At 41.5% G+C, this 72,089-nt stretch overlaps 4 protein-coding genes across 6 annotated transcripts in view; 1 reads left to right on the top strand and 3 right to left on the bottom strand.

Moving 5' to 3' along the window:
* Positions 1-14,381: 14,381 nt before the first annotated feature.
* On the bottom strand, positions 14,382-55,648 carry apaf1 (apoptotic peptidase activating factor 1). Of its 3 annotated transcripts, none has more exons than XM_068717395.1 (27): positions 55,519-55,648; positions 54,464-54,645; positions 53,637-53,826; positions 53,190-53,387; positions 52,764-52,953; positions 51,932-52,044; positions 51,681-51,812; positions 51,121-51,359; positions 50,655-50,822; positions 50,381-50,512; positions 49,980-50,093; positions 49,491-49,675; positions 48,898-49,024; positions 48,647-48,772; positions 48,401-48,541; positions 47,724-47,849; positions 47,490-47,636; positions 46,470-46,598; positions 46,114-46,239; positions 44,870-44,989; positions 44,535-44,660; positions 38,536-38,661; positions 36,535-36,657; positions 36,273-36,398; positions 34,371-34,496; positions 32,436-32,582; positions 14,382-16,142 (listed from the first exon to the last, which is right to left on the bottom strand). In XM_068717395.1, exons 2-27 carry the CDS (start codon positions 54,605-54,607, stop codon positions 15,996-15,998), a joined length of 3,768 nt encoding a protein of 1,255 aa, XP_068573496.1. In that variant the 5' UTR covers positions 54,608-54,645; positions 55,519-55,648; the 3' UTR covers positions 14,382-15,995. The 3 variants fall into 3 exon arrangements, with proteins under 3 accessions (XP_068573496.1, XP_068573497.1, XP_068573498.1); XM_068717396.1 differs by having other exon boundaries at positions 55,440-55,648; XM_068717397.1 differs by lacking the exon at positions 55,519-55,648 and adding an exon at positions 55,219-55,406.
* Positions 55,649-56,953: 1,305 nt separating this feature from the next.
* tcp11l2 (t-complex 11, testis-specific-like 2) lies at positions 56,954-64,290 on the bottom strand. The gene is made up of 10 exons (XM_068717377.1): positions 64,185-64,290; positions 61,784-61,964; positions 61,294-61,426; positions 60,202-60,322; positions 59,757-59,980; positions 59,522-59,658; positions 59,209-59,369; positions 58,916-59,097; positions 58,246-58,418; positions 56,954-58,156 (listed from the first exon to the last, which is right to left on the bottom strand). The coding sequence occupies exons 2-10, from the start codon at positions 61,950-61,952 to the stop codon at positions 57,894-57,896; spliced, it is 1,563 nt and encodes a 520-aa protein (XP_068573478.1). The 5' UTR covers positions 61,953-61,964; positions 64,185-64,290; the 3' UTR covers positions 56,954-57,893.
* Positions 64,291-68,635: 4,345 nt separating this feature from the next.
* On the bottom strand, positions 68,636-71,615 carry LOC137877442 (4-galactosyl-N-acetylglucosaminide 3-alpha-L-fucosyltransferase 9-like). The gene is made up of 2 exons (XM_068717378.1): positions 71,528-71,615; positions 68,636-69,986 (listed from the first exon to the last, which is right to left on the bottom strand). Exon 2 carries the CDS (start codon positions 69,977-69,979, stop codon positions 68,819-68,821), a length of 1,161 nt encoding a protein of 386 aa, XP_068573479.1. The 5' UTR covers positions 69,980-69,986; positions 71,528-71,615; the 3' UTR covers positions 68,636-68,818.
* LOC137877443 (DEP domain-containing protein 7-like) overlaps positions 71,607-72,089 on the top strand; it is a 3,907-nt gene continuing 3,424 nt past the window's right edge. Inside the window, exon 1 of the mRNA XM_068717379.1 lies at positions 71,607-71,695. The gene's annotated coding sequence lies outside the window, so the exon portion shown is untranslated. The remainder of the gene's footprint in view (positions 71,696-72,089) is intronic.

Consider the following 72,089-nt stretch of genomic DNA (forward strand, 5'->3'; position numbering starts at 1 on the left):
TGAAATGCTATATTATGACCGTTTTTCAATTTTTTCAACAGGCTATACTATGACTGTTTTCAACATGCTATACTATGACCGTCTTTCACTTTTTATGACACCGATTTTCACTTTTTTCAAAAGGCTATACTATGACCGTTTTTCACTTTTTTTCAAAAGGCTATACTATGACTGCTTTCGACAGGCTATACTATGACTGTTTTTCACTTTTTCCGACAGGCTATACTATGACTGCTTTCGACAGGCTATACTATGACTGTTTTTGACATAATATACTGTGACTGTTTTTTGACTTTTTTCGACATGCTATACTATGACCGTTTTACACTTTTTTCGACGGGCTATACTATGACCGTTTTGCACTTTTTTCGACAGGCTATACTATGACCGTCTTTCACTTTTTTCGACACAGATTTTTACTTTTGTCAAAAGGCTATACTATGACTGCATTCGACAGGCTATACTATGACTGTTTTTGACATAATATGCTGTGACTGTTTTTTGACTTTTTTCGACATACTATACTATGACCGTTTTTCACTTTTTTCCACAGGCTATATTATGACCGTTTTTAAATTTTTTCAACAGGCTATACTATGACTGCTTTCGACAGGCTATACTATGACTGTTTTCGACATGCTATACTATGACCGTTTTTCACTTTTTTCGACAGGCTATACTATGACTGCTTTCGACAGGCAATACTATGATTGTTTTTGACATAATATACTGACTGTTTTTTTTAATTTTTTTAACATGCTATACTATGACCGTTTTTCACTTTTTTCGACATGCTATACTATGACTGTTTTTGACATAATATACTGTGACTGTTTTTTGACTTTTTTCGACGGGCTATACTATGACCGTTTTTCACTTTTTTTGAAAGGCTATATTATGACCGTTTTTCAATTTTTTCAACAGGCTATACTATGACTGCTTTCGACAGGCTATACTATGACTGTTTTCGACATGCTATACTATGACCGTCTTTAACTTTTTTCGACACCGATTTTCATTTTTTTCAAAAGGCTATACTATGACCGTTTTTCACTTTTTTCGACAGGCTATACTATGACTGCTTTCGACAGGCTATACTATGACTGTTTTTGACATCATTTTCTGTGACTGTTTTTTTAATTTTTTCAACATGCTATACTATGACCGTTTTTCACTTTTTTTGACAGGCTATACTATGACTGCTTTCGACAGGCTATACTATGACCGTTTTTCACTTTTTTAGACAGGCTATACAATGACTGCTTTCAACAGGCTATACTATGACTGTTTTTGACATGCTATACTATGACCGTTTTTCACTTTTTTCGAAATGCTATACAATGACCGTTTTTCACTTTTTTCGACAGGCTATACTATGACTGTTTTCGACAGGCTATACTATGACTGTTTTTTGACTTTTTTCGACATGCTATACTATGATCGTTTTTCACTTTTTTCAAAATGCTATACTATGACCGTTTTTCACTTTTTTCGACAGGCTATACTATTACTGTTTTTCACTTTTTTCGACATGCTATACTATGACCGTTTTTCACTTTTTTTGAAATGCTATACTATGACTGTTTTTCACTTTTTTCGACAGGCTATACTATGACTGTTTTCGACAGGCTATACTCTTACTGTTTTCAACATAATATACTATGACCGTTTTTAACTTTTTTCAACATGCTATACTATGACCGTTTTTCACTTTTTTAAACAGGCTATACTATGACTGTTTTCAACAGGCTATACTATGACTGTTTTCGACATAATATGCTTTGACTGTTTTTTTACTTTTTTTGACATGCTATACTATGACCGTTTTTCACTTTTTTTGAAATGCTATACTATGACCGTTTTTCACTTTTTTCGACAGGCTATACTATGACTGTTTTCGACAGGCTATACTATGACTGTTTTTGACATAATATACTGTGACTGTTTTTTAAATTTTTTCAACATGCTATACTATGACCGTTTTTCACTCTTTTCGACGGGCTATACTATGACCGTTTTTCACTTTTTTCGAAAGGCTATATTATGACCGTTTTTCAATTTTTTCAACAGGCTATACTATGACTGCTTTCGACAGGCTATACTATGACTGTTTTCGACATGCTATACTCTGACCGTCTTTAACTTTTTTCGACACCGATTTTAATTTTTTTCAAAAGGCTATACTATGACCGTTTTTCACTTTTTTCGACAGGCTATACTATGACTGCTTTCGACAGGCTCTACTATGACTGTTTTTGACATCATATACTGTGACTTTTTTTAAAAAATTTTCAACATGCTATACTATGACCGTTTTTCACTTTTTTCGACAGGCTATACTATGACTGCTTTCGACAGGCTATACTATGACCGTTTTTCACTTTTTTAGACAGGCTATACAATGACTGCTTTCAACAGGCTATACTATGACTGTTTTCGACATGCTATACTATGACCGTTTTTCACTTTTTTCGAAATGCTATACAATGACCGTTTTTCACTTTTTTCAACAGGCTATACTATGACTGTTTTCGACAGGCTATACTATGACTGTTTTTTGACTTTTTTCGACATGCTATACTATGACCGTTTTTCACTTTTTTCAAAATGCTATACTATGGCCGTTTTTCACTTTTTTCCACAGGCTATACTATGACTGTTTTCGACAGGCTATACTATGACTGTTTTCGACATAATATACTATGACTGTTTTTTGACTTTTTTCGACATGCTATACTATGACCGTTTTTCACTTTTTTTGAAATGTTATACTATGACCGTTTTTCACTTTTTTCGACATGCTATACTATGACCGTTTTTCACTTTTTTTGAAATGTTATACTATGACCGTTTTTCACTTTTTTCAACATAATATACTATGACCGTTTTTCACTTTTTTCAACATGCTATACTATGACCGTTTTTCACTTTTTTAGACAGGCTATACTATGACTGTTTTCAACAGGCTATACTATGACTGTTTTCGACATAATATGCTTTGACTGTTTTTTTACTTTTTTTGACATGCTATACTATGACCGTTTTTCACTTTTTTTGAAATGCTATACTATGACCGTTTTTCACTTTTTTCGACAGGCTATACTATGACTGTTTTCGACAGGCTATACTATGACTGTTTTCGACATAAAATGCTATGACTGTTTTTTGACTTTTTTCGACATGCTATACTATGACCGTTTTTCACTTTTTTCGACAGGCTATACTGTGACTGTTTTCGACAGGCTATACTATGACTGTTTTCAACATAATATACTGTGACTGTTTTTTGACTTTTTTCGACATGCTATACTATGACCGTTTTTCACTTTTTTCAACAGGCTATACTTTGACTGTTTTCGACAGGCTATACTATGACTGTTTTCGACATAATATACTAAGACTGTTTTTGACTTCTTCCGACATGCTATACTATGACTGTTTTATGGTTCTTTTTATTAAATTAAACTAACTTTTTTGACATGTTATACTTTGACTGTTTTCGACATGCTCCACTCTGACTTTTTTTGACATATTATATTGTCTGTTTTTTTCTTTTTTCGACATGCTGTACTATGACTGTTTTTTTACTTTTTTTGACATACTATATTATTACTGTTTTTGAGTCAGCTAGGCCGATGCTCAGGCTAGCTGTGCAACAATGATGACTTTTCTCCTCCAGGTGTGGCAGTGTCTTAAGTGCTGCTGTCTTGTGGCGGCTCCTTCATTGGTTCTGGAGTTTTCTTACAGGGGGTGTATCCATGGGTCTTTCTGTAGTTTCTGGCTGTCGTCCGGAGCACCTGGATCATTCTTTTCCCCCTTTTTTTTTGGAAGTCTTTCACCAGGATCCAGTCCTCTTGGTGCAGATTAGCTCGTTCGGCCTCTCGTGGTTCGGCGTCCCTCACCTGTTTAGGAATATCACAAAGCACATAGGAGAGGTTTTAACAACACTGCATCATCACATTCTTAAATATTCAAAAGGGTTCTGTGTGGCATTTTACTGCCCACGCCCCGTATTGTGTTGTGCACAAACTATTCACTCTCTGCCCTTTCGCTTTCATTATATAATACTCTATCCATCCTTAATGCCACTTGCCTCAACTCTGTCCTGCCTGGAACCATTTCTGTTCATCTTTTCTTCAGGCCCTGATGTAACATATACGGCACAGTGTATGGCCATTTCTGCATGTACTGTACTTCTGCTTTCATGTACAGATGTGCTGTATCCAGCTCTAGTATTTGATGTTGTTCAGTATTTGATATTCATACACATTCAGCAGAGAGTTTGGATCATATTTTATCTTTTGCGAAACCGTTTTTTCTTTGTTTCGCTACACACCAGAGGGACGCCAAAACAAAAATAGTCTTTGTTCTATCGAGGTTTACTGGACAGCAACCTGACCAACAACCTTCAGGAAATGTCCCAGTCCCTCTCTCTCCCTCGACTACAACTGTGATTACAGCTACATGACTTGAGGGTTAACAATTCAACCAACACTTTTGGCCTGCATTCAAAGTTGACTCCAAATAACCTCAGATGTACGTCAAGTTTGTATTCACTGAATGTGCACATTTGTATAGAAAGCCAGCATCAAACAAAATTTTAATTCATTTGTTTGCTCGGGCCTGCTTAGAGGATAAGCATGTAGGTTAAGTGCTACAAATGAGATTTGACAGCGCAGCAAAAGGCTCAGAGAAGTATTCAGCATAACCACAATTTCTTAAATTTTGTGGCGCCGAATGCAAAGCGGAACAATTTCTTGTGACGTTAAAGTGTGTGGGAGAGCTGCACATTGATCAACCCTGAAGAACATAAAAAAAACTACAACTGGCATGTCTGTGATAAGAGCTGACAGGCTCTCGCTAACGTCTTGGCCGGTATATCTGAGCTAAGAAGTTTGATGTCTGCTCCCAAAACACCTAAAGCTGAGACGACGCTGTGCGCTCATAGCGAGCCGTCTCCCAGCAGTCAAACCAACATGACAGCAGTGAAGCCATGCAGTCACATAAAGCTGCTTATGTCACCTTTACAGAACACAAGAATCAGCATTGCAAAAAATCACGAGCTCATCGTCTACGCAATGAAGAATTAAGAAAAAAATGAGTGTTAATACCAAGGGAAGAGGAATGGAGGATCAAGCTGTACCAAAAAAAACTTTTTTTTATAAAGAAAACACTCATAATATTACATTTTAATTACAAAGAGGAGCTGCAAAAGAGGAGATGAATCCACGGCCACTTGTGTGGAAAATAACGACATGGCACGGGGCACTGAATTTGATTGATATACTGTTTATCAAACAGCAAATGAGACAAGAATTCACACCCGCCTCACTCGTTGCCAGGAGGAGAGCGGGCTCCGGTGACGGACTGTTGCGGCCATAACAACTACTGTCTGATCTCCTCCCGGCTACAGCCTCCTAGCAGCAGGTAGCTGGGACCCAGTGCAATTTTAGCATGATAGCATGGTAGGATTAACAAGCTAACTTGCCAGCCGATAAATGATCTGTGCAGTGATTGTAATGCTACACTGTGGTTTGTAATATACAAACTCATTAAGTCACTCTCATTAATGAGCATCCTTCTTGGGCAACTTTGCTTGAATAGGCAAAGAGGAGCTCCTTAGCACAGGGCGATTAAGCAAAATAAGCAATCTGTCGTCATGAATGGTTACACCTCCATGATAGGAGTAAAACATCAAAATAAACATCACTGACTTTCCCCCATCTCAATTGTCAGAGTCAAAATCAGCATGACATCTAGTTCATGTGCGCATGTTGCTGTTTTTAGCAGCGCCACAAATGAGTGAACAAATGTTTTCCAAAGAAGCTCATGAAAGATAAGCAGATAAAGTGCTGGAACACACACAGAAGCTTCCGGAGGCTAAACAGACTACGAGCCCACACAGCTCATCAGCCTGCTCCAGTGACTCGGCTCCAGATCTGTCTGCCTTCATTTCAGCTCCGAGGCAGCAACACTAATTGTTTGGGACAACCAATGTTTAATGCTGCAAGAGAGCTGGCACAAGTAAATACAATAAAGGCTTCCGCATGTTTAAATACCTGCTTGGTCAAACCGAAAGATAGAGACAATCTTAAGGACCAGTAGACTCATTTTGTTGAAGTGATTTATTTAGGGTTTGTGACTAACCATACACATTTTGATAGTTCTTATTCCATGCTGGTTTAATTATTTTCTGACTGATGGTGTTTATTTCCTTAATTTAACTCAGAATAAATGTATTGCCAATCAAAACTTATGTACCAAAAACTAACATGTCTGCTCAGATTCGTGATTTTGCTGTGGCTAAATGATTTTTTTGGGACACAGATTTTGTTGCTTGTGTTGAGACGTGGGCTGCATATAACAATTATTTTCATTATCGTTTGGTCTATAAAACATCAGAAAACATTGAAAACCTGCTCTAGGATATTGTGATGGGTGTTTCTCAAAGACTGTCTGTTCGTCCCCTCGGACAAAGCCCCAAAGTGACATCATTAAATGTCTTGTTTTACTTAACCAACAGTCCACAAACTACAATGCAAGAACAAGAAAAACAGCAAATTCTCACATTATAAAAGCTGTAACCAGATCATTTTTGGCATTTTTGCTTAAAAAAAAAAGATTAATCGATCATCAAAATAATTACCTTTTCATTTCAGTTATTTTCTAATAATGCAGCTCTAGTTTAGCCAACTTTGCCTCTTAAATTAAATAGGAGGTTTTTTTTTTGTGGATGCTGATATAAATAAAAAAAATATAGGACATCGAAACTCTGGTATCGTAGGAGCCTTTGATGTGAGTGATTATACACAAAAGAGTCCAAAATAACTTCCTCTCACAAATTTAAGCTCATATGTAACAATGCATCCTGCAAAAGGTCACTCAATAAATATAGCCGACTAGACGCCGAGGACAAAAGTAGCACCAACACTTGATCCCATAAAACCATGTTGTGAGGTGCGGAGACTCTTTAAGACTACAAAACAACCTCAAACAGCAGCTCCCCCAAAGCTGTAGAACAAACAAACAGGACTCTGCTCTACAACACCACCAAGAGACACAACAAGCTCCATTGAAAAATTGGGGAAATTGCTTCAAAAGGATTCAGTGTTTCACCTTCAACATCCAAGCTAGAATCATATTTGAGTTTAAAGCAGAACGTGTTTCTCCATCCATAAGAAATCATCATGAAAGCTGCCAGTGGGCACCACAGTTAGTGGAGTCACTCCAATACGAGTCCCTCATGGCACCGTGAACAGAAGCTGGGCTCTATTGATTCTAGCTTGCTAAATAATTAGAATGAAATGTCCCATGATGATGAGCCAAAAGGAAAAGTCCACCGTTTGTACAGCACAGGCCAACATCAGAGGTTCCAGAGAAAAAATAGCATATTTTAAACTCTTATGGATATCAAAGGTCTTCAGTAATGGGACCAAATTATAGCCCATCTAATTAGTACATTGTATTAATACAAGCCCACAAACCCCTTTTATTCCTCAACCTATCTGTTTTACACTATCTCTTGTCAAATTGCAAAAAAATCATTGATTTTCAAATGTTCGTCCTGAAAAAGTTTTTGTAAAATTGATATTTTGTGCCATCGATGCTGTAAATGAATGCTGACATAAGAAGTTTGTTTATGTTGTCTCAGTAACGTGATGGAGCGTCGAGCCTGAGCAGCACTTGTCGATGATGAGATTATATTTTGGTGCCAAATGATCAATCACATCGGTAAGAAGCAAACCTGGAGCATGAGCTCAGAGGACATCATAAGACAGTGATCGTCACTGGTGATTACAACACAGACTCATTTGTGTTAAGTGCCGGTCGGTTACCGTAGCCTGTAACACAGTGAGGACATTTATCAACATTAAAAATATAATATACAAGGCTTCGCTGAAAGACATGAATACATTTTGTAGAGCTAAAGGGGCAAAACAATCAATCGACAGAAAGTCATTTGTATTTTAAATAATTGTTTCAAGTCCTTTTTTTCAAACTAAAATGCAAAACTTCTTGTTCCAGCAACGCAAATGTGAGGATTTGGTTATTTTCTCTTTTTTTAAACTGATTATATTTGTGTTTTGGACTGTTGGTTGGACAGACAATACATCTGAAGATATTACCTTTAGGATTTAGGAAATGGTGTGTGAAATTAATATTTTTGGCATTTTAAACCAAATGATTATTTGAGAAATAATGGGCAAATGAATTGCCTTAAATCTTTGGAAATAACATTTTTGGCACTTACAATTATTGAAGAAAATAAAATGAACAGCAAGAAGATTTTTTTATTTGGAGAGGGTGATATTGCTATACATTATAATAACTTTACTAGCTATATTGAGTAGCTCAATCTGTGGTACATAGGTAACTCTCTGCACTTTTGAGACTTTCACCTTGGAAGGATAACATTTTTGGAAGGACACTGCTCATATGTGATGTGCGTTTCAAAAGACTCAAATATCAAAGGATGAGCAAGTGATGGGTTCCATCACTTGCTCATCCTTTGATATTTTTCTGATATAGTGACTGCAGCCTCTGGAGACTTAAAGATCATCTGCTTTACAATGTTTTCATCCGCCCAACAAAAGCCCTTTATGCAATAAGTTTATGATGGAGACGTTAAAGAGCTCAGGTTTTATTTAAGTGCAGTTTTATTCAGCTCTCCTCAAGAGGAGTTGCATCTTGGGACTTTAAAAATTTGATCAGTACACAATATGCATAATGCTGGTAAGATAAAAACTCATCGTTACTCCACTCAGCCTTAAGAGGCTTTTAGAACTGATGCTGAACTTACCCTGCACTTTCCCTCCAGTCACGAATCTTGTTCACAAAATCAGATTGAAGCATTAAGCTCTGTCTGGAGTCGTGTGTGTGTGTGTGTGTGTGTGTGTGTGTTCATGTATTTGAGGTTTATCTGTCGAGAGCAGCACCTTGCTTCATCCTAAAAACTGCTGCTGTGAAGGTTTGGATGGCCCCAGCGTTGTAATTCTTGAACACGTCTGAGCTGGAATACGCGGGTGAGTGACAGAGAGCGTGTGATTGAGGAGGCAGCAGCGATACGATGGGGACAAATGAGTTGTCAAGCAAGACGCTTTGATTGTCTGCCTCAAAAGCCATGTTGTATAATGTGTGATTGCAGGGTGGCCAAGTGGTTTTTGAGAAACCGTTTGGTAAGCAGCCAGCATATGCAAACACGTCATCAACAGGCTGGTTGAAGTGCCCTTGAGCAAGACAATGGACCTTTTTTTTTTTTTCTCTGGATAAATTTCTACTTACTGCTGCTTATACAACACCTCACCCAACACTCACAGCAAACTGCAGGCTTTAATGGGACTGACAACACACATGTAAATGAAGCGTAGTGAAGCAGTTATTCTTTGAGAAAGTTTAAGGATGATCAAAACTTTTCTTGTGACCATACGCAAAAAAAAAATTCTCAACACTAAACACTGCTTCAATGTATTTTGTAATTAAAATAAAGCTTGTTATTGTTTAAAACACTCAGGATTTCTTTTTTTTCAATATTTTTATTATTTCACCTTAGATAGAATTAAATAAGTCCCTAAAGATCAAGGCGAGGTCTTTAAATTGCTTTTTTTTTGGCCAACCAGCACTCCAAAGTCTAAAGATAATAAGTTTACTACCAAATATGACAAGCACCAAATCAATTCTCACAATCTAGAAGCTATAACTGGAAAGTTTGCTTTTTTTCTTACTGGCATCAAACATGATACAAACATCAGATAAGCACACAGCCAAAAGTCGGACAGGACAAATAATAATAACAATCTGGAGCTTTCACATTAATTACCACTTCACCTCTTTTCTAAATAACCACAGTCTCAATAATATTGTTAAAAAGGGTCAAACGAAAGTCTGAATTTACATCAAATAACCTCATACCCAATGGCAGAATTATTGTGTAAATATAAAATTATTAAAAGGGGTCAATAGTGTTACAAGGTCTGTTTTCCTGTAGACTCTCTCTCTTTCATACATTCATTCATGCCTTCCAGCTGGGCAGATGAAGAAGAGGTAAGCCATCTCCCCCCCTCCCCCTCCTCCCTCCCCCCTCCCTCCCGTGGTGTGTCAGTGTGGGTGCTGCTGGTCCGGCTACTAGAGCTACTAGACGAGGTGAGACACAGGTGACCACAGCATCTGTTCTTCCTGGGCCCCATTCCATTTCAATTTTCACTTCAATCCTCTTATCTCGCGTCCTGACCAGCAATAAACTGCAGTCTAAATGTCTTTTGATACTTCTCCGTCCTGCTCTGTGTTTACGTAGCCATGGCTGCGTTTCCTAAAATCGGTCCCAAACCATCTGGGCAGATGGGGGAGGGAAGGTGAAGCAGCTAAGGAGAAATGGGAAGCGGCCCAACGGGGAACGACTTCTGGCTCTCAGCCCTCTGGCTCCACGGAGGGAAAGCAATAGAGGGGGTGCGCAGCTGAGCCAACAGCTGACAGAAACAGGAACCAATGTTTGGCCAAGGTCAGGAGAACACACACACACACACACACACACACACACACACACATCCACACGGGGTGAGGATGTAACAGCGAAACAGGGTCAAAAGACACGGGGGAATGATAATGTGGCGACCAAACACTCAAGGGTGCCAGAGAGCACACGGTCGACACTTGTGTGTGTTGAGTTGTGTTTTAGAGCTGACTGCCGAGAGAGCTCTGTAACCAGTGGAGCTGCTATTGTCGGCAGGTGGCACAGGCCTGGTACCAGGTAGAGATCACAGTTAACTGACAATTTCACAGACAAAAACAATAAATCAATTAATCAGGAGAGTAACTGACGTACTAATTGTTCATGAAAATACTGATTAGTTGAAGGCTTTATAGAAGTTTAGTCTGGCTATGATAAGTTGGTTAATCAATTAGTTAATTAGTTAACCTACATAATATACATTTTAAAGACTTTTAAGGAACGAATGGGCTTGAGTGCAGATGACAGTTGGAAAAGTGTCAAAAGACGGATTTAAATTGTGTTTTTTGGTGGGATTTTTTTGACAATAAGAAAATATGGAGTAAAACCAAGCCTACCAATTTCTTAAAAAAGCAATTGTTATTTGTAGGAAGCAGCATTACATCCCAAACATTGACTCAATCGCTACCACACATTACAGTTACACATTACACATACCTGCCTAGCATTTCTCCTGATGCCGTACATGTGTGATAATATTTAAGCACACCATCCCCCACTTTTTCAAAGTGTCGCTTTTTTTTGGCCGGCTACCAGAAAATCGGCATTGCACTTCGCGGAGCCACAAGCTTGAGAAACAGCAAGCAGTGAAAAATTAATGAGAGGAAAGAGAGGGGAGCGGAGAAAATAAAAACAAAATAAGTCTGAGCTTCCCTCCGGCTTCCCGTCTGCTGCTAAGTTCTTTTTGAACCTTTTTAAACCTCCTGGGAGTCCACGTGCGACTGCAGACCTCTCACTGGGAAACTAGGACGGTTTAGATATCGGCGTCGCATTAGCCTGCACACCTAAACCGGTACTGCCGTTAAATCAGGCTAGTAGGCCTCAGAACTTTACACTTTAAATGGGTTTTTAAAGAAGACGCCGTCATCAAAAAAGGTGCATACAATCCGAATATCCAAAACAATTCCCTGATTTCATCTTTTACCATGACTTTGTATTCTGTGTTTGCATTCATCATCCAAACAGTTAGCCGACACATTATTAAATCTACAAGAGCTCGGCGTCCTTCGTCTGCCGAGACAGAAATCATTAAATATAACTTATTCTGAAATCAAAGAATACAGTGAAATTCTTTGTGGAGATGTTAAAACATTTTGCTGCCACTCATGAGTGCAGCAGCAGACTTATTTCTTTAATATTTCTTTAACAAGGCAGACAATATTCAGGAGTTCAAAGGACTTTTGCTCCCGGTCATCGGTGTGACAGACGTCAGAGACGTGCAGGAGGGAAACCCTGGCCCAGCTGCAAGCGAGAGGGGAAGGTGGTGTCAGCAGTGTGTAGACACACACACACACACACACACACACACACACAGACAGCCAGATAGCTGTAATTACTTCAGCGGCAGACAAAGATTAATTAAGCAGGAGCGAGCAGAATTAATGAGGTTAGCGCACACCTCAACCAGTCTTTAAAAAGTTCACACCGTTCCCCGCGGAGACCACGGGGTGTGTAAATGCCTGCGTTGACGGAGATGCACAAAAAGAGGAAACAAGTCATGGAATTCAACATTTGCTAGTTTTTCCCCTTTTAAAACGTTTTTTAAAGAATACAAAGTATCAGACATGATTCATTTACACTTGAAGGCGAAGGAATCGCTGCTGATAATCTTGGCAAAGCAGTCCACACAGTTGCAAGAAAAAAAGATGAGATCAGCGAGATGCTTGTTCTTTCCTCACGTAGAGCCATGCTAAAATCAGACAGCTAAGCTTTCTTTGCACTAATGCAAATGTGAGTCATCGTAGTGGCTGGAACATGACTTAATCCTCTAAATCATTTGTGTTTCACGCAGCATTCATCCAATACACCACCTACGAAAGACGCCACCAAAAATTTGGCGCAATGATTTCTTTCCTCTGTTGAAACCATTTCAAAATTCTGGAAATATCGAGCTCAGACGTCACTGAGGACGCACAACCCGATGTATAGGCTTGTGCAGCAGAAAGACAGGCCGCCTTTACATCACCCGCTAAATTGGAGTATATAAATAGAAAGCACTGAAGTCTAACTGACAGCTGGCGACATTGCATTAGAATGTCATATGGCTGCTCCAAGTCTTGCGCCGCGATTGGACCGCTTCCCAAATCTGACTGGCAGCCACGATGCTCTGCGGCGCCCAGAACGTCTAAAGACCCCGAGACAAATGGTTTCAAGTTTCCTGTCAGAGGATAAGAAGGTAATGTCGTCCTGTTTTGGCCAGATAACAAGGCCTCTTGTTGTGTGCTGGAGCTCGTCAGTAATCTAAATCTATATAAAAAGGACAGATTCATCTACGAGTATTCAGAGCTGGTGCCCGAGATGAAAAACAGGGGGTGAGATCATGACAGCCATATATATATTACCCAGGGAAAGATCTCTGCGCAAGGTTAGTTGGGTTTTTTGAGACTGAACCTCCGTTTTCTAACATGGTCGTTGTTGTTGTTGTTGTTGTTGTTGTTGTTGTGGGATTGACTTTGCCCTAACTGATTTCTGTGGATCAAGTAACCTGAATCTTCCTAAGCCCCGATACTACACGTCAATGCGGTGCTAACTGATGGTCACACTCACCTCTCCTGTTAGCCCTGCACACACATCTGTCATTACATAGAAATCGAATTAATTAGGCCCGGATGAATCACACCAGAGCTTTATCAATCACGTATACCAACACATAAACTCAGCCGAGAGTTGGATCCCAGCCTTCAACCGGTGATACAAGTTCACTCAAAGTCCACTGATGGATGTGATGACAGGGAGGTGTTAAAACACACACACACACACACACACACACACACACACACACACACACACACACACACACACACACACACACACACACACATACATCAGCTATATTGCTCTACCCCTCATGTCATCGTGGAGTCCAGTCTGTCCTCCGGCCTGTGTGGAACAAAAGCTGCACCTGCTGTGTCTAATTTCAAGAGGGAAGTTATATATTCAGCTAGCATTTAAATGTCATCACCACCAGTGGCGGCTCCAGGATATTCAGACTGCTGTGGCTTAGTTATTTGGAGAAGGCCAAAAAAAAAATAATTGTGTAGCACAGTAACATCTATTCATTGAGTCACTTGGAGATCAGGCAAATAAAAGGTATGTAATAGGAAAAGGTTTTCTTCAAAGGCAGTGTTTCAAATGTTCTCTAAAAACTGGACAAATAGCAGTTGTGAATTTGGAGAGGGCGAGTTGATTGCTTCTTCCTCTTTGGTATTCTTGCCGTAGCTGCTTTTTTTTTTTTTTTTCATTTGCTACTTGTATTTTCCCCACAGACTGTTGTATTTTCCCACAGAACTTGGACAAGTCTTTAGCTCGCTTCCTCCGCCTTGGTTTTCATCCAGCACGCCATCAGTTTCAACCGGAACGAGCACCGTGTTCATTACACCGTGTTTGTGCCGCAGCGCCCCCGTGTGGCGGGGAAGGCCACACAGAAAAGCCCAATAAACAGGACGTTAATAAAAGTATTTATTTTGAGGAAAAACTAATTCCAGAAAGTTTAACAGGCTTTCATTATCTGCAAAAAAGGACAGCTGATTTTCAACCTCTACTGAATATACATTTTTTTCACACTCATGTGTCTGGAGTGATAGATTCACAGATTCATCAACGAAAAGGAAATTAAATCACTACTTCTGAACGGGGACAAAATCAAGACAGACGCATCTCATCATCATAGCGTGTGTAGTTTAATCTTTTGTAAATTGCACTCGCATTACACCGCACAACATATAACAGAGTCAATAAATCCTGAGCAGACATCAATATTCAGCAATTCTGTAAATCAGAGACCTCCTCACTGGAAGGAAATCTGTTGATTGAATTTATGCAGACTTTAAAGCACCAATCTGGAAGAGCACAACGTGAAAATGACAGCAGCAGTGTTCAGAATTGTTAAAACGCAACCTTTACGGTTCTCCATGTGCTTATTCCTCCTACTGAACCAGGAGTCTGTGTCACATAGTCGAGAATAAGCACTCCTCTGTATTGTCAAATGAGAGTAAGGATACTTTATCATGTGTCTGAACAAAGCTACATTAGCAAAGTCTTATATTAGAGATTGTAACTCCTGCTTCAAAGTGCTCAGAACAGGAAAAGGCTCAGTAGATAAAAAACGTGTAAAAAGTGGTATAGAGAGATAAAAAGAACTAAATAAAAAGGGTCACATTTAATACAGCACTAAAAGTGCCCTTTAACATTAGCAAGTGGAAGTTGGATTATAAATTATAAATCACATACTGCAACATTCTGATCTCAGTTCAAAAATACAAATAGTTTGGATGTACAGATGGACTTGCAGGCTTTCAGAAGGTTTTGGATTCAATTCCAAATGCCTGATCGTTAAAACTTAATCTCACTATCAATTTTTTATGTTTATCAAAGTGCACCATCAATTTTGTCTCTGCTGGTGGATAGAAAAAGGCAACACAAAACATACCCTCCAGTATTCACACTCAGACTAAGGCTGCAGGGTAAAAATAAAAGGCCCAAAACTGTTCATAGTGACGATCAAGTTTGGACCGGACGCACAAGATTAACCATCAAACACAAACATGATGAAATTAAAGTTCAGAAAACATCACGGCGAGGACGACTCAAATGCAATTCATGACTTCTAAGGAATCAGCGGACGTGCTTGATAGCGCACATCACATGCAATCACGTTCAGCCCTAATGCAATATGGATTAACATGTATTATTCACATTTGATGCAAGGATCGCATATCTTTAGCCTGTTGGTATTAACCTCTTTATTGGGCATTAATGATTCAACGGCCTGATCGTCACAAACGCTGCATGCTGCTTTTTTTAATGCACCGTTCCTGATTTTTTTTTATAGAGAGAGATTTTTTGCTCTATTTTATCTCCAAAAGCTAAGCATTTGTATCTACCGTCTTCATCTTAAGACTCTTTGAGCTGCGATGGTGCATCCCAACAGCTTTTTCATTTTAAGCTGGTGTTAACCGGTGACTGGTAAAGTCAAGCAAGCGGCGCCGGAAGCGAAACTGAATGTTTGTGGTGCTGCAGAAAGAGCGCAGTAGAAATGTAAACGTAGTATCTGAGAAGTGTGTGGTTGTGGGATGCCGCAGCTTTTCAGTTTTAGCGTCCTGCAAGCGTCCTTAATGCAACGACATGTCTACCCCTGTGTACAGTCTGGAACACTAGGTAGGTTTTGCAAAAAAAAAGAAACTTATGTAGTGTTTGGTTAGATGTTAGGGTGTTTTTTTTGTTTGTTTTTTTTTTCCTTTCTTGGTTCTTATGGAGCAGTGTTCGCAACGTCTCACGCCACCCTCTGCAGGATGTAGAGGATGCCGATGCCGTCGATGGTGACGAAGGTGGAGAAGTCGGATGAGACGTGGATCCTCTTCAACGCCGTTCCCGTCGTGAAGAAGGTCTGCAGGGCCTCGCCTTTCTCCACATCCCACCACTGGACAACAGACGGAGAGAGAAAGACAGAGAGACTGTTGAAAGGCGTCGGGTTCTTAACAGACAACAGTGCTGTTGCTCGTCAGGGGAGGAAAAATAATCAGAGAAATTGAAGGATGTCAGTTAGCGAGCTTTGTAGGTGTTGCTGGTTAGTGGATTACCTTTGGACAGAGCTACGCTACAAGCTTCCACTTGTTATGCTAAGCTAACCTGCTGTCGGCTGTAGCTTCACTTTTTTTTTTTTCCATACAAGTGAAGCTTTACAACGCTGCTTTGAAGCTTTTTGTCCCAAGATTTTTCCAATTGCAAAGATCTTGTTGGAAGCAAATTATCTCAACATTCATGTGTGTGTGTGTGTGTGTGTGTGTGTGTGTGTGTGTGTGTGACTGTTGCCCTCTTCTTCCCGCCCCCTGGTTTCCTGTTGCACTCTCATTGGATACCGCTCATCACCACTTTTCCAACATGCTCCAACTATCTCATAGATAGCTCATCTTTTTTTTAATTTTTGGCTGTGATGAAAACAAACATGTGATTTAAAAACTATTGCTAATGCATGACCTAGTTGATCCACCGTAACAGACACAAGAGGCATTTATCTGAATTAAAACTCTGGACAAAGACAGGAAGAGAGAAACCAACTAAGAGCTTTATATCTGCTGCCAAGGAGACCATGATGAATTTAATAGTACTATATTACCAGAGTCAAAACTCACACACAAACACACACACACCCTCAGGCTCCCTCAAACACAGATACTGACACACACATCACCCCCACCAGTTTTCCTAAGTGATTCCGTTTAATCTCGGTTTGAAGGTGACATTTTCCATTGAAGCTCCAACTCACTGATGATTCATCAAAGGCACATCAAGTCAATCACTTAGTCTGGCGTGAGTGTGAGTGTGAGTGCACACACACAACTTTGACAATAACCATAATAACTCAAAATTGTCCCTCTTCCATCTTAAAAAAAAGACAACATGAATTTAATATTGTCGTCTGTTTTTGTTCTAAAGCTTTAGTGGCTCTGTGAGAGAGAGTGTGTGTGTGTGTGTGTGTGTGTGTGTGTGTGTGTGTGTGTGTGTGTGTGTGTGTGTGTGTGTGTGTGTGTGTGTGTGCGGGAAAGAAAGCAGGCCAACTCCTCAGTCTCTCGACAGACAGGCGGACAGACAGAAAAGGTGACGGCAACAGATGTCTGGCTTACGGAACAATCCTCACTTACACACACACACACACACACACACACACACACACACACACACACACACACACACACACACACACACACACACACACACACACACACACACACACAGAGTCCATTAATCATGCAAAACCTTCCACATCATTAAAATGGAGCTCATTTGCATATCCCTGATATGGCAGTGAAACACGATGTATGCCTTAGGTTTTCTTCATTGCTCTAATGCTGTAGATATACTGCGGTGAGTCTGAGTGTGTGTGTGTGTGTGTGTGTGTGTGTGTGTGTGTGTGTGTGTGTGTGTGTGTGTGTGTGTGTATTTCTGTTGCTGCAGGGGGTTGGCCCTATTTCTGCTGACTAAATATAAATATTGGGCATGAGCTGCGTCGGAGTTACGTCCTGGTTTGACATCTTTACACAGGTCAGATCCAACAGTAAACCAACATAAATGTTTTGTTTAAAAAAAAAGGCCTTTAGAGTCAAAGGCCTGCTGACCCACAGGTATTAATATTTAATATATTATTCTCTGCTCATACATGCGTCCCTCTCTGGCCCTTCACCAGACTCCCCCAGGAATCTGACAGCATGCTATGAAACATGCGTAATGTAAAGTTAATGTATACAGTGCCTCGATTCATCTGTGTGACTCGACTTGAGAGTGAACATGACGTGTAGCCAAACTAATTAAGTTCTTTTGTTTCTACATGCTTCATAAATATACAGACGTAGACTGAATCACATGGCTAAACACGATTAATCGCATCCTCTGAAGATCACTGGAGTCACTGCGTGAGGTCTTTGATGGGAAACTACTGCATCGTGATCATTCATGTTCAACACGGGTTTCATTTTATCTCTACACGCTAACATACACTACGTACCGATTGTGACTGATTGTGCCATTTGTCTACTTTTCTTAACTTGTAGAAACTCAAAACATTTTATACTGGTTGTCGGTTTGAATACACTTGGCCTTTACAGTGTGATCTACACTGCAATGCTCCACAACTTGCATGTAGCCGAAAGCTCTTTTCCCCCCCGCCAGGCGCCTCCACTATAAAATACTGCATATGGACAGTTTTGATGTCCAAGAGCAATCCAGGTCTGAAATGCTAATCCCTCACCCTGTGGCATGATGCAATTTTTTAGGTGGACTCCGTGTGAAAAGATCAAGTTAAATCAGATTATTCCACAGAGTCGGTTAAAGATGAGCGCTAAGAGGCTGCACCAGCAACGACGACAGAGAAGCTAAACATCAAGTACTGATGATCTGAATAATAAATAATGGTTTTCATCTCGTGTGTGAGCATGGATTTTTTTTTTTTAGGGTCACAGAACGACACCTGCAGCATCCTGTCAGCCTCAATTGTAAAACACTGAATGTCCCCATGTATGGTTTTGTTGGACAAATGAAGAACGTCTTTGTTGAAGGTTGATAACTCAGAGCATCAACGGCTGCATCATATACTCTTTTTTTTTTTTTTTTGGTACAAGTCATTAAATATATACTCAATCTGGGTCGTTTTGTCCAGAGATGACGAGAGAAACACAAGATAAAAGCTGCGATTGATAGATTGGATAAAATGAGGACAGAGCCGGTATTAGAGGAGGGAACGAGACGCTTGGTTAAAGCGTAATTGCATCTGAATGCAGGGAAAAGATGGCTGCCGGCTGCCGAAGCACTGACAGCTCAGACAAAGAAATAATACTCAGACGCCTGCATGTATAAATACAGAAATAAACAGCCGAACAGACGAGGGAGAGAACAAGTAGAGTCGAAGAACAACAACACCGAATCCCGGGACAAACAAAAAAGCAACAGACGAATGATGAAACCCTGTGACAAAACAGAAAATAAAAAAAAGGGGGGAAAAAAACACTCCACAACTCCAACTGGTTATAGAAAAAGGGATTAGCAGAGAGATGCGATGCACGGAGGAAAAGAGCTGGTGCGGAATAAATGTTTAAAAGCGGCAGTTGGCTCGACGGTGGGATGGAGGGAAATGTGTGGACAGAAAGTGTGAAAATGATGTTAGCTTCAGACTGGATTTACTATGAGGGGGGGGGGGGGAGGACGGAAAATCACTACGTTGAATCATTTACACCAGAGGACGGTGACGAGACGAGACTGGATGCCATGCATATTTATGTAGGAGTGGGAGACAAAAAAATAAAAGAGACAGGGGGAATAAAGAAACAGAGAGACTTCTTTGGTTCAAGATAGAGAAAAGGCAGAGAAAACACAGAGAGGTGCACTGAACAAAGCAGCAGATTCAGATTAAAGTTGTAAAGATGCTGCGAACAGAAAAAAAACACACATTTATCAGAACAGCAGCTACACTTATGCGAATACGCAGCAGTGTGTGTGTGTGTGTGTGTGTGTGTGTGACCGGGGGCCCACATCCTCAGAGCAGATGGCTGATGTGCCGATATCAACACCATCACTGTGGGGCCGCTGATTTATGGGAGAGCCAGCGCTGCGCTAAGATGCTAAGTGGCCGTAGAGTTTGTGCGTCGTTGGTGGAGGTTCTTCTTCACGGTGGACTGAAGTGTTTTTCTGAACATCCAGCGCATCCTCCTCGCTTCCCCCTGTGCTGAGGCTGCTGAAATTAACTCAGAGGATGGTTTCGGAAAATGGGCTTACGACAATGTTGAGCTCTGCGCTACGTGAGTACTAATGCGAGGCGCACGCGCGCACACACACACACACACACACACACACACACACACACACACACACACACACTGGTGGGACTCAGTGGAAATATGTATTGAGAAAAGACGCGAGAGCATTGGCATGTAAATGACCCACTCGTGTGTAGATTATGATCTAAAATTAATTTTAATATATTATAATTGAGATTGAATTTACATCAATCCCAGGTGAAAACATGCTGAGTAAGGGTGAAAAAGAAATCATTATTATCGTTTATTGACTTTCAGTGGAACCCAGTGTTATGGATTTACTTTAATTTATGTTTGATTTTTTTTTTTTTGATCTTTATTAAAAACTGACAGAATTAGCTATTGAAGTTTTTGAGAGTTTGATCAAATCAAATTCAAACAAAAACTGCATTCCACTGAAATGTAAAACGACGGCAATAACAAGATAAAGGGCACTATAAGACCAACAGTAAAAAAAAAAAAAAAAAAAAAAAAAAAAGTACATTTAAAAAAAACAATCATCAAGGGTCTTTCAATATAAAACGCCAGCAGACAAAAACAAGATAAAAAAGAGACAAAAGAAAACACTACAATAGCAACATCAGTAACACAACAGAGCTATTGGTCAGACGTTTGTGGTGCTGTTGAATTGTATTATGTTACAGGTGTTTCTAATATTTAGTGTCCCCATGCAATTCAACAGCACCACGACCTGCCTCGTCCAAAATGATCATTAGCACCTCCCTCAACGTCACAACCTTCATGAAGGTAGGATTTACTGCTGTAATAAGCTGCACTGATTTCAGCTCCGTGTGCTTCAGAAAAAGGAAACTGAGAGCACATATCGTGATATCAATATATCCAGCCACGCGACGACCGAACGAGCTAGAAAGTGTGTGGATTGTATTTGAAAGAATATTGATGTTAAAATACACATAAGTCATCCGCTTTGGTGGAAACGCGATGACAGAACCCACTGGTCACTGAACTCTTATCTATAAAGCCACGCTGTTCTGCATGTTCAGATAAGCTCCCTCTCACTGTGTCTCTCTCACACACACACACACACACACACACACACACACACACACACACACACACACACACACACACACACACACACACACACACACACACACACACACACACACACACACACACAGAGAGAAACGGGTCAAAATGACATCTGGGGAAGCCGGGAACGCGAGTAACCCCGATTCATTTCAGCGAACAGAGGAGGAGCACTAAATCTGCTCCGACAGGCGCTCGCCGTTGGTCCTCCTGAAGCTAAATGGGTCTGCTTATTCGGGTTACCTGAGGGAAAGTCAGCCCCGCTTACATAACGGAAATACCTGTCCATGTGTGTTCTAGTGAGGGCCGGAGAGATGCTCTGGGTGTGAGCGGGCGCACAGTTGCCTCTTTCAGGACGGGGTGGAGGGAAGTAATTCATCTTCCTCCTTACATAAATAGCTTGAAACCGAGTCCAGGGGGAATAAGTGCAGTTTTTACACTTTATAGAAAATCGTTACGACTCTACAGACAGCAGGAGGCTCACAATGGAGGGAGGCAGGAGGAGCGAGAGATTAAAGAAAGAGGGGAAAGCAGCTGGAGTAGATTCAGGCGATTTTGTAAGGCCACATCTATTTCAGAAAGAAAAAGTGGGGGGGGGGGGGGGGGGGGGGAATTAGTGTCTCTCTGTGTGTGCGTGTGTGTGTGTGTGTGTGTGTGTGTGTGTGTGTGAGAGACCAGGCCAAGAGTCTTGCAGCGAGGGAAACAGTGTGACACTGAGGTTGAATTATTCATCCAAGGTTCTATCCACTGAAATATTGATGCTCAGACGCATCTTTCTCTCACACACGGCCTTTCATTTTCTGCCACTTGCATTCCTTTATTTCCACGGGCAACACTTTTTCATCAGAGAGGAAAAAGTGGAGGGAAAAAAAAAAAAAAAAAAGGGGGGGAAATGAATATGGATTGTAGAGAGCAGGAAAACTAAAGCTGAAGAGAGATTTTACATTCTTGGATTAGAGAGGTTGTTACTCCTTCCGTTTATTGTTCTTTCTCTCACACATCTTGCGGCACACAGAGGAAGAGACAGATCCATAAAAAGAAAACAAGACACATCAAGAGACGATTGTGCCGTAAATATGAAGCTGGAGCCAGCAGGCGGTTAGCTTAGCTTAGCTTAAGACTGGAAAGAGGGGGCAACTGCTAGCCTGGCTCTGTTAGAAGGCAACTAAAACTGCCTACCAACACCTGTAAGGCTCACTCATGAACACATTAGCTCAAAATCCAAAGTGTAAAAATGACAATTCACTCTCTTGCTGGGGGGGGGGTCATGAGTATTTCTTGGCAAAAAAAATGTCTAACTTTTCCTTTTTACTACACTTTTGTTTGTGAATCCGATCTTTTATGAAAACTTTTATGGCAGCGGTAGTTAACAGCGGCACGTCACGCAAAGACAACAACAACAAAGACAGTTGACCAGCTGGTTTGGAAGGATGGAGGATATAGTGTGTGTGTGTGTGTGTGTGTGCGCATCCACGCATTTTACAAAGCACACACCACCAGCAGCCTCCTCCATTACTGATCTCCCAGCTCCACTGTGCCTCATTTCGTCTCTGTGTGATTTGCACACACACACACAAAGGCCCTTCTTCTGCAGCCAGAGAGACAATTAACCCTGGCTTAATGAGCAACGCAGAGGAAACGACTACCTCCTAGAGACAGATAAATATTTCACCAGCCTGTGTTCGTACCCCGAGCCTGACAACAAGAGCACGGAAACCAGGGCACATTCATTCCAAGCTCAATGCTTTGAAAGTTCTTCACTCTCGCTTTGTCTCTTGTGGAAGCGACTGGATGCGAAGTCGAGGACCTAATGGAAACACATCTACTCTGGAGGCATTTTGACCACATGAGGAAGAACGCGTGCGTGTTTCAATGTGTCTCTGGAATAAGAAAAAGAGAAAAGGATGGGAGAAATAGAACAAAAGATTCAGAGGGAAAAGATAAATGCACTTTCACGAGCTGTTTTGCATCTTATGAGTGTGTGCAGGTATTTTTAGAGGCAGGTCTTGCTGCTACGCTGGAGCAGCACTGCGGGGTGCTTACTTCTGAAACAGCGTGACGGGAGGAAAAGCACTGAATGAAATCAAAAGTGCGAACGCGGCCTGAACCAAAACGGTGGCCTGTTACATTTGCATACACGTCCCATCAGAAACAGCAGTCATCAAAATGTGTTATTTCCATCCACGGACCCATTCGGAAGGAGGTGGGGGTGCAAATATCAAATTAAAAGCCAAGTGGTGCAACTAGCCTGTGAACCAACATACAGAAGCAATAACACCCAAAGGGTTGATCTTTATGTTGCTACGCAAATGTAAAAGCTGCTGGGGGATCAGATGAAAGGTTAATGAACCCTATGAGGGAACTCAGTCATTGCTGTTGCAAATAATGTGTCCTGGAAGTTGTCTTCAAACCAGAGCTTAAACATTAAAAGAGCAACAAAAAGAGAAAACAAAAAAGTCAGCCAACTCCCTGGTTGAAACAAGAACTGACGCAGCTATTAATAAAGTATATCAATAGACTATTTTTAAAGGGTCCTTGTGTTCATGTATTTAAAGGTTTTCTATTTGGAGCATTAAAATAGCAACAAAACAACTATTTGCTCTGTAAAAATGTAGTGGAGTAAAGAGCCGAGAATGAAGTTGCTTGCCACGTTTGTGTGTTGTAATCCGAAGTTCTCTGTGCTTTGTTTACATGTTACATGTTAGCTAGATAACGCCATCACAACCAACGGCATCGTCGCAGAAGCGTACACTCCGGTTCCCCCTTCGGTTCCCCCTTCGGTTCCCCCTTCGGTTCCCCCTCCGGTTCCCCCTCCGGTTCCCCCTCCGGTTCCCCCTCCGGTTCGCACTGTTAGCTCGGTCAGCACCGAGCTGTTGTTGCATTGTTAGCGCTGTTAGCTGCTAGCCATCGGCTTAACTGTCTCCATGTTGAGAAGAAAAAGATACGGACAAAATTTCCCATTCAGCATCTTTATGTAAAAATAAAAATAAACTTGACACTGCAGTACATCTTTCCTTGCTACAGCACCAGAAATGTGTCAAAACTCTCCTGCAGGTCTGTCCTGTACGAAACACTAACCCGAGGGGATAAAATATATATATATATATATATATATGGCACTCAAAGTCAGCCATACTGTAAAACTGTGACACAGCAATGAAAGGCGAACTGTAGTCTGTGAGTCCAATTCAGTCGGAAAATGTGTCAGTTTTACAATATATCCGACTGTAAAAGCCTGCCATGAGTTACCTTAAACCACTCGGGTCTGAATGAGAGTGTGTGTTGTTGAAGTACAGGCCTGTTGACATATAGTTTGAGCACCAGAAGTGAAATATTGACTGGATTAATCAAGAGTCTAAAAGTGTCATTTCTCTATGTGGGGAAGGACTTTTAAGTAATGCATTTTTACTTCATAAAAATACACTTATGTGTCGTTGCATTTTGCTGCTTAAATATGTTCTTGAAAAAATATGTTTTATTGTAAGAAATAAAAGATCTACTTTTGATCTTGCTGGATGAATACTGTACAGTACTGAAGGTGTAGCTGCTCAACGAGGCTGGGACATACGATACAACTCATAAACAGATTTTTGGTGTTCTTATTATTTTGGCAGCACCAAGAAGTTGTTTGACATTCTGTCTCTCTGATTCATATTCTGCACATGTTTTGCACTTTACTTACCAAATATTGTCACAATGTTTCTCCTTTTTTTTTTTTTTTTTTAAATTGTACTCTTGGTACTATGACACCTATATATTCCATCTCTGTGAATCCTGACGGACGTTTTATCCTCTGTTGCTCTTTCTAAGGTTTCTTCCTTTCCTTACCTGTTCAGCTGACACACTTAATTAAATCAAAACCTAAACTACGATGCCTGATGGTTCTGTGTCCTTTGTTCTGATGCTGCATCGCAACCTAACTTTGAGATACTTGGGTTTCAAAAAAGGAAATTTGTTTCGCACGCATTGCCTGTTTTGTTGTTATTTCAAAATGAAATGATTTTATTATGATGAAAAGAACTTGCCAATGCATCAGGCTATATTTCTGACGTCTGGAACAGGTCTGAGGCAGCGGGTGGCAACATAACTCTAGCCTAAAAAAGACGAATGAACACTTACTGATGTGTAGCCTCGAGAGAGATAGCACTGAGGTCTTTGCCAGTGAGGGGGGGAGAATGGAGACACATTCACTTATGGCTTAGTCAATCTCATTATACAAGAGTTTTGACTGCTCGATGCCACATCCATCCCTCAGAGAGGCTGATGGCTGTCCTTTTTGCGCAGTCCTGCACCGCAACTGTGTCTTAATCTTTGACAGATCCTCCGTCCATCAAATATCTCTTGAGGGAAGGTCAACGCAACCTTTGCTCCTTCATTTCATCACATCTCCCCGCCCTCCGTCCCCGCTTCACTTCGAGACTTGCTTAGAGCGACGACCGGCTGTTACGGTTCATTAGCCGCCGAGGCCTCGTTAGGATGTGCTTAACGATGATGGTAGAGGAAGCAGGGGAGCGACAGACTGAGACCTGACGGGTGAAAGAAATCTCCAGTGGTCTGAAGTGGCTTTAATCTGACCCACTGTGCGACGTAAGCATCATTATTTTAAAAAGCGTCACATGCAGATGTGTGATAATTCAAATAGCTTGGGAGCGTTGGGGAGGGCGGCTGTAATCCTAATGGTCACAAAAGTGGACAGACAAAGAAAATTACAGCAGGAAGGGAAAAAAAAGGAATGCAGGTGTGAAACAGAGAGAGAACATTAGAGGAGAACACAGAAAGAGCAGGTCTGGTGGGAACCCAGAGACAGAACAATAGAGAATGAAAGGGAGGGGAGCGTAAGAAGGTGAGATAAGGTGAAATTGTGTTTCTCCCTTGCTCCTCCATCACAGGCTTGGCTGATAAGTGATGTCTGACAACACTGGTGGCAGGGGAGAGCTGTCATCTAAAACACTCCCATCCATCTGGGGGTACACTGTTTGGAAGTGTGTGTGTGTGTGTGTGTGTGTGTGTGTGCTACAAATGTCAGTGTGGGAACACGTGAGTGAATAAGAAAAGCGACAGTGTGTTGCTTCCATCCTGTTCCAGTTAAGAGCTGACATGTTCTTTACTGGGTTGGACGCCATTAATGAGTCGACAGCTCAGGTTTCAACATGGTTTCCCCTTTTGCTCTTTTAGTTGTATGGATTTTTGACCATTAATGGCTCCGTGGAGCAATCTTTTGATGAGCAATGTCCCTCTTTTTTCATATCTTGTGCTCTCCTGGCATACTAAGTATGCTGCTGTCTTGATACACATTGCTGCCAACGGCAAAAGGGCAGTAAAGGAAATATACAGAGCGTGCACGCTAGACGACGTCCTTCAGTTTCACGCTGTTAAGGCCGGCGTCAGGTCAATTGTGAAAATTCTCGTGATGGAATTTTACCAAAGTTTAAATTGACAGGAAAAAAAAAAAATGGCTTTGCCCTTTGGGAGGGTATCCACCGATTGAAGCGATTCAATCAAAATGTGTTGATTTTGCCACAAATGTTGCCATTTTAAGAGGAGTGTATCGAATCGGTACGTTCCATTTGGTATGGAGCGAGCGGCCCACACACAAACTCAGAGTTCTCCACCCGGAAGACATAGAAGTTAATCTGGATATAGTTAGTCCGCGTGCCGTTGAGAGGTTGATCAGCTTGTCAGAAGCGTTGCGCCTGTCCAGGCTGACACACATTTGACACCTCGCTTGTCTTTGAAATGACGTACGAGCTCCTCCTGTGGGGGGGGGGGGGGGGGGGAGAACAGTAAACAGTACTGAAGTGAAAATAATATGATTATATTTCCAAAGCAACAACCCTTGGGAGGCCAGGTACAGTCAGTGGTATCACACATTTTTAAGTTGTGGCAGACTAAAATAAGGCTTCCTCTCAATCTCACATCTTTGCTGGAAACCTGTCATCACTGAAGGAGGTGTCATTTTGAAATTTGAAGTGGCAAAATACTTTCATAACTTGAACTTTGCACGTTAAGTTTTCCAACAGCCAAGGAGAGAAGTTGCTGTAACAGATTATTAACAACGGATTACGCTTCTGTAACGACGCCTTGGGTGGAGACGGCGTTGTCAGCGGCGACGTGACGCATGAGCGCAGAGCCGCACTGAGTAGCTAGCCAGTGGGGCTAACACACAGGGATCTACACGGACTCATATGCACAAACAAGCTCAGAAAAAAAATCCTTCAGGCTATGATGGTTGCATCAGTGACTCCATTCAAACTGAAACAGTAGGACTTTTGTGTCTCAGTAAAGACACTTTTTGCACCTGAGAAACTGCACCTAATGTAAAAAATAGGCAGTTTGAGAGATCCGTGTCAACATCTACAGCATATTGCCGGTTTGTTTGCAACATGACGACTTGGTGTGAATTACTCTGGGATGCTGGGCGTATGTGTGCGCGTGTGTGTGTGTGTGTGTGTGTGGTCAGGGTGAGCCTTTTCACACCAGCCGCCTCCCTCTCGGATCATGGCACTGTGACAGTTTGTCTCGTAGCCATTTTTTCGGAGAGTGTGTTTGCGTCAAGGCCAGGTGTGAGACAGGTACAGCCTTTGCTGATGGGAGTCAGTGTGCGACGTAACAGCCTCTCTCAGAGGGCTGGACGGCATCACTTCATCACACCCCGACACACACACACACACACACACACACACACACACACACACACACACACACACTTATCCGCTCGCAGGCATGTAAGCTTATAATTTGACAATCAAAGGCACCGCCACAAGCCCATATGTTATGGTTTGTATCATGTGAAGTGAAGAATCGGTGATAAAAGGCGTAAGAAATGTTTAATTAAACACTCTACACAGGTACTTCCACCCAACAGGGGATTGGACAAGAACGTATAGCCCCGCACAACAGCCCGCTGCTTTTAATTACACTCGCACCATTCACCCGACCATACAGAGGGAGGGAGTGATGAAACAGAGACAACAACAGAGGCAGACACGAAGTGTAAAAAAAAAAAAAAAAAAGAAAAAAAAAGAAAAAAAGAAAAAGGAGCTTGAGAGATGATTAAGGCAGGAGTACTGACAGAGACGAGTAACAAAACCACAGGGACAAACAAACAAAGACATCACGTCTACATATGGAGCCAAAGAGAGAAATGGAAAGAGGCAAACAATGAGGACTCCTCACGTTGCATCATATCAACCCATCAACTAAGAGAGGACCATGGGAGACATCACCCCGTCCGTCACTTCTCCTGCTCTTTTGAGACCAACAACAACAACAACAACAACAACAACAGCAGCACCGTTCTGTGGAGCAGCTCATTGTGACTGACTCATTGTGTAGAAGAGCTTCTGATGTTTAGAGCTGCGATCAGAGAGGATCAGCGAGCTGAAAACCCTCCACTGAATCACGTCACGGTCACAAAAAGACATGCCTCCTCTTGTCGTGTTCCGCTTATTTCTTTAAAAAAAAAAGTGCAACAATTCTCTTTAGGAATAAAGAAAGAGCATCGGTGCATACTTAACATATGCTATAGTTTATTATAGGTTCTTTTGAATGGTGTGTATTTCAGGAATAGGGGACAATTTCAATGGATCTGAATTATAATCAATGAAATTCATTGCAGAAATTAAACTTAAAGGGCTTAAATAGGTTGCAAATGTATCTTATCTTGCTGCGATTTGCCACCGTGTTCAAATTGTTTTTTGTTTTTTTTCTTCAGTACACACACAAATATATACCCCGTTATAAATTCCTTATGGATAACGTGTTAAAACGCAGAGCGACATTAGCCTGACCACCACAAAAGTACAATGTTCACTTTTTCACCATTAGGCCGGTCATAATAATTACGTTATCAACCTATCGTACAATATATGGACACGACTTTGATCATTTCACTGATCATTTTTATTGCCCGTTGGATTTAGATAAGAACGTCACCAATAAAAGTTTTCTCAATAAAACTTTATTAAGCATTGATATATAATGAATAAAAGATCACTTCCCTTTGAATTGGTGTCCTTGCATTATTATGCAATTACAGTGTGTTATCATTATATCAGTGCCATAAAAATGGTGCATGACATCGTATCATCCAACAGTTATGGTGACGGCTCTATATCCACCGACTACATCGGATTCTTTAGCTGCTAAATGCTCAGCGATCTTTACCAGCTAGTTGCTAACTGTGTCCATGATTGCTGATGAAAGCAGTTTTTTCATGGTGATTTCAATATCGTTCAACTAGAAGTTACTGTAAGTTGGACAAAACATTTCTTTAATTTGAGTCTCGGAGGCAGAAGCACAGAGAGGCAGTGATATAAAGTAAACTGCTGCTTTGTTAATATAACAAACAAGTTTTATCTGTATTTTTAACATGGCTTATTATTTTTATCAAATGATGAGGTGAAAATTGATTTCAAACGTCTACTTTCTAAGTAGAACAGAAAAAGTTCGTGCCGTGAAGCAAAGCCATTGTTCAGAGCTTTTATAGGATCCAAGACAAACTTTAATATCAATCAGTCCTACATCTATGATCCAAATGCACATTTAATACAATCCCACTGATCCTCCATAATTAAATCTCTCCCTTACACCAGCTGAGGATGAATACAAGCCAAATACCCTCATGACGACATTCAGAAGATTGCCAGGCTTTTCTTCCAAGACTGACAGAAAAATAATTACAACGTTCCATGATTTATTTAGACGTCAGTAAATATTTTATCCGAGCACACTGGTGTTCTTGCTTGATATTCATATGGGTAAACCCTTCCCTTTTCATTGTCGTATCTAGAACTCAGCGATGGGATGAAAGAGGATTTCTTTTATTTTTTTTTTACCATCAGCTTACTTACAGGTCTGTTGCAACGCTATGATATATATATATTTGCTGGTTGCAAAAACAGGCGAGCACGGAGATACGCCTTGGCAGTAATCATTAACACAGATTATTATCACGCTTCCTCACTCTGCGGTCTATATCATCTGTCATAAGAGGTACACACTCTGTCAGGGTAATTACTATGACAGACAGGATGGCCTCTCATAGCTGTCCGGCCAACACACGGTACGATTAATCAATCAAAGCTCGAGACTCGGGGGGGGATTTCACCCTTTAAGACAGGCATAATAATCCATCACTGCTCCTCACATCCACATGCTGATCCATCAAGTCAACACGAGAGAGAGAGAGAGAGAGAGAGAGAGAGAGAGAGAAAAAAAAAGTCTGTGAAATAGAGTAATGAAGTGATTCGTTAGCCAAATCCCAGAATAATTATGACTGTCATAGTGATGTAACAAGAAGATGATGAGCGCTATATTAGTGCATGAAACCGTTCATTTGAAGATATGAAACAAATGTTCAAGATATAAACAAATCAAAAGGCACCTCGAATGTATTATTACATTATCATTATAGTATTTTACTTACTTATATGAAATATATTTCTAATACAGAAACGGTGGACAGAGACAGACAAGCTCTTCCCCCCCTGCCTCCAGTCTTACCGCTAAGCTAAGTTAAGCTAATCGCCTGCTGACTTGAGCTTCACATTTAGCGCACAGATGTAACGGAGTGATCTCAAATTGTCCCATCTTGCTCTCAGCAAGAAAACAAATAAGCATATTTCCCAAAATATAGACGTAATGCTTTAAGATGCAGGGAATCTTTGAACTCAGCAGACATATTGACGTGATCTATATCAAGGTATAATGCATATACATAGAGACGGACATAAATTAATATAACATTTTTGTTGGCAGACAGTCTGGAACCCAGCCAAAAGTGGCCCCTATTATCATCCTCAGTTGCTTGTGTGCTTCACATCGATTCAAGTGCGACCTTATGCTCTTTCCTGCTATAAAGGCAGTAAATTCAAACCTTTAAGTCTCTTTTCTCACATGTGATGTCATGCTACGGTGTCTGGTGTCCTTTCTAGCGCTTCATCTTTCTTTTTAATAGCCTACTGAGGACTTTATTCTCTGCCCTTTAAACTGCATGTGCTGTGTGTACCTTCAGAGAAAAATAATGGGTTTTCTGAAAATCAGAATCTGATATTTTAAAATATATATATATATATATATATATATATATATATATATATATATTAAAAGAAATGCTATTAAGTTAAAGAAATACATGAGTTTCTCATTAAGTACGAGCTCATTTTTAGGCTTTTGTGACGATATTACGTTTTGTTTTTGAACGGCAGCAACTACCGCCTTCAACAGTAACATATCAGTCGACCCACACAAGCAGGCATAAACAAAAGGCGCGCATGCACATGTTCGCGCGCACAAAACGACCCCACACACACACACACGCAGTATCAGAAGTAATCTGAGATAGAAAGCCTCATCGATCAGAACCGCTCTCCCTTGAGCATTACATCATTGCCCAGCAAATAGCCAATCAGAGCACAGCTGAGACTGTCCGCTCTGTGAACCCATCCCCTGTAAAAGTGAAGGTAATAAGAAAGAGCTGCGCGCGCGCACGCGCACACACACACACACACACACACACAGGCATTGATATCCCTCCCTCAGGTATTGAGTGTTTTTATGTAAACCTGCATCACTGCAATGCTCCTCTGGTAACTGTAACACTGGTGCATGTTGGTGGCCTTTCTGCATTGTTTTTTTTTTTTTTTTTTCTTTACTGAGACATCTCACTCAACTCTACCTCTCGCATGTACAATGATATATTTAAAAAAAAAAAAAAAAAAAAAAAGACATGCAGAGGGGATTATGCTGCAGAACTTCGAGGAGATGACTTCATGTGTACAGTATTTACTGGAGTTTGAGTGTGGGCAGGAAGAGGAACAGTGCATTTAGGTGCCAACTACTCTTTCTGTTGCATAATATATTACTTACATTCTGATGCAGTGGATACAATACAGTCATATGCAAAGAGGTCATTGTTAAAGCTACGTGTGTTTGTGTTCCAGTCTTTTACTGGCTATGCTAGCCTTTATATATGTATCTTCTATTTATATTTTCCACAGTAATCAGTACATTTGCATTAGCACCATTAGCATATACCGGTACTATATTATAGTGACTAGACGTCCTGCGTCCTGGTAGCCTAGTGGTCAAAGATGCATGCCAAGTCTGGCTGGAGAGCTTTTTTGCATATTATTCCCCGCCTCCCTTTTGCCCCTCATTTTCTGCTCCTCTGTTGATTTTTTTTTTTTTAATGAAGGCATTACATCAAATAACAGATTTAAAAAAGGTGATTATAGCACCATATAGAAACAACTCATTTCTACCGACCAAACTATATCTTCTACTTCCCTGCGAGTCCGTACAACCAACGTCGACTTTAAACAACCATACGAGTCTGATAGTTTGTGTGAACATACCTTGATGTAGCCGCCAGTCGACACCAGGAGAGAGTTGTCCGGGGAGAAGTGCAGGTCGGTCACCCAGCCTCCGTGGAGCGAGTCCATGCCGTCTTTACCGTCACGGGAACAAATCCTCAGCAAAGAGCCGTCCTTGACGCTCCAGAGCTGTGACGGACAGCCGTACATTAATACACAAAATCATGAAGTAAATCTCACCGATGAACAACAAAGATACCCGACTTAAGAAATGAAACGCTCAAGACCAAACGTACAGAGTAAAACAACGAACTGCACGTTTTACATTAGAAGTGATTATTAGATATTTTTTGATTCACGCTAGCTTGTGTTGATGTGAGCCGTGTTGGCATTTGATGGCCTGTATCAGCGGCTGGAGGTTGTGGATGGTTTAGTTGTTATTATCACATGACGAGTATGGAATTTTGATTATGTGATAACAGGTGGTCGTATAAGAGGGGAGCTCACAACCGCCGACTCTTTTCAAACATGTTCTCTGGCATCAGATGTGACCAAAACCCCATGATCAGGTCACGCGATGAGGACTAAACGCCAGCTGCGTATGAAGGTTATAATAAGTTTGTTTTGTCAAACCTTGAACCTTCATGCTCAATAAAATGCACAACGAAGAGAATTTGCACAGATATTCAGTGTGAATCGTAACGAGAAATTACCCATAACGCACCTCAAACGTAATGAAACGAGGGTTGTGCAGCGCATCATGTCGATTGCAGCTGTTATGCAACTGTTCGCATGCCATGTCCATTTGACAATGACACATCACACGTACAGCTATATTTAACACTTGGCATGCTTTTGTGCGGAATGACTCACATTTGTTTCCATAGAAACAGGGGTGAGATTTCAGTGTGGTTTATGTAATTGGATCTGATGGATTCGTCCATCTCTGGCTAATGGAGCAGTTCAGCTCAGAGGCCACCAGAGGGCATTAACCCCTTGTTGACTGCCGGCTGACCGGCGGCAAATCCACATATTCCTCTTTACCTCTCACTCAGTCAAACTTTTCATTTACGCTGTGTGTGTGTGTCTGTGTCTCTCTCTGTGTTTGTGTGTGTGTGTGTGTGTGTGTGTGTGTGTTTGTGAACAAGATTCAAAAGCCTTGGGGATCCAATTTGGCAGCCCGAGTCCTCTCCTTCACCTCCCACTGTCAGACATCTCCTCCTCTTCCTGCTCTCTTCATCCCAACTTCCTCGCACAACCTGCACCTCCTGTAGCTCCCGCTCCCCGGCCTGAGAAAGGAGCCCTGCCTCTTTCCTTTCATCTCCCCCCCACACACACACACACACACACACACACACACACACACACACTTCTTGTGTGCGCTGCAGCAATCACGGTGTGTTAGTAAGCACTTTATCTAAATGAGCGATGAGATGTAATTATGGGGTGATCTCTGGAATGAATGATGACTGCTGTAATTGCGTTTTTTTTTTTTGTATGTTGTAATACAAATTAGATGGTTTCATACTAGTAACACAGCAACATGCCATTTGGTGTGTGGACACACTCATGTGAGTATATTGAGGTAGGAGGCGCAGTGGGAAGTCTGTCCTCACCTCCCATCTGCAGCCTCTGTACTTTCTTCCAAATGACCTCCATCGACGCCTCTACTCTTCTCTTAACTGGCTCATTCCCCTCATAACTCTTAAAATGTTCCGCTTCCCATTTACAGTTTCCCCACTTCACCTGTTTGCATTCAGGCACTGAAGCTGAGGTCGATTTCCAACAATGCAGCAGTACAAGCCTAATAAGCCTGAATTTGTTTTGGTGCCGCGCGCGCCATTTTCGTAGCTTCCTCTTGGATGTGAGCTTACGATCTGGTACCTCGTGGATTTTGTTTCTAGAAATGTCCTGAACACAGCAAAATCAGAATATACAGACAGAGGGCAGGGTCTCTCTGCAGATGCAGACACGCACCCGAATCTCTCCGTTGTCATCTCCTGTTGCGAGGCGTCGGTTGTCCCAGGAGAATCGGCAGCTTCGGACACAGTCCTGGTGGCCGCCCAGTGTGTGGACACACTGCCAGGACTCACAGTGCCACAACTAGGAGCAGAGAGAAACGCATTAAGAAGACTGAAAAAGCAGAAATCGGTTCTGAATTGAAATTTCCAAAACCAAGAATGTACACATTCTGACTTGTTTTAAAAAAAATCAGCTGTAGATAAATGTACTTCATTTTCACATTGCAATAGAACTGAAGTGAGTAATTATAAATACCAACACAGCAGTGTATACCTAGGAATAACAGGTAATAATAATATGTTTTATTTATGTAGTTAAAACCAGCCATCACCTGTTAATCGGTCTTATGGAGATAAATAGGAGTTAATAATCGTGCAAAACGCTAATGTTGTCTCAGCTCTGCATCGGAACTGTTAATGACTTCTCTCTCACTCTTTTGTTTCTCTCACTTTGTTTGGATTTTCCTTTCTTCACTTTCTGTCTCTCATCCACTGTTCTCTCTCCCATCCTCTCTCTCCCATCCTCTCTCTCTCTCTCTCTCTCTCTCTCTCTCTCTCTCCGTGTTCCTTACCCCCCCCCCTCCCCGATCACATCCTGTGCCGCACAGAAAATAACACAGCTCATAATTAGACACTTCATTTGGCAGCGGGCTAACTATGTCTGCACACACAGTCCCATTCTTCTGAAGGTCAGTGGAGAAAGAAAGAAAGAAAAAGAGGAAAGGGGGGGGAGAAGGAGTGAGCAGAACTGAAAACTGTGCATCTCAACAAAAGACAGCCTTTTGGTCTGACCTCTAGATTGATGGAGACCGGGGACTTTATGTTTGTGTGTGTTTTCAGCTACCAAAGCTCCTACTCGGTCTGGAGAGCAAGGACTATGTGACTGGCTGCTTACCAGCCCCACAGCACACACACACACACACACACACACACACACCTCAATTATCATCTTTGCCAAATCCATAAAACACACATTCTCTCTCAGTACCGTCCATTGACAGAAGCCAGGTTGGCGGCCGACCCAATGGCTGTTCTCTAACAGTAAGTGTCGACCAAATCCAAATTCCCGTGTGAAACTCGGTGGCGGTGGCTCTACATCAACTGCTTTAGCAAATGCCAGAGAGCGGCTTTGCAATGTTTCTAATACTGGACATTCAGGAACAGGGGTTGTCATCCGTGGTTGAATACTGGACAGAGAAGTATAAATCTAACGGCGCACCACAGCCTGTTTCCACGATCCAAGCAAATGAATGACATTGAGAGGGAGTTCGGCGTGTTCTGTGCTACGCGGTTCCTTTTTCTGTGGATGGTGGGTAGGAAGAGCGATGATTTTAGAGCTGTTAGGGGAAAGGTTAAAAAAAAAAAAAAAAAAAAAAACACACACAGCCCGCTGAGTCTGTCAAAGTCATGCCAAAGTCAAGCGCAGCAGTGTTGGTAAACGGCAACCCGGGCAAAAAAATACATCCAGACATGGAGGTGGGTTTGTTGCCAGGCTGGCGGGGTCAGCAAGTCCACGAGCTCGCAGTCAGACTTAATGATCACTGGACCTGGGTGTAGGAGGACGGACTGACCTGCAGCTACCTCACCGGGCCCAAAGCCATCTGCCGCGCGCTGATCTCGACGGCCCCTGGCCTCCCTACTGGAGAAACACGGTCCCAGATATCACCCACAGCAACGCGTCCGTGTGTATGTGCCGTGAGTAATGAGCTCGGACGGCGGTTCGAGGGGCGAGACGCTGATGTGTAATAGGTCACGTTGTTACTGGCAGCACAAACAGATATGTCTCATCCCATGAGTGTGTGTGTGTGTGTGTGTGTGTGTGTGTGTGTGTGTGTGTGTGTGTGTGTAAGTGATGAACCTTAGCAGTCTTGTCAGCAGAGGTGGTGGCGAAGAGGCATCCGTCTGGAGAGACGTGACAGGACAGGACGGCTCCCCGGTGAGCCTCGATGTCCTGCAGCTTCTCTCCACTTTCTAGGTCCCACATCTTAGAGTGGGCAAGAGAAAGCGAGAGATTATTTTCTGTATGATTTCATGCAGATGTTAACTGTATTGTGAGTCTGTGTGTGTGTGTGTGTGTGTGTGTGTGTGTGTGTGTGTGTGTGTGTGTGTGAGAGCTTCACCTTGACAGTGCCATCGAAGGACCAGGACAGCAGTCTTGTGTCAGTGGAGAGCAGAGAGAAGCATCTGACCTGTTCCTTGTGACCCTGCAGGACTTTACACTCTCCAGACTGCCACCTCCACACCTACAGGGGGCGACAGAGAAATAAACAAGAATCCTTTAGCCGCTGATGCGGTTTGCTATGTGTTTGACAAGTGTTTTTGATAAATGACGATCATATCAGCATGTGCCTGTGCAGCGGTCTGTGAGTTTGTCATTCTGCAGACTTCCTTGGGTTAGTTACCCACAATATTTAGCATCCTAACAGAATCAAAATGCCTGTCTGTAAGGGTTTAGTGGCTTATAGCTTAGGACATTGGAGCTTGAAAAGTCAAACGTCTATACTCTCATTAACATAAATGTTTATTTAGGCTTAGAATGGCCTGATGATTTGTCTATTCGGGGTATTTTTAGGATTCGTTGTTGTTGTTTTCTAAGCAACTTTATAGAGATATGACATATTGGTTTTAGAGCAGCAGGGCTATTGAGGGAAACTTCTGGTATTTTTCAACCCGGTTCTTTTCATAATTGTGACCATTCTGACCAGTTTCAGATTTCAGGCTGGGTCATATTTGTGTTTTTCCAAAACTTAAGAGTGGAAGTCAGAATGGATACAATTCTAAGAATAAAATCCAGGTTAAGAAATAATAGAATTTTCCTTTAGATACAAACATTATTCACGAGTATCCATATATCCAGTCCTCTCAAAAACATCCTGGAAAGAAAAGTGAAAAAGAAATTGCCACAAATCAGCAGTGCAGCCTCGTGTATGTATAGTGGATCAGACTATGTAAAGACAGATTGTGTACTGTTCCTTGTGTCAATTTTTAGATTTCCTGTCTTGCTGATCACGTCCCTGCGTATGTGTGCTCTTTAAAGCATCTGTGGAGTTAAAACTATGGAGCTGCACATCTGTCTGCTTGTTTTACGCAAACAAGGGTTCAACTGAGCTCAAAGATGGAGGCAGGATAGACAGAATCAGCCAGATCCTCCTATCAATCATGCCCTTGTGTGCAATGTTGCACCTTTTCTCCCTCTGAATAGAATCTGTCATTGGCCCAAAGGTTAGAATCCATCACCAGCTAACATTAGTGTCATTTCATCTCTTTACATTCACTGCGTGTCGGCATTAACATCTAAATACACACTTCCATTTCCGAGCGAGCGCATGTCAAACAGCATGAATTTGAATAGCTTCTGAATAAGCGGCGGACGGTCCGAGAATAGCGATGGCACAGGCAGCAGCCGCATGAATACGGAACAAGGTGCTGCGTTGTCGGAGACGGATTGGAAGTGCTGCAGTGGACGGTCTGTCAGCAAAAAGAAAAGATGAAGAAGGAGGAGGAGGAGGAGGAGGAGGAGGAGGAGGAGGAGGAGGAGGAGGAGGAGATGAGAGGAAAGGGGGGAAATGAGCAACAGAGCATGAACGGTGGGGGTTGACAGACCATAACGGCCCGAAATACACACACATACTCACGCACAAACACAGATAGCTGCACACGGTCAACAGAAGAGCGGGACGGGGATAAAGAGCTGTCGAGAGCGGCGCAGCCGAAGGCAAAGAGAGGGAAAAACGGAAGGAAAGGAGACAAAAGAGGGGGATGAGGAATGGAGAGGTGAAGCGGCAGACAGAGAAGCTGGTAGAGTGTTACAGGTTGGGGAGAGTGGAAGCACCACCGCGGCCTGAAACACTGAGGGTGAGGGATTCCGCAGAGTAGGCAGTTTTACTCAAGGTGAGGAATGGGGATGTGGGGCAGAAAAATAATCAATAGCAAGGGAAGAAAAATGGACGCAGGTTATGGCAGGAGGTGAAAGATCATGCCATGAATTAGGCAAGAAAAGATGGTGAGGATGAGAGGGAGAGGGTGATGAATGGGAGGAAAACAGGAAAAACAAGCAAGAAAAGAGATAAACAAAAAGCAGAAAGTGAGAAACTGGGGGAGGAGAGGAGTTCAGCCTTTACCCTTATGGTGGTGTCCTCGGAGGACGTGATAAGTGTTCGGCCGTTCTGGGTGAACCGGCAGTGCAGCACCGTCTTGGTGTGTCCCAGCAGGGTGGCTAGGAGCTTCCCAGAGGGCACCTCCAACACCTGGAAGGAAGAAAGAAACACTAGCACCACACGTATCCAAATAATCAGCAACAAGACCGAGAGTTTTCGGCCATGCTAGAGGCTCCGTGAGGCGCTAACAGGCACAGTGGTGCTAACGCTAACTGCTTGCAGGCCTTGGGTTGTAAACTGAAAATATAAAAAGATGATGGTGCTTGATGAAAAGTCAGAGGTACACCAAAGTTATTGCAATTCACCCTGAGGGAAACATGAACGTGTGCGCCAACATTTTAATGGCAATCCATCAAAAAATAGTTTTCAAGATATTTCACTAAACGCAAAGAAAATGACAATTTTCTGGTGATACTAGAGTAGAAGTCAGGGGACCACAACTAACTGTACAAAACTTCATATTAATCCATCCAATATTGTTGAGATATTTCAGTATCAAAGTGGTGGGCTGACCAACCGACAAAGAGAAAGACGGACCGATATTGCCAACCATAGAGCCGCAGCAATAGATTGGCTAAAACTACTGAATGGCATGAGTGTAGAGAAAATGGCCGGTCACTGAAAGCTCTACTGTACAAAGAAATCACACTCTGTGTCTAGATTATTTATGCAAGCCTCAAATGATAGTTATGTTTGCCAAGATACACTCAGTGAGGAAAAGTTCCCCGGAAAGTTTCCTAAAAACAATCCTGACACAAAGTCTCATGTTGAGGGAGAGAGCTGAACTGCTGCTGCTGCTGCTGCTGCTGGCTTGATGGTGATAAGCACATCAAAAAGAAAGCGGGTGGAAAAAGTGGGAGCTTTGAGCGAGACCGTTCAGTCCGGTCAAGACCGTGGAGGGCTGCCGGGGGTCTGACAGCCCTCAAAGCCGGGTTTGAGAGAGATTTTTGTGAATGCCCTCGAAAAAGGTCAACTGGACGGTTGCTCACACTACGACCCAGAGGCTTCAATGAGTCCTTGATGGGGTTCCAGGGAGGTCTGCGGCAAAATATATAAATAAATAGCTTAGGCGTGCTAGTGGCGTGGCTTTAAATTTAGGCGGTATAGGCAAACGCTACGGGCGCCAAATGAGGGGAGAAAACTTTATTCCAAATGTCCAACTTTTACTTTTTCTTACAAATACTATTTTATTACTAGTATTTTGAAAATATTACAAAGAAAAGCCCACAACAACATAACAATGTAGCCTATCAAATAGGCCCTATTTTCTGGGCTGCCTGCAGCACCCGTGTTTGAGGAATAACCTTTAACATCATTTTGAGAAATTCTGTTTTTAAGTGCGATATGCCTTCTGCCTCTCTGTGTGAGTTTTTTTTGGCAAGCGGCACCAGCTAAAATCTTGCCTCGGGCACCAAATTGGTCAGGGCCGTCTCTGGCTCAGGTGGTCCACGCTGAAATATCTCCACATCTGTTGGATGGGTTGTCATGAAATTGGATTTTGGACATTAATGGTACAGTGATGAATTATCATAACTTTAGCAATTACCTTCACTTTTCATCCAGCGGCAATCACACAACTTGACGGGAATGTTATTAGTGTTACAAGCCATATTACACATACACCAATCGGCATGGTAACGCTGCATTGTGAGCATGTTAGCATTAGCTCAAAACAACGTCGTTCATCAGTGCAACACAGAGCCAGAAGCAGGGCTGAAGAATCTTAGTCGTGTTAATGCGTTTACTTCTACTAAATATTACATCGGAACAAATATCTGACATTCCTTGGAGGAGAATCATATTAAAAATCCACGGATAATGTTTATCGGTTTGTGGCTTTCTGGCAGCCTCCGGATTAGTTGACGACAATGAACGTATTCTACTCATCAATAGGCTAATTAAGGTATTATGAGGTGAAACATGGGTATAGATTAAAACTGCAATTATAAAATCTTTTGCGGCACTTCCATCAAAGCCTTCCCTTTTTCTTATTAACCTCCAGATAGATTTTTCCAGTGACGTAAAAACAATACTCAAATTCAGCTACAGCTGAGTCGGCAACTTTGTATACGTCACAACAATAAACGACTTAAAGTCATACGAAAACAATCATTTCAATTGATTTGCAGGACAGGGATCAAAGCACAGACATCTCGTGCGAAAATGCTGAAATGAAATAAGTCCAGCAAAGCACCTGTAGTTTTGAGGGTATAACAGAGAGACCCATAGCGCTTTGGGATTTTACCAGCCGCTAAAATATTTACATCTCAGAGGAGAGGGTTGAGATGTCTGAGCAGAACAAGCCTCGGGGCACGCCAACCATGTTTGTCAAGCTCCACGTACTGAGACGCAAGTTTCAAAGCCCGAGAGAGAGAGAGAGAGAGAGAGAGAGAGAGAGAGAGAGAGAGAGAGAGAGAGAGAGAGAGAGAGAGAGAGAGAGAGAGAGAGAGAGAGAGAGAGAGAGAGGGCTTTGGCCGAGCTTTACACATTCGGCTCAAGGATTTATGGGACGGTGCAGTCAGCAAAAAAAATGCCTGAAGGGTGTTTGGTTTATACACAAATATAAAAAGCAGGCTAATGTGGAAACAGTTGTTTTAAATACTTCTACCGAGGGAGCGAACAAGTTACGGAAGCGTTGCGTAAGTCATATGAAATCAAAGAACACATGGTGAAAAGGGATGAGGTGGTCGGTGTTGAGGCTGTACCTGCATGACGAGACAGTAAGAACACGTAAGATCCGCTCTGTGGTGCCTTTCTTTCTTACAGTCATCAGAAATTAAATGCACACATGCTTTGGACTCACTATACATGTGTGTGTTATTTCTGGGTGATTCCTGGAGGGTCTGAGACACACACACACACACACACACACACACACACACACACACACACACTCACACACACATACAAACAAGGTATTACTCTGTCCCTACCACTCCTGCAGGCTGCCCGTGTACAGCCCAACAGACCGCATCAACCACCTGAAGAGGGTCAACAGTCATCAGATCCTGCAGCTGACTGTCCTCAGTACCTGACTATAGCTGTGAGCCCTGCTGCCTGGCACAGAACACACACACACACACACACACACACACACACACACACACTTTTCCAATCATAAAGAATCACACATTAACTTTCTGTCCTCACCTGCACATCTTATATGATATTCTTCACATCAGCAGAACAAAGCTGGTATGTCAGACTGACACTGAAGTTGATGAATTTATTAACTTATTCCTCCTTTTTTTTTTTTTTAGGGGAAAAGGAAAATGATCACTGCAGTGGTCAAAGGCACCGGGAATACCTGCGGCTAACACCGGGGCTCCCTCTGGTGTCTGCTCACGGGGACTACAACAGAAAACATCTGTGTGGACTCAACCACGATTAAAAAGGAATGAAGTTGTATCTAAAACTGTTGGCGGTAACTGATAAAGTATAAAACACTAAATATAATATAAAAGAATGTTTGAACAAGGAATAGAACATCATTTAGACGTCTATAGAATGATTTGATTGATTGCACAATTTGTTCTTCATTCGTTAAGACTGTAAGACGCAACACAACAATGTTGGTTTCGATTTTTTGGATGATTTTCCTACAATAAATGATGCTAATGATGCTAATGTGGTGCCGGAGAGCGGCAAACTGACAGTGGTTACGGGAACCATTACCGTCAAATTATAGCGATCCAACTGTGGATGAACTGCAGCGCTTGTTGTTGGGAAGCGCAGAGCAATGACAGCGACTGGGTAACAAAAATAGTTCCAGGACGGATAGCAGACAACGCTGTTTTGGTAATGCCTTTCTTAGATATAAAATATGAACATGTTTTCTACAAATCTTTTGCTTTAATAACAAACGAAAGAGGCATGAGTTCTCAAAATGAGCCGCGGGAAATAATAAATCGAATACTTGGTGCAATAGACACATTTCAGTCATTACCGAAACGCAGCTCTTTGGTACGGCACCGACCGCAAGTAGCCAGCTATGTGTTAGCATTACAACGCTACTAGTGTGAAAGGCGTGACTTAACACCAGAAGTTCAAATCCAGAGTGATCAAACAGCCACAACTTCTACGGCAAAATAAACTGTTTAACACAGAAAGACATTTCAAATAGATTTGTGTGTATTTTCGGTGCATCAAGTATCTCATTATACTTCAATGCTCAGTTTCATGAACTCTGATTACTCATCGTTTGTTCTTCTTGAAGTCCTGGTGTCTGCTAATCCTTGCCCCTCATATCTCTGGGGCCAGGAGGACAGCTGTAATTAAAGTCATTAACCTGTGTCTTCATTACGACTGCAGGACCTTTTGTTAATTAATTTGAGTTGCTCTCTGCTGTAGGATAACTCAGGGGACTGTGTGCATACAGTCTGTGGGTTTTTTAACACAGCATGGGAACTTCCTGGGACGTCCACTACAGTTGCAATGTGTTTCGCCGCAGTGGCTGAGGGCACCAGTGAGTGCAGTGGTGGGCGGTGTTTCCTAGGGGAAGGCGGTGAGGTGATGCGGAAGTGGGTCGTACAAACGGGTAAGGCAACAGTTAAATCAGCCCGGGGGACATTGGCAATAGGTCTCCTTCTGTGTGTTGTCTTGTGTGTGTGTTTTTGTTATAATGTAAATACATGTGGGATGGGGGTTGGTCGTGGCCAAAAAAAGTGTTTGGTCTTATCTATTCATAAGCAAGTAGTTGTCTTTTGCTGCCGTGTAAGCAGTGACCCGTTTTGGTAATAAACGTTCTTTTGTTAAGCCTCATATGTTGCCCATTCTCTCTTTCCCTGGGATTTAACTCCGTTGTTCCCCGGCATCCCTGAGACACTAAAAAAGGGGGAACGTTAACAGTGCGCATAACACGCAACAGAAACATGCACTCATAGACGAGGAAACGCACGCCTGCCACAGCGCCGACTAGGACGTCATTCTCTGCCTGCAAACAACGATTTATCGCCAAGACAAAGAGCGCTGGAGCGAGGAGAGCAGGGGGACCGGCAGAACAAAGGGGGACGAGAGATAAACAAAACAAAAGAGGGAATACAAAAAAAAAAAAAAAAAAAAGGTGTATGACAGAGATGGTAAAATATGAAAGTAGAGAGCAGGAGTGAGGAGTGTTGCGACTACAAATCGCGGGTAAAAAAAAAGAAAAAGAAAAAAGGGAAGGCAGAGCAGCGAGGAGTGGAGGGAGATGAAAGAGGTGCTTTGAGTTGAGTTGACGCACAGCTGACAGGACAGATAAAAAAAAGGGTGACGGTGCTAATGTCAGATGTGATGACTCAACATGGTCTGTGTGAACACGCAAAAAAGCCGCATCCTCACTCAGGCGCTCTCATACTTTTTTGGATTTACATTGCTTGATAAACATTGACGTCGGTCAATTTTCTGTCGACGAATCGAGTCGCCAGTTCAGCATCAGCGCTACAATGAAGTGTCTAAAATGAAAGTTAATTAAACTTATTTTTTCCTGCCATGTGACGCGTACAGTATGTACTGCACCTCTGCTGCTCGCCCGCTCCCGTGACCACATCACCCCTGTTCTCCAGAACCTCCACTGGCTCCCCGTCCCACGAGGGATCGAATGCAAAATCCTTCTCCTCACTCACAAAGCCCTCCATAAATCAGGCCCCCCCCCTCCTACCTCGACGACCTGCTCCACCACCACACTCCACCCCGTCGGCTCCGCTCCTCTGATGCCAACCTCCTGTCCCTTCCACCCAGGAACCAAGGGACCTTCTCCGTATCTGCCCCCTCCCTGTGGATCTCTCTCCCCAAACACATCCGAGACTGCGCTGAGCTTTCCATATCCAAATCAAACTGCTTTTAAATGTGTGTTTTTTTTAGTGTATAGCTTTTATATATATATATATGATGATTTTAATGTCTTTGAGTACTATGAAAAGCGCTCGATAAATAAAATGTATTATTATTATTATTACTACTGTAGGTCTGAATGTGTTTTCTACCTGTACGGTGCCATCTTCCTGGCCCAGGGCCACAGCAGAGGGCTGTGTGCACAAACACGTGCACCGGATCCTGGACGGCTTCTCCTCCGACTGGAACAGCACCGATCCCGTCCTGCCATCACGTACCTGACACACACACACACACACACACACACACACACACACACACACACACACACACACACACACACATTGTGTTCTATGACACCTTGATGAAGGCACATCATTGTACAGTAACACTTGCCTAAGAATGAACTCAAAGAAAACGAGGTTCATCCAGCCCACCGTCTTTTATTCATGCATTCAGTCCCTCTTCATTTTCCCCTCCAGCTCACCTGCAGTCGGTTGCAGTTGTCTGCAGCTGACACTATGATTTCTTCATCATTGAAGAGAACATCAGAGTCTCTTTTCAGGCAGACGGCTGAGGAGGTGTGCACCTTCTTAGTCTCCCATAACTACAAGAAAGGAAAGAGGCTTGAGTACAACATAATGTCCTAGATTACTTCTTTGTGACTTGCATTCACGCAGCGGCGTTAATCTTTGGTGGGAGAACCTCGGCATCAAATTAGTTTACATAGTCGGCGATGTCGCTCATCAATCTTTTGCCTGTTTTGCTGCAGAGACAAACTGGGAATAACCTGTCTGTACTTCAAACTGTATTCCCAGATTGGGCCCGACTGCTCAAAAACACACTCTGGTAACGGAACGCCGAAGCAGCACCTTGTGGATTCCCCCCCTGGAGGAACAAAGATCCCGTCAGGTGGGGGCTTTTCTTCTTGATGGATCAGAGATGGGCCAGTTCAACCCACATTTTCTGCCAAACGACACCTCGCTCATATAAATTGTTCCGTTAGCTTGGACGGTTTGTGTCGCTGTTGGGACGGACGTCGCCTCAGTGGTCTCGTTTAAGAGGCCAGTAAACTCCATCAGAACTGCGTGACGGTGATCAAATAGCTTCTGGAACACCACACCTTTCCAACGTCAGATTAATGGGGCTTTGTCCCAATATTTGTTATCCCCATATTTATATTATATTGCGTCTCCGCCCTCGCGATGATGGTCGAGTTTTAATCCACCTCCACTCAGTTCTTACTCTTTTAACAAGTCTTACTTATCTTTGATTCAGTTATTTATTGCTTGGTCATACTGTAATAGTTCATAACAATGGTTTTGAAAAGTGGTACATACAAGCCACCAAAATAATGATAATTTAGGTGAAATTCTGCAACCTACAGTAGTATGTGCAGCTTTATTTTGTCATGTAGATTAACGAGGCCCGTGTGTTGGCAGCTTTCACTTGCATCAAAATAATATTTACTTGGATAAAAACATAGAATTTTTGCACCAAAAGCAACAACATAATTCCTGCGCTGAAACAGCTGGCAAAGAGGGAACAGAGAGCAATTAGTCAACTTTTCACAGGCTTTGATTTCACAAGCGGTAATTAGAACAATACTGACAATATATGTGCAAGAAAAGCTGGTACACTAATAACGCAAACACAGCACATTAGACACACACACACACACAGACACACACACACACACACACACACACACACACACACACACGGTCTTACCCTGACAGTCTGGTCGTCAGAGCAGGAGAGCAGCTGTGAGCCGTCAGGAGAGAACTGGACACGCTGCACCCAACTCAGGTGACCGCTGCAGTCAGCCATCTTCTTATTGGCCTCCAAGTCCCACAGCTGGAAGACACACACACACACATATGGACCACTGTGCACTTATTCACCAGTATATTAGTCTTTTTTTTTTTTTAGACACCCTCGGCACAGTGAGTAGCAACGCAACGCACGGAACGGGTCAGAAAGAGGAGAATTGATGCATAAAAACACCAAAGTAAAATATTCGATCATAAAAAGGACACTAAATATATAGCGCGATGTGATCGTGTGTATGAAAGTTGGTCCTATACCTCCACAGCGTAATTTGAGAATGCAATCGCCAGCAGGTTACTGGTAGGACAGGCGTGACAGTATTGCACCGTGCTCAGACGATTCGTCCTGATCTCCAACAACATGTCCGATGTCTCCACGTCAAACACCTGAGAAACAAACACACAGCAAGTCAGACCGTTCTCGGTCAGGGCACAATATGGCTTCCTTTACCCCTTCAGGCACATTTAAAAATGTGGGTTCACCCACTTTTTAAAAGGCGATAACTAGTCCTGTTTAAGAGCCCGACCAATACTAGCTTTTTGAGGCCAACATCAATATTTGAGAGTTTAAATTCTTATTTTTTTTTTTAACAAATATGAACATAAAAGAAAGTTATTGTCAGTGTTCCCTGGTGGACAAACTATGTAATGGCAACACTGTCTCTAAATTACCTCAAATATATCTTTGGCATTTGTGTACTGCAATTTATCCACGCCAAAATAACTGTGATGTGCTTAAAAAAAAATCAGCTGGTAATGTCGTGCACGCCAAAGTAAAGGTTAGATCTACTGTGAATCAAAATAGTATGTATTGTACATATTGAGCGTGTGTATTGATTTTTAATGCCCAATAAAAAGTATTATATTGAGCAAACCTGCAACATTAAAGTCGTATCTTCACCCTCCTTAATGTCAAAGGAATGAGCTCAGACATCTCTGCTGGGTTGTTTCCCAAACGGAGACGGAGAGGACACAGACAGACTGATTTTGGAAAGCAGGGGGGGCTCACATTTAAAACCAGGACACACTCTTCAGACTCTCTGGAAGAGCCTCTCTTCTCTGTCTCCTTTTAATGAAATGAAATCAAGGGCAGGGAGGACGAAGTGAAACCTGTGGGTTTGGACTTTTATCTGTTTTATCTGCACGACACGACGCAACCACATCCAGACCATTTACACCCTCTTTATCACACATTCGGTACTTCCCACGCGCAGCAAACAGTAGCCTGCAGCGCCACTCATTAAAATACGAATTAACCCTTTCAAAATAAATGCTCACCAGAGCAGCGTTCCTGGCTGCACATATGATGCGTTTGCCGTCAGCAGTCCAAGTGCTGCACTTGACGAGGACATCTTCATCACTCTCCGCAAACATGTCTCTCACATTGATCGTCTTCCACTCATTGGCAGACGACACCTGGAACAGCTGCATACGTACAGATGCGTGGTTAGTTGCCCAAACAACCTAGTTCATTAGGACAGCTTTACAAGTATCTAGTTTGATGGTGGTCACCTTAACGGTACCGTCGTTGGAGGACGTGGACACATAGGTGTCATCGGGGGAGAAACAGCAGTGGTTGACCGGCTCAAAGTGGCCAAACATGGTGTTCTGGGAGGACGGTTTGTTGAGGTTCCACAGCTGCAGAAAAAGAGAGAAATACAGGGAGGAAGAGAGAAGTGAAGTCAGACGTGAGAGACTGAGTGATGGCAAAAGAGGAAGAAACGCAACCGTTTGGTTGTAGCTTGTTGTAACAAAATGAGTGCAGTAACTTCCTTTTTTTTTTCTTTATTTTCAGTATATAGTTAATTTTACAAGAGAAAACCAAACACAGAAATAGGCTGCAAATACAGAGAACACAACAAAAATACATTAAAAAAAACCCCACAACCACATACAGAAACGCTGCCAGAGACGTGTTTGGTTGCGTTTTCTTTCTTATATGCTGCGCACGTGTTGGCAAATGGCGAAGTGGTTTTCTTCATTTGCATGTGTTTTACAGTTGCATTGCGTTGAGCTCTCAGGGCCACCGCATATATTTGACTCTTTTAGTGCTGCAATGTTTGGCAATAACACATGCTTAGAGGGACGGAGACAGAGCACTCAAAGAAGGGAAGGTAATACCAAATCTTGAAAAAGCAAACATGAAATTTAACTAGCTTTCAAGTCGGGAAAAACAAACACTGGCCCACCTTGACATTCAGGAACTTGTCGTTGGAGCAGGTGGCCAGCAGGAGGCGTTTCTTTGTGTTGGTGAACTCACAGTGGTTGACCTGCTCCTCGTGCTCCTCCTCAAAGACCCTGAGCAGCATGGCTCTCTCCACGTTCCACACCTGCAGGAAGAGACGCACACTTTCAAGAATCCTGTGACCTGTGGACTTTGTGTGCACTTTTTGCTGTAATCAAGTAGGTCACAGTGGGCGAGTGGATCTGCTGACCTTGACTTTCCTGTCGCTGGAGCAGGTTGCGAGCTGACAGCCGTCGGGGGAGAAGGCACAGCAGAGCACCTCGTCGTCATGGGCCTGGATCTCCGTGAGCTTCTCACCTGAGGTGCTTTTAAACACCTGAGTGCAAAAGCAGTAACACAACTATATGTATATTCCCGCGAAAGTATCACCCGTTAGGAACATAATATCACCTGGCAATAAAAGTGGATCGCTGTCCATGTTTTGCCGTCATGCTTTGATACCTTCAGTGTCTTGCTGGCTCCACAGGAGGCGATCTTGGCTCCGTCTCGGGAGAAGCAGGCGGAGTTGATGGAGCCCTGGTGGGGGTGGATCACCAGACGGGACAGACTCTCTACACTGCTCTTATTCCTGTGCAAAAAAAAAACACAAACACACGTATCAGTCCACCCTAGGATGCACAGCCTATGATCACTATTCTTGAATTGTATTTCTATAACTTTATAATCAGGCTGAATATAAACCTTGTATACAGGTTATTGCTCTGTTTTCTAGAACTATTTTGCACTGGATGAATCCGAGTAAAAGACAATGTTTCACATAATAACTGTGCATGTTTCAATGAAAATGAGTTGTTTTTTGCCAATTTGACAGTTCACTGAATTACGCAACAGGAACATGAAACAAACTGAATCGAATCAGCTTTTTTAAATCACAAAACAGCTGCAGAACTCTTCTACATAACGCAGTTTGCCGAAAAACAATTTTAAATACATCCATCAATGCACAAGGCCTGTGCATCACTTGATTTCTGACTTCATGACTGGAACAGTCACACATCAGAACAACACAGTGAAATATTTGCTCGCTTGCATACAGCCATTCGAAGTAGAGATGCCCCATGCTGGCCCGGTCCTGTGCTTGCAGCAGAGCCTGTCTGTAGACTTCGGATGTATGTGGCTGAGACAGAGCCAGCTGCACCACATCTGGGAAAGGACGCTGCTCCAGCTGGTGGCCGTTGAGAGAGAGAAACTCCTGGAATTGACTCCGCACCTCAAAGTTCTAAGGGGACAGAATAATGAGTCAGCTGCACGTTACAATCAGGGCACAACTATTCTTCCCAAGGCACTCCAAGCGGAGGAGTTTAATCTATAAATAATCTTTTGATTTTAACACTTTTTTTTTTTAATAATGAAAATCCCTATTCTAGGTCCACAACGCACACATTGGACACACAATTAAATTGTTACTTTGGCATAAAAATCGTAATTAATTATGATGGTAATTATTCTTGTGACAGTGAAAGATAAAACCCAAGTAAGCACACTCGCTTTGTTTCATACATAGCGTTTAGTTGTCTGCTGACCTCTTTGTCCAGAATGGGTCCATACTCCACATAGTCATTGATGAGGTAAGCCGGACCCATTAAGTGGGCCTTGGTGCTGACCCAGTCCAGAGAAAACATGAGCGAGTAGAGCTCCTAGTCAAAGAAGGAGACGGAATGAGACATGGTGAGCAAGAAAGAAAAAAACATAAGTAATGAAGATACCAGCTGTGCAAGTTGGTTTTTCCAATATCAGTATATCTCACATTATGCATAAAGGATCACACTGATGCTCAGTTAAATGAACTGTGTTCCACTGATTTGCAGCACATCAGGTAAAGCCCTATACAGGCGTCCAACTGTATTTGGATTCTTTTTAAGAACAATTACCACTATTAATTTAAATGATGAACAGGCGTAAAATAAAAGTATATGTGTGTTACCTGGAAGAGGTTGGCTTTGGCCATGTGGTAGGTCAGAAATCTGATCCAGTAAAGACATTCCTCATCTCCTGAGGTGGGAGGACCATCTCTGTAGTGCTGCTGGTACTGCTGCACCACTTTATGGTGGAGGCTCTGAAACACACACACACACACACACACACACACACACACACACACACACACATATATATATGAACATATATGTGTGCCCATTGAAACAAAAAAGATTGAAATCCAACAGTTTGAGCTCTTGCAGGATTGCATCCAAACTCACCTCGAGCTGGGTGCGATTCTGCTCCACCAGGAAGTCCAGCTGGAGGTCATGGAGGTAGTACAGGTAGGGTTTATTGTTACTGTCCACAAAAAGCAGAGACTTGTTGACAAACTCCTCGAGAATGTCCTCCACCTCCTCCGGCTCCAGGTCCCACAGAACAGACAGCACCTGGAAGGAGGAATAACACTGTAGCCTGTGCATTTTTGGAGTAATGGTCCATTTCCTTGTTTTAATTTCTGTGAAAAAGCATCCTAATAAGTCCAAATACTGGAACATAGTGAGGTGTTTTTTTTTTTTCCTTCATATCAATGAAAGGTTAAATCCTGTAGCAACATGCTATTTCCAATGTAAAACTAAAGAGACATTTGTGTTAAGATGCGTAAGGCCAAAGCAACAACGTGCCTCATAAAAATCACCGGTTTTGTAAATTAAGAGTGTGAACATTGCTCTTGCTGTGCAGCCAAACCTTCGCGGGGACTTTGATGTCCTTCTCTAGCACAGTTAGGTCCTTGTAGAGTTCTTGATGTTCGTCAGGTAGGACTTCAATGCTCGCTGCCATGGCTTGGTCGAGGGCGTCGTAGTCGTAAGACGACGACTTCCGTATACGCTTGAACTGCTTCTGCTGCAACTGGCGGAGGTAGTAACGCCAACGGTTGGGTTTCTCTTTGAGCAGAGCCCCAATCAGGGACATCACCAGTGGGGAACCTGAGATGGTGGCACAGAGAATCAGAAATGTGTGTGTTAAAGGCACAATGTGTGAGCAAAGGCATCGCCCCATGAAACACAAGATGGGAACCTGCAAGAGGACAACATACTAATATTTTCTGACGCTGTTAAAGGGGAATTTAGATCTCCGATATTAGCAAATGCAGAATTGAATCAGGTCCTTGTTTTCTTTTATAATCCTATAGGGAAACAATACAATATTTTAGATGTATACGGCAAATGATATATGTAACAATATCTGGAATATACATTGTGAAAAGAATTACGGATTGCATGTAGAGAATGTTTCAGTTTACAGACCTTTGCATTCTCTGACAATGCTGCGAGCCTCCTCGGGAAGTCCTTGGACTTTGGTGTTAGTGTACAGAGCAAGGATCTCCAGACCCTTGTTTTCATCCAGACCACTCGCCACTTCCAACTCGTATCTGGCTCCTACAAAATAAAAGGCACATACGTTTTTGTAGGCACAGGAGTTTCTAGTGTTTATAAAAATATGGTTAAATTAATTCAAGTGTGCATGGTGTCCAGAGTAAAAACAATAGGGCACATACCACTAACAGAGTCAGTAAGGCTTCTGTTTCTGGTGGTCAAAAGTATCCGACAGTGGATATCAAAGGCCTTTAGCACTGAACTGTCCCAGATGTCATCTAGAATCAGCAGAGATCTGAAGCCCAAACAGAAACAGAAAAGCAATCAGAGACAACAAAACTATGAACCAGTGTTTAGCACAGCACCAGAAGCGGCTTGTGCTATAGATGAATACACATAAGAGTTTAAGCTCTGTCTAAGTAATGCCATTCATGATTCTCATGTTTTTATCCTGTTTTTCATCCGTTTTTAATTTTAACATATTTCACATTTAACATGTTTTAATTTAGCTTTTTAATGTTACCAAATGTAATTTATTGCCGGCCATTTAACTTTGTCCTTATTCTTCATTTTTGGAATGCTGATTCAGCAAAAAAAAAATTGTATTTTAATTTTTTTTCAAGATAATTCAATTTAATTTTTAAAGTTCATTCAATTAATTGTTTTAAGTTAATTCAATTACATTTTTTTTTTATTAACCTAATTGAATTTTTAATTTTTTTAAGTTAATTCAATTTAATTGTTAAGTTAATTCAATTAATTGTTTTAAGTTAATTCAATAAAACATTTTAAGTTCATTCAAATTCAATTTTTAAAGTTTATTCAATTACTTTTTTTTTAAGTTAATTCATTTTAATTTATTTAATTTTATTTAACTGTCTGAAATAAAATAAAGGTGTGGTATCAAGTTGCTGCTGTTCACTTATTGCTTGATATTATGTATTCATTACTTTAAATTATTGCTGTGGCATTATTCCAAGCCTAAAATGAACATTATACTGAACATATAGCAACCTTGGATATCTGCGCAGCATGAGGAAGCGCAGACGCTCCTTGGCCTCGTCCAGAGAGGTGGGGGGCCGGTGGAGGGACTGGGAATCAAGGCTCTGCTCCAGACGGAAACACAATGACTGGATCTTCACCAGCAAGTCTGGTTTGTCCAGCTGGCCGATGGACAGCCAGTGGATTCCGCCGGGAAAGCACTCTGCAGATGGAGGAAGAGGAGAGGGAGCAAAAAGACATGTAAGAGAGGCAAGAGGTGAGGAGCTACAGAGAACTGACAATCAAGCAAACATGTTTGAGATTGTAACATTATTGACAATGAAAACCAGCCCAGTTACTACACTTTTTTTCGAATGCTTTTTCATTCTATAGATTCAAAGTAAGGTATGCCGACGGCAGCTAGCGTTAGGTAGACTCAGCCAGTCAAAGATTATTCACCTTCGATGATTCCATGGTGTCTGGCGGCCTCAGCAGCCAGGACGGATTTGCCCGATCCAGCCATGCCGAAGACGGTGACCCAGCCAGGCTCCTTCTGCAGCCGGTAGAGTTTCTCCCTGACGCGGTTCACGAGCTCCGGTCTGCTGACGAACACCACGGGCCTCTGCGGTACGCCGCCTTCACTGAGCACTGTCTGGACTGTCAAGACCAACAGGAAAGGGATCGACAGAAAAGATGCAATCAAAAGCATGAAGACAATCAAGGCAGATAAATTCAATAAGTGTTGAAGTTGTCAACCTTCCACATGCACAACTAACTAACCAAAGTAGCACATGCAACCCAAAACTGCTGCACAAGAAATGATTTATTATTATAACCAACACTCAAGGACGCACTGATAGCACAAATCTCTCCACACTACAAACACCCACCGCTCCCCCTTCTCACCATAAGGTGTGCAGCAATCAGAGGAGCGCACATGTGCCTCGGGTAACAGGCGGGGTAGGTCATGATGAAGGAGATTGGCCAAATCATTGTATGCCTCCTTGACCATTGCATTGTAGAAGGAGATGTAGGCACGGTTGTCCTTCCTGAGCAGCAGCTCCAGCAGCGCCACAGCCTGATCCTTCCTGGTGGGCTGGAGAGAGAGAGAGAGAGAGAGAGAGAGAGAGAGAGAGAGAGAGAGAGAGAGAGAGAGAGAGAGAGACGGAGATATTAGAGATGAGACATACGCTTCATAATATGCATTTTACATGCCGCTATGCTGAAGATTCTCTTTTGAGCTGGTGGAAACATGCATGATTTTCAAGACAGAGCAAGTTTTTAAAGGCATATATATATATATATATATATATATATATATATATATATATATATATATATATATATATATATATATATATATGTTTTTTTTAATGGTATGTAGAGTACAATAATGTATATAAATATCTGAAACCCACCCTGTGGTACAATAAAACTTTGAAACTCTGAAAGGTCTAAGTCATATAAGCTAGTGATAGTCATAGACAATAAATATACACAGTTATAATCAGGAGTAGGAGGTGCAAAGGTCAGAGCCACATGACCAAGACAGTAGATTAAATATCCGTATTACTAACAACAAAGGATTTATTTATTTATACAAACAAATAATTTAAGTCCGTTTTGAAAGGAAGCAGGGACAAATAGCAGCAACATACAAGAAAATAAATAACATTGGCTCCAAATTATGAATGATTTCTCCTTCACCTTCCCACCTTAAGCAGAGGCCTCACCTGGGTCCTGATCCTCTCCTCCTCGTCCACAGTCAGCACACCGTCACTGATCATGTGGTCCATCAGGTAGGAGGGCATGATGTCCTGCTCCAGTCTGTGGCGAGAGCGCAGCAGACAGCTCCGCGGCCCTTCCTCCAACGCCATCGCTGCACAGCACGCCGATCATGCGGGATCCTGTCGCACTGCCAATTATTAAGGGGATTACATGGAAACTGAATGAACTGCAGTGGGAAAAACATTGGTTTACACACCCCACTTTACTGTCATGCCCAGGCAGGATAGGTATTTCCCCAAATTGTTGCCACACATCTACAATATCCTCGTATGCTGTCGTATTTATTTCCCTAACTTTGGGCGTCAACATGTAGGCATATCTGTAGATGCAAAATCCCAGGTTCAGGTCCAGACCTTGGTTGCGTGTCTCTAATCCCAAATAAAAAGGCAAAGATTTCCCCCCAAATGCTTAAAATAAGACATACTGGGGAGCTGCAACTGTACTGATAATGAAAACAATTGTTCGTTGCTGACCTACATGACAAACAGCTCCAAAATAAGCAAACGTGTGAACACGCGTCTATCTAATGTACTTACACACAATACAAAAAGAGGAACCAGAAGATCCTAAAAGTGAAACTACAAGAGCTGATCAGCTGCTCAAACTCCACGACACAGAAGTGACATTTCACAGAGTTTAAGAAGTCGTCAGGATATTTAGTTCTAAAGTAAGAATGTCAAAGTTAAGATAGCTTACCGACCTGGTTAGTATAACTTTTATCGCACCTTTTCTCCTGAACAGGATCAATGAAATGGTGAGTGAGCAGCTACTTGTACACAGATCTGCAGGGCCTGTCACTCAATGTGAAACTGAATATACATACTGCAAGTCAGGGCTTAACTGGACTCTTACTTACTTCATTGCGATCAATATCGTATCATTCAGCTACATCAGGCTGACACACTTTGCTCATTTCAATACCTGTCTCGATAAGTTCACTTCTCTCACTCCGACTTGCTGCTGAATGAGACAAAGAAAGTAACCACCAGTAGATACTTACGAATGTCTTCTTTTCTTTGCCGTGGAAGGTGTGTGTTGAACTGTGTATAGTTGTACGTTTTTTTTAAATCCAGTGTATGAAAATGCAATTTATTTCTCTGTGAACGTTGTTCTACACGCCCAATTTTGAAAATAAGAGAGCTTCCTGGTTCACAACAAAAACAACTACGCCGGTGTGAAGCAGCCAATTGCGTGGTGAGGTTTGAACCATGTGACTGGTGAGGTCATGCGTTTCACGGATTTGTAACTAGGCAAACTGGTGCTGCTTTCACGGACTCCTCATCTGCTCGTAAATAAGCGCGTTTGCTCATTTTTAAGCCTTTTTCGCATTAATTCAGCCTTTTACTCAGTTGTAACAAGTTTAACCAAAAGTTGTTGTGTACAGTATTCTATTTATATCTAAATTTGCGACGCACTCTCAATGCTTTCTGTTTCACATTGTTTGGTAATCCAAAAAGTGTCCATATTTGTTTGTAACTCCTGTATTGTAAGGTTTTGGGACTACATTTGAAGGCATCATTACTGCCTGGTGACAGCAAGAGATGAAGGCATGCTGTTTATTCCGCAGTACAACGATGCGCTGACAATGCAATTATATGTAGCCATAAATAGATGAACTGATCCCTCCGTTTATTTTATTTTTTGCAAGATTTTACATTTTAATGCAGTCTCTGAAACATGTACGTTTTAATGATAAGAACAGTTTGTCTTCCATGCATTATTATAACCAATTATTTGGTGATATGTCGTGTTTATGATTTAAACATGCTGTCTACATGTTCTCTGTGTTTCTGTTTCTCCATCTCCCTGATGTTTATTTTAGTCTGTGATTTGTCTTTCTTGGCAATATGTGAAGTCTAGGATGTCTGCTGTCTTCTACACCATTTAATGAATAAATACATAGATTGACTGTGCAATGCTGTGGATAAATCAGCTTGTTGTTGGATCTGCAAAGCACTAGTAAGTAGTCTATGAATCAAAATGCCACCACTGTATCCATTTAGTGATATCAATGACCTGAAATTAATTTGGCCCATATGTTATCAGTAAGGAGATAACTCCTAAATGTATTTTTCCAGGTTGTTGATCATAACTTCCCTCCAAACGTCATCATCAGCGTTTATTCAAGGATGTTTTTCATGGCAAAATCATTCGTCATCATTTTCCAAAATTCAGAATGTTTGATTCATGACATGTTATGTAATGTTAAGTATTATAGTTTAATGTTATATACATCTACCTCACTTTTTATTTTTATTTTGTTCTATACATTTAATAATTCAATCACCTTAGAACCAGCAATAGACAACTATTGAGGTTAAAGTATTTTTAAAACACATTAGATCAAAATTAACGGAAAAAAACCATTTACATTAACATGCCTACATTGTTATTATATGCCTTTTAAGATGAAGTTGAAACATATGAAACATCAATATTCTTTTTAAAGTTTTATTATATTAACTGTGGTACAGAAGAAAACAACTTACCACATTTGATGTAAACCTTTTCAAAAGTACATATCACTTTTCTTTGTGCATTATTGGGACCAATGGAAATTGTTGGACACAAAACCACTTTGAGTTCAGCACCTTTCATTTTCTCACAGGTTCTAACAGCCAACACAGCAATACTGTAACAACTACAGTACCTCAACATGTAACAAACATAGCAACTAAATCAATATAACAAGTATTCCACTAGCAGAAAGTAAGTAAAAGTACAGAACTGAAGGTGAAGTTCTCTGGATGATAAAGAAGAACAATGAAAAAGAGTCCATAGCGGAAACTTGTGTTTTGCATTAATATGTTCAAAGGTGGTCATAATAAACTGTAGTTATACTATATAGTTACCTTTGAATTTAGCAGTGATAAATAATTTCTGATACATAAGGAATTTCATGTGCTACTTATCTAAATATACACGCGTCTTCCTCTTTCCTTTATAAAGTTTACTTTGGACATACTATGGTTTTTGATCTTTCCCTTATGGACTTTCTCTACAACAACAGGAGTCTGACAACAGACACATTTACCATGTAGGGATCACTATTAGGTTCAGAAATGGATCGCTGTAACACTGGTGTTTTAGGTTTGAAGCTGTAAGTATTCACAGGAAAGCATATTTTAGAGCATTTATCGCTAAGGATGCAGGGGACATTAAATGTCTACTGCATGGCGCCTACACTGCAGTGCCTTCACTGCTAAATGTAGTGAGAAAAACTACATTTGCAATACGATGAAGGTAACTCCAACTATTGGAGTACACTGGCTTGAGCGGAGCAGTTGCACTGCCTAGCTATTGTAGTACCCTCTTAGCTTTAGCTATGTCTAGCAGCAAAAAGACTCCTTAGACTGCACAAGCCAAAGTTTGCTTTTAATTGGAGGTGACGGAGTCCTGAGCGGTGTCCTGCGGAGGGTTTGCTGCTGGTGGACTGCTACTGAACATCAGCTTCCTGATGATATCCGCGTAGAAAGGTCCATAGACAGACTTGTTGTAGTTAACCAGGGAGATGAACTTTGCTCCTGTCAATGCTAGTTCAGGCTTGATAGCTGTCAAGCCAGCTGGTACCTGTTCAAGTTTGATCTTGGGTTTAGGGTCACAGATGAGGGCCGTAAAGAACTGCTGCACCCGATCCTCTGCACGGAGACAGAATGAAGAAGAGGAAGGTTAGAAAAGGCCAAACAAATCTTCACGTTTGAGTAAAAATCTAAAAACTCTGTCTTACCAACGAGAGTGCGGATGGGATTGTCCTTCTGAGTGATGCTGCAGATCTGGCCTGTGAGGGTGGCCTGCAGCGCCGGGGTCAGGGCCGGGTAGCTCCTCTCTGTTAAAGACTTGTTGAGCTCACAGCAGATCTGAGCACTGACGCTCTGTAGTGCCTCTTCTAGGTTAAAGTCCCTACAGATAGCAGGAGAGGAGACTTGTGGTTTGAGCTCTTGTTTCACGTAAATGATCAGACGTATGTCTCAATACAGATTGTGTTGAGATAGTTGTGGTGTTTTGAAGTGGGGTTGTATGAGGTAGTCCTTGTATTATCTACAGAATATATCTCCACTGTTTCTTCTTGCAGTCAGTCGACCCTGAACTGACAGTTATCTCTGCTCTCTTCAGTACAGATACGTTTCACGTTCAGTTCAGTTACCAGTTGGAAAACACTGACAATGTTTATTTTTAGGTGCCTAAAATACATGTAGCTGCAGCAGCCCCCCCCCCCCCCACAGCAGTAGGCTTCATTGCTTTGCTCCCATGCTGGTACTCCTGCAAGTTTCTCCCAACTGTCTACTTTAGTTAATACACTGACTATGGATAAGTATTTCATACAACCCCACTTCAAAATACCCGGACTATCCTTTTTAGATGGATAGATTTAAAAAAAAAGAAAGAAAAGAACTGACTTGCTGTGCATCCCATCCAGCAGCACACTAATCATCCTCTTCAGGCGGTCAGACAAGGAGGGCAGACCCTGGATAGACCCTCCAATGGTACTGTAGATAATGAGCAGCACCTCGTTCACCGCCTCACACTGCTGGAGCTGCCGTTGAATCTCCCGCAGACGTGTCTCGTCAGTCATCCAGGTCTGCAGAAGAAGAGATTTAGGGATAGTTTCACATTTTGGGAAATGCGCTTATTTGTCTTCTGGGGAAACAGTTAGCCTGGCTCTGTCCAAAATGTAGAGAGACACACTCACCTCAGGCAGTGGGCTCTTATCGTAGTCCCATGTAAGGATGCGGAGGAAGGCAACGTTGAGGACCTGAAAGGGCCCGGGCACCAGTCGCTTTCCTTTTCCCTGACCATCTGACAGCTCCTCAAGTGCTGACTTGATCCACGAGGTGGTGTGCTCCAAAGCGCCTGAAGAAGTTTGTCACAGTAATACCGATTGAGGAGTTTGTTCTCAATACTATTTTTGACAAGAATACACACTTTGGTACTACCTGGCCACAGAAACGATAAAACATACGGTATTAAAAGCTGTAGAGAAAACTCTGTCCTTGTTCACTCACTGGGTGTTTTGTCCAGGATGCTCTGAAACGTTGCTCTCTCATATTCAACACCCTGCCTGTGCAGCACAGGCCTCAGGTTATCGATTGTAAAGTTGACTATGTCAGCCTTCATCAGGTCCAGCACACGGAAGATCTCCCTGGGGTGTAAAAAACAACAAAAAAAAAAAGAGCCACCGTGATTGACTTCAAATCAAATGTTTTTTTTAAAGGCTTTAAATCCCATTTGTGTACGTACCTGAACAGCGTCACTATGTTATCTGGGCTTTCGCGGAGCTTCTGGATATCCTCATCCCTAACCGGTGCACACAATTTGCCCATGGTGGTGATAATGTACGAGGCGAGTCCCTGGATGTCTACAGCGTCGTTGTCGGCCTGCTGACGAATCAGGTCCATGTTCAGCACCTCCGTGATCTGGGTCCGCATCCGATTGGCGCCCGGATTAAGGAATGACAGTAAAACCTGTCCAAATAGGACGATACTATGCTTAAACGATATTAAGCATTATTTATGACTCAATTAATCAGTGATGTTGCTTAATTTGTTACTGATTTTCTACCAGTCACAAAGGAGGTGATGAAGATAAAGAGAAGCAGATAGAAAAAAGGGCCTTGAAAATGTGAGCAATTCAGTCATTTCTGCAGATCGGGTGGAGCTGTGAACATCACAGTGCGTGTGCTGACCTCTCTGATCTCCTCCAATAATCTGATGGCTTGCCCATACTCGGGCGGGTCGTCGTTCAGCTCGGACTCCAGGATGTCCCAGAAGGCCTTGTGGACATTATCTCTAACTATCTTCCATAAACTAAAAAAAAAAAAAAAAAAAAAAAAAAAAAAAGAAATGGAAGATTTAGTTTAGCTGAGTATATAATCTGTCAGGGAAAATGTCCGTTTATGAAATGGGCTTTGGTAGGGACAGTGCACAAAGTACTAAACAACTGACGTCATCTAAAGAGTAATACAAAAATAAATACTAATACTACTACTACTTTTGTTGTATTGCTGCCAGTATCTTATCTGCTACTGTCCCTGTGTTCACTCTTCCACTAAGCGTGAACACTGTGTTCACTTTCTTTACCGTTCACCTCATCTCTTTTTGTCTCTGTCCTCTCCACTCTCTTGTGTTGGGCTTAAGATAAACAGAGGCAGACAGACGGTGACGTATGGTGTGCCCATCTTTTCTCTTTACTGTAGAATTAAATCCAGATTCACATACATTACATATATTTGATCAAAAGGTTGTGTCTCTATATAATGTCAACAATATTATTGATCTATACACTAACAAACAAGGTAATCTTATTTATCAGATCTGGAGACAAAACGATCAACATGAGTCATTTCATTGGAACAACGTTTACTTTGAAGTAGCTAAATTACCATAACAGGAAGTGTGTGTGGTGTGTGGTGTGTGTGTGTGTGTGTGTGTGTGTGTGTGTGTGTGTGTGTGTATATATGTTAAAAGTTATCTTACATGACGTGTACACATAACTCTGTCAATACTGTGAAACTATATTCTATAGGAACTTTTTCCAGATTTCAGGATAAATCTCTGGGAGTAGAGCTAATAACAGAGTCTGAATAATGCGAGGCAGCGGCAAGTTTAAATGATTTGAGATGTAAAACTTGACATTTGGAATCAAAGCTTGTGTCATACAACTCATGTGCACTAACTAACATTTTTTTGTAAAGCCCTTACCGGACAAACTGATGTTTAAATTCACTGATAATCCACAAAACATGATCGGGGTGTGAAAGATGTTTTTCACAGTATACCTGTCCTGAGGTAGGCTGTCTGGTTCCAGGTGGAAGTTGCGGTTCACAATGATCTCGTGGGCAATGCTGAGGTTGGACAGGTCTCTGGTGGACTCCATGACTTCATCCAGTTTTAAGGTTTTGGGTGGGCTTGCTGTGGGAACCAAATATTGAACAAGCTTTGAAAATAGACAAATGAAAGAGCTAAAACAAAAAAAGCACGATGACAGTGGTGAGGTTGGTAATTCCTGTGATTGCAGATAAAATCCAGTTTAATCACGTTGCTGTCCTTAATTACGTTTTTTTGAATTGGCTTCCCTATTCTTGGGCTTGTAGGGAAGCGCAGAGGCTTTTTTTAACCCCATTGGAAGTCTTAAAACATTATCAGTACAACCAAAATCTAATCATAAATATTTAAGGGGAGTCTGAGTCAGTGCAGAAACCACACCGGCTAGAAGGCCATTGTAAGTCAGATGTTGTCTTGAGAAAAACGGCGAGGTGGCAGACTCACAGGAGGGCGTGCAATGTTTGCTGGAGCAGTCGCTGGTGAAGCTCTCCCGGGAACAGTCCAGGTCGCTGGTCGACGTCACGCTGTCACAGCGCTCCGAGGACGACTCCACGTCACTGCCTTGTTCCTCACCGCTGGACGTGGAGGCAGGTCGCTCATCATTTAGAGGCATCTTGGGTTATAGCTGCACACGAGAAGGTGGTTACGACCCGTAGCTTGTTGGCTGTGACGCCAGCAGAGGGACACAGGTTTTCTCTTTCTGAAGCCCTTAATAAAGGGGATCTTACTCTATGAGCAGAAACACCGGGGACAGGTTTAGAACTGAAGAGGAAAGTCTATCTTTCCTCCTTTATTTGGATGTTCTTCTTTGTAGTTCCTAACATGAACAGTAAAATGTTTCTGACATTTCATGCCTGGTGATATTCTGTATTTTTATTGTTCATAACAAATCTCATGAAGAGAACGAAAACCAACAATGAATTAAATCCTACTAACAAGTATCGCCCGTGTTGCCAAAGCCATATTTGTTCAGCACCATAGACATTATCTAAAAACTATTACAACAAATAAATGAGCCACACTGTTGCACTTAGTGACATTTTTCATGACCGCAGACACTGGACTTAATCGAGGCGATCAAACATTCACCTTCCAGGTGGTGCAAACACACTTAAAAACAAATGTGCCGCGTTAGTCACTCCTGTAGCCAAAACCACAGTGGCCAGCTGTTTTAGGGAATTACTGAAACTACATATCCACAATCTAATCGTTTTCTGGCTTGAGAGTATATTAAAAAGGTATTGAGAGACAGACAATCGCATTGTTGGTTTTGGTCTTTTTCATGGGATTTACTGTCAAACTATCAGATGCTATATTCTTAAGAATGTCCAATAAGAATGCAACAAAGTGAGTTTACTGAGAAGAATATTAAAAACTCAACTGATGGTGCATTAAGTCATTCTTTGGAAAAGCATTTTCAGTGTGTGTTATCCAAAGTCAGGACGCAAACAGAAGAACGCCATTTCCTCAACTAGGTTGAGACAAAAGCGTATTGAGAAGCCCTCTGTTGTCCCATGTTGCCCTGGAGACCCAATTCATCTCGGATATGGATCTCCAAGGCAACATGGGACAACAGAGGGCTTCTCAAATTCGCCAAACCGATCCCGTTACACCTGTTTTGTCTGTCTTTCAAACAAACAAATATAAATACATCAACATAAGAAAGAAAGGTAAAAAAAAAAAATACAAGCTAAATCCAAACTCCTCCGCCTATGTAATATGATCTGCGCTGGGTGAGCCCTTTGGGTGTTCCTTCCTGTCCCCGGCCTCACTTATCTGCTGCCAAAAACGAATGCACACTCCCTCGCTGCTCATTTGGTTCAAAGATAGCTCAAGGGGTGAGGGTGGGTGTGTGACTCCCATGTACCCCCTGCCGTGTCCGCAGCTCATTCATTACATCATCTGCTCGACTTGACAGCTAGGTCACAGCAACACAACAGGCCAATTTTTTTTTTTTTTTATAGATTATCTAGAGCGATGGGAGCAATGCAGTCCAGAAAACTGATTACGGATTAGGTCTACCCTGTCATCTACTGCTTCATTACAAGAAATCCTCTTAAAGTAGTGTCAATGCAGGGTAAAATAAAATGCAATATGCAATAACATAAAGATAAAAACCTGGACATGAGCATTAAAAGAAAATTTGAATAAATAGTCGGTTCATTGTAGACTGTAAGATCCAGCACTGGAATGCAATGTGCTGGTAATACATCTGGCAAAATCCATATAACTTGAGCAGATGTTTTGGATGAATGCAATACGGGATCCAAATAGGTTACATGCTGTTACAGTAATCTGTGCAGAAACAAAGACAGTCCTCTGGGATCCAGATTTGTCTGCAGTGCAATGTAAACAAAGCCCTGGATCAGGGGGGCGGGGCTAACTGCACGGGGTCTCTCGGTATTGGCTCCAGCTCCCTGTCGCTCACCCCCACATGGAAAACCTTTGGCTGTGTTGCTTTGCAAGTGGACAAAAAAAAAAAAAAAAAAAAAAATGCACACACGCGTAAGAAGTGGGTACACGTGATCTGAGCAGCAGACCATAACAAGAACTTCGTGTGCATTTAATATAGTGCATCATATTCCCATGCACCACGTGAGAAGACAAACACAAAGTGCAGTAAGACGAAATGCGTTGAAGATAAATGAAGAAAAACTCGTCACTTCTGTTTAGGCTACGTCATAGCGGATTTTACACGACAGTCTTTGTTTTTAGTAAACATGAGCGTCGGCGTGTACGTGCCCACGTTTCCGCTCCACCACAAGCCAAAATGCACGTAAAGTTACCAACAAAACCAGTACGAGTGAGTCACAATTTAAATTTGAGTAAAATGAGCTCCCTTTACCTCATTCAAGTCTCCGGAAAAGGAGATTGATACCCAGAATAGCTCAACTCTAAAGTGAAGATCCGTCGTCGTTGTGTAATGCTCGTCTCTCTGTTTAAAGGTCTTTCGTTACCCCAGCTGGCTCTGAGAACAAATGGGCGAAACCATTTCTTACATAGGGTCCATCAACGGCCAAGCAAAGGCGAACGGAAGGTTTGCGATTCAAAATTCAAGTGTTTTGATTAAAATACAAGTTTTGAACTGGCTAAATGCACACGACTAGCTTGCAGAGCGCAACTTGATACGATATTCTACATTGTGTCGCCCTTGGTGGAAATGGTACGCTCCACTCTGTTTCACGTGGGACGACTGTGTTTACGGATGTGACCTCAGTGTGTTTACAGCAGTGTATGCATGTCTGAAAGACACTACAGGGGACTCACCCCATATTTTAAGGTCTGTCATTACCATTTAGGGTTAAGAGTAGTTTTTAATTATAATGTGGATAACATTCAATTCTTTACTACGAAACACAACACCTGTCTATTTCATCAAGTAGACATACTGCTACTTCAATCTTTGGCATGTATCATATAATACTGCATAGTTGCCTTCACCATAAGTTACAAACATGTACCAGTATAGATACAGTCAGCATGACATATTTTTGCCAGTGCTTAAAAAAGAGCTATTACTTGGATTGTTATTATCACATGTAGAAACATGTTCAACAGATGTCTAGATATACTATACTATATGTTCTACTAAAGTGGCACGTCCCTCAGTCAGAAACAGTTAATGTTGATGTGTAGAAGAACAGCTGCATTAGAAATGCGTCTCGTCTTTCAGCACAATATCAGGACAATGCAACACCCTTCCTGAGACCCCCTAACCATAAATAGAGGAATTAATATAAAACTGAAATATTATAAACTAAGGAATTGACTTATATTGCATTTCTCACTTGATAGTACCTTAACTTAAACCTGAAATGTAATGTTTATGGTTTAATTACCATGTTAATGTTAATGGCTTGTAAAGTATTGTAAATTCAGGATTCATAATGCTACACCTCCACCCCAAAGTGATATCAAGAAAAATTTAGTCCTGGGTTACACAGCACATTATAAAGACCATAACTTCACCCAAATTTTAAAGACATATAGAGAATTTCTCTAACGTATCATAACAAATTATATTATATCAGAGTTTTGTAAATGGAATAATGTCTTATAACCGTCAATGGCACGCTAAAGCATGACTTTGTGAGCTCTAAGAGAAGTGGCAGCACTGTAGAAGGTCATCTGCAATGATGATAGGCTAAGTATCATAATATATCCTTGCCTAAATTGCAATATTCTTCCAAAAAGATGGAATTCGCAGCCAGCTGCCGCAGCCATGGGCCCTATCAGAATGCTCCTTAGAGCACTGATTTGGCCAGGGGAGCTCTTCACTAGTATATGTGTTTATTTCCAGGTGTGACGGTAACTATAGCTTATTGTGTTACAGCCCGCCTCAAAGGCTGTGACAATAATGAGAGATCTGCCATGGCGAAACTACAACGAAAAAGGACGAATAAAAGCTCAACTAAAACATCACACCATGATGTCTGGTACGCTGTTTGCAGGCTATAAAGAGCTTCTTTTGTCAGAGGCTGCTTCACTCGAGGTGTGTGAAGGATTGACACACAGGTTTAACAATTATACTCATAAATAAACTAATGGGTTTCATGTTGATCACTATGAATAGACTTTATTAACTTCGAACGTGTAACATATAATAATAAAAAAACAGAAAACGGAATAAAATGAACAATAAATATTGCAGAGTATCAATGAACAATGTCTCATTCTCATTAACAATAAAAAGAAAAAAGCAAGCTAGGCCTATGATAGATTATTAAGCTGCTAAAAAGTAAAATATAACGAACCGTTGAAGCTACATTATTGAGGACACATTGGTGTTGGCCAGTGATATTGATATTACACGAGTCAAATGTCAGTTCCTCCTGGCAAAGTCTGTCATGCTACACCTGAAACATGACTCCATGATCACTGTGACTGTGCTGCCTTCAGGCTGTATAAAGAGTGTCTTCTGTGAGAAGCTGCTTTACTTGTGGTGTGTGGAAAAAACCCCAGAGCTCCTTCCTGTGTCCCACTTAGCAACCAACACTGCTTCAGCAGAAACAATTCACTCGTGTGCAACATCAAAGAAACTGTTCAACATCAATATTTCCTTTATGCAATAATGTATTCAACTGTTCGGTTATATTTGTTTTTTTTTAACAGTTTAACCTTTTAAACCCTAGGCCTATAATCAATTATAGGCCTAGCTTTTTTTGTTTGTTTTTACTGATGCTTCTTCTTATTGAGAGTGAGAATTGTTCATTGACAGTGACAGAAAAGCACTGATAAATATGTTTGGAAGTGTTTGAAGATACACCCAAGGTAACCAGTTGTTTCATAAAATGTTCCCTGGACACTTATTGGATAAAACACAAAATTACTTCCATATAAACACCAGTAAGTAGCAGTCCATATATATATATATATATATATATATATATATATATATATATATATATATATATATATATATATATATTTTGAAGAATTGTAGTTCATGTGGGGACAAATGACACAACACACCGGGAGTTTGAACACACCAAAAACAACTTTAACCTCCTGTTTGACATTTTAAAGGACTATGGAAAGTCTGTTTTCATATCAGGGCCTATCCCCACACTCAGTCATGAAGCTGACTGTTTTTGCAGACTCCTCAGTCTCCATACCGGGCTCCTATCCGCCAGCAGGACTCACAGAATGAGTTTTATTGGTTGATTTGAACCTGTTCTGGATTGTGCATCTTTGTTTAAAAGAGACAGGAGCCGTCCCCACAAAAGGGGCAGCCACATGCTATATGCTAACCTGCAGCATGTCACACAAACACCCAGCAGACGAATTCCCCTCTTCCTCTTCCTCTTCCTCTTCGTCACAACCTCACACACACTGGTTCCCATGAGAGCTTCCCCTACAGGTCTACAGAACATTTTAAACAAATAGAGTCAAGGACATCAGGCAACACATTACCCCATACCGTGTTTTACATGTCAGTAGGGATATTCCTAGTTATTTTAGCAATTTTAAACCTGTTTCGCTGTACTTTTTAGCTGAAATCATATCCCGTATGAAATCAACCAGGTACAGTCTTGACTTTAAACCAACTACATTTCTTTAAGAGGTTATTAATAATAATAATAGTTAATTTGTAACAGGAACTGTTCCATCGGTTCTTAAACATGCTGTTTAATTTGTATGTTATAACATCTTCCAAAAGTTTTTGTCAGGTTTTAGAGCTTTACATAGAAACTGCCCTCCTCAAGGTAATCCTTTTAGCAGCCGACAGAGGGGAGAGCTCAATTTTAATTATTTTAATTCTGTTAACATAAAGTCCACTGCCAGAAACTTAGGAGTACTATTTGATTCAGATTTAAGCTTCAAACCACAAATCACAAAAGTTGTCCAGTCCTGTTTTCTTCAAATTAGAACAATATCCAAAATCAAACCAATTACTGTAACTCCCTTCTCTCTGCCAGCAACCAAAAGTCACTCAGCGGCCTCTGACTGGTTTAAACAGACGACATCACATCACCCCAATACTGGCTTCTCTTCACTGGCTCCCTGTTCGTTTTAGAATTGATTTTCAAGATTTGACTGATCACTTTTAAAGCACGTATGGGTTTGGCCCCAAAATACATGTAGGAAATGTTGACCCCCTATGATCCAGCTCACAGCCTTAGATCCTCAGGTGGGGCCCTTCTGTCTGTTCCAAAGTCGAGGCTGAAAACTAAAGGTGACGGTGCTTTTTCCATCACAGCCCCTCGGCTTTGGAACGAGCTGCCTGAAGAGATGAGGCTCGCAGAATCAGTAATCTCTTTTAAATCACTTCTTAAAACACATTTTTACAGACTGGCTTTCATGTGATGTGGTCGCTTTACTGTTTTATTTGAATTTTTTGATTTTACAAAATTGTTTTACAAAAGTGTTTTGCAAAATTATTTTTACAAAATTATTTTACAAACTTATTTTACAAAATTATTCTATTTTTATCGTATTGGCTGCTTTTTCTTCGTTTCATCTATTGAACTATTTCATCTGGGTTTAACTCTTACCTTAGGTGTCGTGCTTTGTTGGGCCCTAAACTGGCACTGAAGTAGAATTTCCATTAACAAATTGACACTTGAGTTAGAATCCCTGATATTAAAAAGAGTAGCAATTATTTATGAGAAATTGAGTCTTGATTTAAGAAATGAAATGTAGTTGTATTGCTCATTCTTAATATGATCACTATTTGATGAAAAACAAAATGCATAAAAACATTTGTATAAAGTGCAGTTAAATGTTAAATGTTATTACCACATAAGAGCCCATAGATACAGGAGTATATTACAAAAAAAGCAGAACACAATTGGAGGTAGTTCATCGCTTTTCTTTGGTTTGGTTTGGGACCAAAATGAGATCAACACATTCAAGAACGAGTGAAAAAACAACAACAACCTAATGACCAAAACAATAAGAATACATACTGTATATTATCGCTAACCTCTAGTTATGTCTAGCCACGGAGGCAGCTTTTGAGATATGCATCACTTCATCTCAACCCCAGTACCAGCTGATCAGATCATTAACAGCTTGGTACTCCTTGTGGTCTTGTAAGTATTTACACGTTTTGCATGCATGTGATCTTCCGAACTCAGACCTTTGAACTTTAAACATGCTTCTCCAGGCAAAGAATTGCATGTACTCAGTTTTATTTTGGTCAAGGTAAAGTAGCCGCTCTGCCAACTTCTGTGGAGAAGAAAAGTCATCGACATGAATGAAAGAATCAGCTGGGGCATATTCCTCATAAGTTTGTTTTGGAGGGCCCAGAGTTATGGGTACAGTTCCCATGATCAAAGGATTGTAGAGCTTCTCTGTGATGTAGTCTTTGTTGATGGAGTTTTCAAAGGAGAGGTAGAATTTACAACTAGAAAGTATTTTTGGATATTCGTCGTTACTTAGATGATGACCAAAGGCGTTTCCATAAACATGAATCTTGATGTATTTCTTCAGTTCATTGTAGTACTGAACCCTCTTTTGCTGCTCGCTCCAGTTGCTCACAATCCAACACACCAACTTGTCCTTTGCCGGCAATTTGAAACTCTCATCTTCAGATGTCACTGGCAGCAGATACCCATAAGGCACTTGAATATTTGAATCACGGCGATAGTTGCATGTCAAGTTGAAAAGTTTTTTAAGACCAGGGATTCGAGGTGAGTTTGCGGGTGACTCCATATTAAACCACACCCATTTCTGAAAACTGGGACGTGGCATTTTGGGCAAGTTGTCTAAATTTCCATGTATGTCCCTGTGATGGAAGACAACCCCGTGGGCTTTTGGGTAAAGCGTCTTGTCATCTGTTAAGTGGCATCTTTTGATATCAAAAATGTTGCAGTCAAGCTCAAATCTGGAGCCAAATGGCCACATCCAGATCAGCACAATAGTGTCAGGCTCAGTGTCCACTGCTGCTGTCTGGATATCATGGGTTGGACTGGAATGTGTGTTATTTTGGAGCTTGGTAGCGCTTTTGGGGTTTGGGTGATGGATCTGTGCTTTATCTGCACACAGAAATGCAGGACAAAACTGACTGCCTTTTCCAAAATCTAGGTACTTGATGTCAGACCTGTACGTGATAAAAAGGCCGATAAAGCACAACACCACCAGGCTGCCGAAGAGAAATGGACGCAGAGAAGTCCACTGGCAGGCCGAGCAGGACATGGTTCACCTTTGGAGAGAGAGAATAGATGCATTGATTGGAGACAGAACATTTGAATTATTTCTCTATTTTAAAGCTTGTTCTACCTAAATACACAAAATCTATCTCACAACACAGCAAAAGATTATCTTTCATCCGTGACATAATTTAAATCTAGCAGACTATAACTGAAATTGCCATATCCTTGTTTTCAGAATTGGGTGTGATCAAATATGGAGTCACACACCTCAAATCCTTATTGTGGTTAAATATTAATTTTGACATGCAAACATTGCCTTTATTCAAATATTCCAGTGCCTTATGGGTAGGCTATTTTGTGCCAGTGACACACTGAAAAGTCTATATCTCCTTGGAAAACTCCATCTACAAAGACTATATCACAGCAAAGTTCAACAGTCTTATGATTAGGGGAAGGAGACATCAGACACAGACTAAAGTAAAAACTAATGGACCTTATTTTATTGATGTAAGTGCTTATTACAAATGTTATACTGATGTCCGTCTTTGTTTAGCACAGTGGACAGTATCTCTCTCTCTCTCTCTCTCTCTCTCTCTCTCTCTCTCTCTCTCTCTCTCTCTCTCTCTCTCTCTCTCTCAGAGATACAGACTATTCAATACTTTTGCTATATGAACTATCAGAGTTTGATTAAACAACGCATTTTTTTTTTGCGCCATCAATCTCCATTATAATCGTGTATATCTTTGCCTAAATTCCGTTTTTCTTCCACTAAAGATAAAAACACTGTACGCATGTAACAAGCGTAAATTGACAGGTGTTGCATAGCGTTCGTAGGAAGACGCACGAGAAATGAGGAGTATCTTTTTGTTAGACACGTTGCGTACTGTTGTATGAGGATATGTTGCAACAGAACGTACTCCTTCATCTGGGGAAGTACTTTTTATATGACGGATTTTCATTGGATCATTTTTTTTTCTTGTACTCTTTTACTAAATACAGGAAGAGCTGCCCCGGTGATCTTATTGTACATTTATTTTGCTTTTTAATTATATCTTATTATTATCTCCGACAAGCCGTCACTCCCCATACAACAGAAAAACAGCGAGGTAATGATTTAAATTACGGTCATAAAAGAGTAACAATAGATACTGGCGCCAAACATGCTCTAAAAGGTATAAAGTCCTTGAAAAGTAAAATGTTGTAATCAATATAACATATAACGCATATATGTTATATAACTCTATAAACGTAAAAATGTTTTCTTTGCTCTGTTTGAAAAATATGTATTTGTTTCCTCGTCAGAGTCCACCGACGCCCTCAGACTGGTTCCTCTATGTTTTTGCATTTTTATATATTTATACATGAATTCATTTTATTAGATCATCTGCACAGTTTATGGATATTTTTAATGTTTAACAACTTTGAACTCTTAATAAAATGTCTCTTGGAACGTTCACAAACTGAACTGATCAGTCTGTAAAAATGTCCACCTGCCTCAAAATTAAACACAAAAACACCTGTTTTGATTACATTTCTTTTTTTTAACAGAACAACAGTTTCATCTTCAAATAGTGATTAAAATGCCTCTTACTGTGTTTGTCGTCTCTGCAGAGCTTCAGGTGGATGAATGTAAAGAAGAAGAGCAAGTGATCCTCCGTTCTACTGTTTGTCAATGTGTAACAATCCTGGATAAAGTTCATCAACAGGACACTTCCTTCTACGACCAACCGGATAAACTGGTTCCACTGTACCCATGCAGGTAAATCCGTTAATTTGCAATTCAAACCTGCAGGTCACATTAATAACAGGACAAAGTTATCAGTGAGTCATCATGTGAGTCTAACTATCAGTGTGTTTCAGAAGAGTGGTTATGTGTGATTGTAGTGACGCAGGTCCTGAATGTGGTTCAATGAATTACATTTCAAGAGAAAACGTTTTGAACTCTTTCGTGTAATAACTTTATGACAAACAGAATTATGATATCATATATTAGTTCATGACATAAACATATTCACCTTCTGTAAAATCAAATTTTGTTATTTTTGTTTCTCCAAAACTGAGGGTGCGTTCAGGTGCTCCTCATCAGATCGTAAAGTCAAAGGTCTCCCAGTTTATCAGCAGGAAACTTCCTTTTTAGACAAAACCTTCTTAAT

This window comes from Cebidichthys violaceus, unplaced genomic scaffold (genome assembly GCF_023349555.1).
Source record: "Cebidichthys violaceus isolate CVI_PGR_0920_01 unplaced genomic scaffold, fCebVio1.0.p SCAF_21, whole genome shotgun sequence".
NCBI classification, from domain to species: domain Eukaryota; kingdom Metazoa; phylum Chordata; class Actinopteri; order Perciformes; family Stichaeidae; genus Cebidichthys; species Cebidichthys violaceus.

Coding starts and splice junctions, on each gene's coding strand:
- apaf1 (XM_068717395.1), bottom strand. CDS start 54,607: ATGGCGTTGGAGGAAGGGCCGCGGAGCTGTCTGCTGCGCTCTCGCCAC. Junction 46,240..46,469: donor TCTCAAATTACGCTGTGGAG/GTATAGGACCAA, acceptor TGTGTCTTCCAG/CTGTGGGACTTGGAGGCCAA. Junction 16,143..32,435: donor CGACTGGCGGCTACATCAAG/GTATGTTCACAC, acceptor TCTGTTGTCCAG/TGGTGGGATGTGGAGAAAGG.
- tcp11l2 (XM_068717377.1), bottom strand. CDS start 61,952: ATGCCTCTAAATGATGAGCGACCTGCCTCCACGTCCAGCGGTGAGGAA. Junction 61,427..61,783: donor CAAACATTGCACGCCCTCCT/GTGAGTCTGCCA, acceptor TGGTTCCCACAG/CAAGCCCACCCAAAACCTTA. Junction 60,323..61,293: donor GACAGCCTACCTCAGGACAG/GTATACTGTGAA, acceptor TTTTTTTTTTAG/TTTATGGAAGATAGTTAGAG.
- LOC137877442 (XM_068717378.1), bottom strand. CDS start 69,979: ATGTCCTGCTCGGCCTGCCAGTGGACTTCTCTGCGTCCATTTCTCTTC.